The sequence below is a fragment of the Carex rostrata genome, chromosome 5 (assembly GCF_964058835.1).
Source record: "Carex rostrata chromosome 5, lpCarRost1.2, whole genome shotgun sequence".
Classification (NCBI taxonomy): Eukaryota; Viridiplantae; Streptophyta; class Magnoliopsida; order Poales; family Cyperaceae; genus Carex; species Carex rostrata.
This window is the reverse complement of record NC_135922.1, coordinates 4,724,783-4,796,871: the sequence shown is the minus strand read 5'-3', so window position 1 is coordinate 4,796,871 and position 72,089 is coordinate 4,724,783. Positions and strand designations below refer to the sequence as shown.

Here is a 72,089-nt window from a genome sequence, read left to right as displayed (position 1 = left end):
TGGATTGATCCACATATAAGTACTTGTCATGGTAGCTTTGGAATTTTGTCACATGCAAAATGTTTCTTATTGATAGGTCCCTGTTACAGACAAAATCTAACTTTGAAATTCTTCGAGAAGCACCTAGTGTACACGAATTAGATAAGCTTTCATTGTGGTTCCCAGCAGCTGCTACACAATTTTGAGGGAAAAAAAATAATACCTAATCTTGATCTTCAATATGAACTCTGTTCAATTGGCAAAATATTCACTGAAATTAAAAAAAAAAAGTTAAAAAGAGCAGAGACACGGGTCCCACTAATATCCTGTTCAATTTATCACAAACAAAGTTGTTTTTGCTTCATTCATGAATTTAATCATTTAAATTTGTCTTTCTTTCTTTCTTTCTTTCTATATGCATTAAATTGTTACATATATATATATATATATATATACCAACAAATTAAACAAAACTTGCTGATTCAGATAGAACAGAACATAGAGTTCACCTACCTTAATGGCAGGCATTCGGTCAAACACCTTGTGTGCATGATCAAGGTCCAAGCAATTCAACACATGCAAGTTGCACGAATCCTGATGTTGATGATCTCCCTCCACGAATAGAAAACAATTAAAAATCAGTTGAAACACTATTAGATCCGATCTGATCATATCAGATCCATACAAAACAAAACAAATAACACAATAAGAATTCATAAAACTCACTTGGCATCGGCTTTCCTTCGCTTCTCAGCACATGTTCTGACGTACGTACCAATCCGCGCTATCCATTCTCATTTTTCTTTTAAACATTCCAAAGCCCAAAAACCTAGCAATTGTTAAATTTTCTGCATAAAACCCTCTGACAGGGGACTACATATGCCACAATTTCAGATTTTAAACCCCCAAAGTTTTAGAAAGTTTGCATATAAATACTTGGAATCAAAACAGTTAGTCTAGCAAACAGAGCATGCATATGAAACGAAACAAATCATGCTTAGTAAGAAAATTTAACTCACATGGCATCAATTAGCTTTCTTTCCCTTCTCAGCCCGCGTTCCCTTCATCACGATTGACATCGTCCTGAAATAAACACAATACAATATTTTTAATGTAGAATCAAAATTACACAACTGGAGTTTCCAGATAAAAAAAATCTAAGATCAGCTTAGAAATGATACAATAAGCTGGATCTGCATTGCTTTTCATTTAACAGTAAAGTAATCTACCAGGTACAAAAACAGCGGTTTCATAATCCCACTAGTACACATTATCATACTAAAGTTATAATCAATCAAATTTACTAAAATTTGATTTAATTTGATTGTTTCAAACACAAGTGATTGAAAAACATGGTGAATTTATTTTAGAAAAGTGATAAGAAACCAGAACAGAAAAGTGGTAAGAAAAACATGGTGAATTTATAACTCAACTTCCATTCTAACAAGTTCACCATTTATATCTAGCAATTAGCCATAAAGTAACTAGAACAGCACATACAGTTTCTCTCATTTGATCAAACAAACTGAAAACTAAGCTCAACTATCCTCAACCAAACTTAATATCAGCATTGAATAACCAAAAAAAATAGGTCCGAAGAAATCTTACCGAGAGAGTCTTGCTTGAGTGAGCTTGCTGTTGCGGTAAGGCACGTGAGAGTTCTTCTGGGCAAGGGAGGCAATGACGTCTCCTACGGCAAAGAGAGATTTGTTGATGTGTGTTGCCTCCTTCAAGCACTCTCCCTTGGCCTCTGACTTGTTGACCTTTTTGCATTCTTCATTCCTGCCAGGTCAACAAGGTGAATGCCCCCTCTGAGCATTGTGCCACTCGTCAGATCTCTTCCTTGCACATGCACTGTAAGGCAACTGCACACATGACCCGCAATCTTTCATTTCAGTATTGCATCATTTGGAAGTAATTTCAAACATAATATGTATAGAGTGAGGCTATGGATGGTACTATGCATAGCACAGATTAGTCTGTACTATGGAACAATATCCGCCTTTTCAAAGTCCAGATGGTTGATCCGAACCATATAATATGATTTGTATATGAAAATGTACTTGAAACCTAACTTTTTACATTTTTTAGAATATTTTTACTATTATTTTAGATAGGCAGAAAATCACTACTTTTTAATGATCTAAGAATATTTAGATCACGTGATTTTCTAACTATCTGAAAAAATAAAAAATAAAAAACAAAAAAATAAAATTCTAATTTTTTTTTATAAAATTTGATCTACAAGTACATTTTTATATAGATATCATGTTGAATGGTTATGATCAACTTTTTGGACTTTGAAAATAGAACTATTGATCCATAGTATGGGCCAATATGCGCTATGCATATAGCATAGCCTCACTCAAATATGGAATCTTTCTATTTGTAATTATCTCTCACTTTACTTTGAAATAAATGACAAAACCTCCAATTTCACTCTGCACTATAGATTGTAATGACAGTATCTAAAGTTACAATCCCGGATTAAAACCCTAGATTTCTGTGACAGAAACAAATCCCAAAATAGAAGTGAGCTTCTAAATTTTCAATCTTTAGCTAAATTTTCAAATCCCAAAACATGTTCATGAATGTCCCTCCCACCTAATTACAAAATCAAAGAATGAGCAACAAAAAACCAAAATCTCAACGAAAATCCAAACTCAGTTTTTTAAGATATTAGTTGTAATTATGCAAATTAGTCCTTGGCTTTGTTTTATTTATATTTGTGAAATCATGCAAGCTCATGACAGTAAGCTCCCATTGGGAAATCAACTTCACATATATTATCTACATAACTTTTTCTTTATGCCTATCTACATATTTTGCCCAAAATGAAGTTTTCAGAAGATATAATTGGGAATCACAAGGCAACCATGCTAATCCATGATAATCCTTACTGCAACAATGCCTTTATAGCTCACTGAGACATTAAATCAAACACCAGCACCTTATAATCACTAAAAAAAATAGTAGACTTATTGCAGAATACTAGTAGAAAATTACCTGATCAAACATGCACTATCATATCTGATTCCCTTGAGTTCCATATGAAACAAAACAAATCAAGCTTAGTAAGAAAAGAAGATGAGATCAGGTGAGCTTTCTTTCTTTCCCTTTTCTTCTCAGAATGTCTGTCTATGTTCCCTTCATTTCAAAAACAAGATCAGAAAAGTGATAAGAAACGATGTAAGAATATTAGAAAAGTTAAGGTAAGAAAATTGGGGATAAGTAACTAACCCTGAAATGAAAAGTTTCGCTTAGACATTTTATCGAACAGTTTGTGTGCATAAGTAATAAGAAAGTATGTACTTCTTCACAGATGCCTTCTTCTTCTTTCTTCTTCACAGATCAGTTAATTGTCCCACCAGTCCATTTTGCAAATTAGCCCATTAAAATGAAACATATAGTTTAACTGAGATCTGAAAGGACCAAGAGAGAGGAAACTAACGCCTTTAGTTTTGCGGATCTGGCCTCTGAGGCCACAAATCTGACAGTTTGAGTTCAGCATGCATAGAATCAATTCGCACCTGGATCTCGTCTGAGAACTCCGACGGTCTTCCCATGATGAGAACTGCAAAAGAACCGATCAAATCAGAGAAAAGACGACAAAATTTGCAAAAAAAACGAAAAAGAAAAATCAAACGAAAATAGAGGTAGAGAGGAGGCAGTGCGAACGGGGAGCGGTTTGGGGCGACTGAATCGACTGAGGCGGGAAGAGAACGGTTCGGCGGAGGCAAAGGGGAACGGGAAAGTGAAGGTGCGGGGGACCGCGAAGGAGAGGTTGTGCGGGGGAGGGGGACTTGAAGAAAAAACCGTCTAATCTGAGAGAGGATTTTAAAAAGAAAAAGGAGACGACATGAGGGAAATGAGAGAGGTTAACCGTCTAATCTCAGAGAAGTTTTGAGAATAGTGTTAGTTAACCGTCTAACTGGACAGAGGGTTTTGGAGGAGTCCGCATCCTCTGAGGTTACATAATATTTTAGTATAGATCCAAACCGTCCGATCTGAGTTTGGATCAATCCGGTCTGAGGTGGAATGCATGAGTTTCCTTTAATAATCGTGTCAAACCAGATCGGACGGTTAGAATCTAAATCCAAAAAATTTGATACCTCAGGTGTTATCAATTCATTTTTGGAGATATCTGATAGAGAGGAAACCGTCTCTCAAGTAAAGCGAAATACTGAAGTACTGTATCAACTGTGTACCCTCAGATTTACGAAAATCAGACAGATCTACCGTCCATTTAGAATATTTTTATCAACTAAAATTACATTCGTCCCCTGAGCGCATTTAATATACATTTTCATTTTTTGATAACCATATTTATTTAAATTATACGACAACTAATAAATTGAAATTAAAATAAAAAAAATTGTACAACTAACAAAATCGGTTGGTCAACCATCAAGAGCTCAACATAAATTTATAGATATATATTTATTATTTTATTTTACATTATATTATGCTGATTATACTAAATTATACTAAAATATGCTCAATTATGCTAATTATACTATATTATACTAAAATAAACTAAATTATCCTACATTATACTAAATTATGCTAATAATACTAAAATATACTAAAATAAACTAAATTATACTAATTAATCAAAATATGATAAATTATGCTACATGATACTAAATTATGCTAATAATACTAAAATATACTAAAATAAACTAAATTATACTAATTAATCAAAATATGATAAATTATGCGAGTAAAGCTAGCGTGTGACATGCTCACCAAGAAAGTTTGGTGAGCATAACTCCAAAAGTATATCGGATCGATGTCAAATGTCAAATCCAAACCGTTGAAATCCATGTACTTCATGAGTGATGAATATACATGCAAAATTTTGAAAGTTTCGAGTTTATTTGCTACACGGTCAAGTGATCAAAGAAATAATAAAAATTGAATATATAAAATAACTTATAATAAAATGTTCATTTCTTTGACCACTTGACCGTGTAGCAAATAAAATCGAAACATTCAAAATTTTGCATATATATGCATCACTCATGAAGTACATGGATTTCAACGGTTTGGATTTGGCATTTGACGTCGATCCGATATACTTTTGGAGTTATGCTCACCAAACTTTCTTGGCGAGCATGTCACACGCTAGCTTTACTCAAATTATGCTACATGATACTAAATTATACTAAATTATACTAAGTTATACTAAGTTATGCTAATTATACTAAATTATGGTAAATTATACTAAAATATACTAAATTATCCTAAATTGTGCAAAATTATACTAAATTATGCTAAATTATGCTAATTATACTAAATTATGCTACATTATACTAAAATAAACTAAATTATGCTAATTATATTAAATTATACTAAAATAAACTAAATTATGCTAATTATATTAAATTATACTAAAATAAACTAAATTATATTAAAATAAATTAAATTATACTAAATCAAATACGTTAAATTAACCTTCATTCAGGGTTGTTTTTCCTATTAAATAAATTACCCGTTCAAAATTGAATTGCAGTTTGTCAAAGAGATCACACAATCAAATTATTAAATTATATACTATTTCACAGAAAAATAAAAATATCATGCCGCCAAAATTTTGGCCCGCATAATAAAAAATATATATACTATTAAAAAAATATCAAGTCACCGAAACTTTAGCTGGCCAGATCTAAACATAAACATTTTGTTACCTCATAGAATAAGGAGACTCTACCCACAACCTATTAAATGAAGCCATCAGAACCATTCTTCACTTATCAAACGGTCTGAAAGCTTAATACTTATAAATCACCTAATACATGTACAATAATACATATGAAAAATATTTTTATTTTATATTTTTATTTTCCTTACATCTTATATGATCAAATAATCCTTATACATGTCATTTTTATAAACTTTTGTCATTATATGCACCTTCAAATTTTTAAAAAAAATTGGACCGTTCATTTTCAAGCGAGCGATCGACGGTTGATCTGAAATAAAATCATTCCAAAATTATTTTGAAATGATCAAGGAAAAGCATTGAACAAAACCAACATAGAAATTATGAAGTTTGATTGTGTCTGAGTTTCGATCCAATGTGAAGTGTGCATGGCTCTTCGATCTTTCAATATTCTGTCGGCTTGATGGATGGGCAAATAAAAATAAAATTTCATCAAACTTCGCTGCAGGAAAATAAATTCAATGTTCTTTAATTTTAACGGTTCCGATCGACCAACAGACTACGTGTTTACGTGCGTCTTCATTAACTCATAGAGCAAGAGTTTATGAAACATAGAACATAAACTCTTGCTTTGTGAGTTAATGAAGGTGCACGTAAACACGTCGTCTGTTGGTCGATCGGAACCGTTAAAATTAAAGAACATTGAATTTAATTTCTTGCAGCGAAGTTTGATGAAATTTTATTTTTATTTGCCCATCCATCAAGCCGATAGAATATTGAAAGATCGAAGGGCCATATATACTTCAAATCTGAACCGTTTGATAGATGATGTGTTGCTCTAATTACTAATGGACACCTCCAATTTAACAATACTGTGTCACTCTCTTTTTTTTTTCTCTGAACTCAGAGAGGTCCGGATGGTCCTTTGGTTCAATAACTCACTGACCATTCGATTTACATTAAGATGCGTGCGCTTTACTTCAATATACGTTGGTTGAATGCTTAATTTTCGTGCGCACATATCTTTTGAAGATTGGACGGTGATCAATCTTATTGGACTCAATTTTCGTGAGCACTTAATTTATTTTCCCGAAACAAACGGGACGGTGATGAGCTCTCCCTGCCGCTATCCAGTGATGAGTTCTCCCCTCACCTTTCTTTTTCCATGTTATGCCATTCTAAATTTATAATGAGAATCTTACTATTATGATAAATATTATTTATTTACTCGTTTGTTAATTATCACCACGCAGGAGTATTGTTTTGTGAAATTGGAGGAATAAATCTATAACTAGTTTTAAAAAAAAATTAGAAGTAAATTTTTTTTTTTGAAAAGTAAAATTAGAAGTAAATTAAAAATTAATCGGACGGACAAGCATGAAGCAAAAATATTTGGAACTTCTTGCATTATTTAATTTTCCATTTCTTGGTTGACATGCCTAAATCTCCGAATGAAGCATACAATATTTTTTTAATGAAGCAATTATTTATTTTTAATTTTCTGCCGTGATGCTTTTGTTTTTCTAAAATGCGAACATGTTGTTTTTTGTAAGTAAAAACAACCACGATAAAAATAATGTTGGCAGTATTCCTCCCAGCCTATATAAAATTCACATAATATTTGTGAAGGATGCATAAAACATAGTACGTCTTTTGTTGAAGCTATAGAATAATATATAACCGCAAGATAGTAAAAATGCAAATTGACAAACTAATCTATCTTTCTTTGTACTAATAAGTGGGACATAAGGATCTACTTTTCATAACCGCTTAAAAATTACGGAAACAAAAAATTAGCACAAAAAAATTCAAAGTGAAATGATAACATTTTATTAAGATTTTATAAAGCTTAGCATTAGCACAAAATTTTTTTTTTATTAAAATAATAATTGATATGATAGCAATTTAAAATTTCTAAACTAATATCAATTACGATAACAATCAATTAAATCCATTGATTCTCAGTTTTAATGTGTATCAAATGTAAACTATAATTGTCATTATTTGTTTTTTTTCAAATAATTTGTAAATATTTTGGGAATGTCATTCACAAATAATTTAGAAATAAAATTAGGACAAATACGTATTCGTGAATAAAAATAATTAATTTCCAATATAATTTTAACAGATAATTATTCATGATTAAATAATAATTACATTCCAATTTAATTTTGACAAATAACATTATTTTTTTGGGCGACGATTATGTTCCAATTTATTGTTTCTCAAGGCGCGAAAGCCCATCTTCAATTCGCGCCAAACCAGTTTGCTCCCAGAAAATGAAAAAAAAAAAAATCTTAAACCATAACCTTGCTTGAAAACCTCCTAGAAGTTAATAACTGTCTCTTGTAATATGTACCAATACTACTCCGTGCGTATTATTAAGATCCTATGTTTGCAGTTTGAATTTATACTTTGGAATATTTTTGAATAATCTTAGTAAATTTCAGGGACCTTTGGTGTTGACTATTGAGTGTTGACCAAACAATTTTACGGCACCAATTGTATCTTAATAAAAGAAACACAAACCGCAAAACCGCGAAAGAAAAATTGTACGAAAACCACCAAATTATACTTTGTCTTCTCTCGGCAGTTAGCCACAAACCGCGAAAGAAAAATTGTAATATGGCGCGCAATCAGATAACTGCACCCAAAATTTAAAAGTAAATGAAAATTATTGCTGATATATATTCCCCCTGTCTCCATAAGTTATCCTCCTTATTTTCTTCCTCCCTGAAAGTACTGATCGGTGCTTCACCAAATGTAAGCCCTCTAGTTTTTTTAAACTATTATTGCTTCCTTAATTCCTTTTCATAATAAGTATAATGGAATACTACTATTATGCAATATATGATCAATTGTCTTGATTTGATTCACGAATTGATCAAAATTTGAGGAAAAAAAAACTGAAGGGAACGACAATACTGTCACTGGGATTCGATAATTAAAAGGCAGGATACTTCACTCGACTTATCCTATTTTAAACTATTTCGGTTCTTAATGTTTGATTTTCAGTTTATTTGGATACTTCATTCTACTTATTATCTTATTTTGGTACACTATTCCGGTTCTTAAAGTTTGATTTTTCATTATATAGTTAAGCTTGATGTTTTGACAAAAATCACACTCCACCTCCTTAACCGGGATTGGAAAGGCTTCAACGGTTCAACCTACTTTGATGCCCTCTTTGGAACGCACTTTGGAAACCCAAGGTAGATACTTACAATAACTATACAATTCAAACTTGATATAATATTATTTCCTCTTATTCGTTAAAAATTAGTTGTGCACAATGAACGGCGCATGTCTAGTCTTGATCAAACCTTTTCTTAACATTTGGATTTTATGTTCAATTTATGTCAAACCGATCAAACGGTGGAAAAAACAAATAGCAATAAATGACCAACGTTTGAGTGGTGAACAAATAAATGATTCATAGAAAAAAAAAGCGGTTCCTAAGATATTTGTAAAAAATCAATTCATTCGGGTTGTGTTATGAATAAAAAAAATAGTGGGATAATATTATTGTAAGGACAGTATTTATAAAAATTACATATGTCCGTCCTCTGTTGGTAACAAAAGACACAGTTGGAGGTGCAGCATTGGGTGGTACTTGGCAAGTTAGCATAGCGCATGAGATTTTTTTTCTTTTTTTTGAGAGAAATCCGTAGGCTAGATTGATTAATAAGCAAAGTTACAGTACAAGATTGCAGATATGAAAAGTACTACATACCAGTAAAAACTAACAAAAACTGCTCCCTAAAACTAATACTTATCAGTAAACTAAATAAACTAAAGAAAATTGCTTCCTAAACAAAACAAAATCGCACCAGTACACTAAAAACCTAACATACAATGCAATTTGTTACAGCCAACAATGAGAACTAAATTTGTAAATGAAAAAACAGTAAAGTTGACTCATTTATCATTGCTCATGTCTCCAGATCAGCATCAAACTGGAAATTTTATCAATCCAGATGATTGTTTATCTCCAGTTCTGTCATAAAGGACTAAGATGGTATGCCTGTAAAGGATTGTTAACTCCACCTTGCCCATTTTGCTAACACATGTCATTGCTCGAGTATTTCACGCTTTACATGGCATACAGTGACACAATGCTGCATCATTCAATACATCGTAGCACATCTTATTACAGTTTCCGCAGCCCTCCAGGAAGGTAGGTCATGTGCTGTTACACTCCTTGTTGCTGCTATGAGTACTTTGCAATCCGATTATATAACATATTGCTGCTCCCTCTGTACCCCTTCCCTCCTTGGTTGTGTCAGTATGTACTGGAGAGTGTCTAGGAGTATTGTTGTCACTGTCTGTAGCGGATCATACACTTTGAATAACTTATAGAGTACCTCTTTTAATTTACCCCTCCGATCAAAGATCATTGTACCTGTACCAGTTTTCATTGTGGTGTCCCATGATGCATCTGTTAGGATTGGCACATGATGTCTGTATGGTACCCGACCTTGTTTTCCAATGCTGAGATGGAAGTCAGAAGGGAAACAAGTACTGTTGCATTTTATTTAAGATTGAATGAAGCATTATCGGGTCAAATTTATTAACAAACAGTTAAATCAAGCTGTAGTGATTTTTTGGGTTTAGATATTTTATAGGAAAAAAAAGTCAGAAAAGACAGAAGATCAAAAAGATAAAATAAGGACAATGCAGCCACAGTAATTAAGACTATGCTTCAGAGCTTTGTAAAGGAAGGGGAGGGAAGGATAAGGGAGGAGAGAATTCAAGTGCATTCACTTGCTCCAGATATATACACAGGGGTAAAAAAGTTCAAGTGTTAAGTTCTGATTTTAACTTGTATTTTATTTAAATATGACTATTTTGCCCTTATATCACTAAACGGAAGTTTTTGTAACTTTTCATCTATGATAATCACATTTGGCCAAAGGGCTGAAAACAGAACTGAATAGAATATTACAATTTACAAATAAATATTATGTCCTTTGTATGCAGTACTCTGTACCAATGTATTGCACATAGGTTGCACCTGATTTGCACTGGTATCAGCCCAGTTGTGCTAGTAATGGTATTGGTTCAGTCTTCATTTTTCTAACAAGCTAGTAAAAAAGAAAGTAATATGTTGCAAGGGTATGGCAAAGTACCTGATAGAACACTTCCATGTAGTCCATAATATTATAGCATGTCAAAATGGACACAATCAATTCATTAATATTTTTCTTATCTTGCTTTAAATCCAGTGATAGGTCTAACTTATTTCAAGTATGGAGAATGCTAAAAAGTTTGAAATTTATGCTTAAATAAAAAAAATAGAATTTTGCAGTTTTAGCTGCCCGAATTTTCAAAATTCATTATATTTTGAAATTTTTTGAAATACCGCTAAACAATACTTGTATATAAATCGAGTTATAACATTAGAATCTTTGTTGAATCTCATTTCATACTGATTTGCAAATTGCAAAAATTTAGCCAAAAATCACAAAATTCCGAAAGTGCAAATTATTCAAAACTCTGACATTGATAATTTGAGTATTGGTTTCATGACAATTTCGTAAAAAAGAATCCAATGACACAATTGATTGGACCTGAGAGTCAAGAATTAACTGATCTTTTTAACATGTAGGTCAATACATATATGATAGTGGGAATATGCACATTCCCAAAATATAGGCACTGATTAGTGTGCAAGCTTGTTTTTCCAACAGATGTTTGTGGATGGGTCCAATGGTATGAATTTCTATCTTGACAACTTTGGTATCTATTAATTGGTTGGTTGCCAGTTCTATTCTACTGGTTAATTTTGCTGAATTAGACCATGTTAAGTATCAGTACATATTGACAATTTTGCCCATAGTTTTAATAAGCCTTATGGATATTGAACCTGCAGTGAATTATTAGAAATTCCCAAGATTTGGATATTGGAAGAACTAGTGACACAAATTTGGATGTAGCAATACCAGTCATGACTATATACAGGTACAACTGTATAGGGTGCTAAACACAATTCATAGGTAAAACTTCATCATCTACAAATCTTTACTGTAGTTTTTTAGATAGAACACAATTATTTGGTGACAGAATATAGAAACTGGTCATGACTAGCACCATAACAATAGAGTATAATTAAAGAGACTAGTCATACTTTATGTGCAGCCGGCTTTGATTTCTTTGACCATTTCAGTTTTTCTTGACGTACAATGTGGGGCTCTCTTCTTCCCTCTTATTTATTTCAACCATATCAGGATATTATTTATTTCAACCATATCAGGATATTCATTATCATCACTATAAACAGCCCCTTGAAGTATATATCAGCCATGACATCTATATAAAAGATTTCTGTTTCAAAAAGTTTGATAATAAAAATAGTAAGAATAACAAAAGTTAATGGTTCCTTTTGCAAATCAGAACTAGTAATTGTACAGTATCTGCACATAACACCCAATAGTTCTTGTATTTGCAATTATCAACCAAAAAAAGTAGTGGCTATTTCAAAATATCACACCAATCAACATGAATCCTTACAAAAAATTAAGTAAATTATTTCTAACCTTCTTGAGTTTAGATCGGCAGATATCAAAGACAACCATAAAGCCCAAAACAGTACAGTATGTACCAACGAGCAAATACTGGTACTTGTGTTGCTGGTATGGTTCCGTCGATTCATAATCAATACAACTAATTGACCCTTTTGTGTCAATTAACAAACAATGTTGTCATCCAATCATCTAGAAACTTCGTGACAGAAATGATAAAAACTATACCATTGTTCCTCGAACTCCTTCCCAAATCAGCTCAATACTAAAGCATTTAATAAATCTCTTCTTTAAAATTCGAGAAAAAATTAACTTGATAAACTTCGTACCTTGTACACGCACTCAGCTAGCACCATATAAGTCGGCTATTGACTCTATTCACCGCAAGACAGAGGCACAAATAAAAAGAAAACAAATTTCGGGCAACCAATTAATTTCGTGAAAATTGAATTAATCGGTAGCAATAGTTAACATTTGTCGCAACCAACTAAAATCGTGGCAACATCGTTAATTTATTGCATCGATTTTCTTTTCAGTTGCAATAAGGTGTTGCACAAATTGAATACGATTTTAGATGAGTGTACCTTGTTAATAGAGCCCAGAGAAAGCGTCCATGAATATGCCGGAGGAGGACAGCCGGTTTTTGGATTAATCGATGCTGGGATGGAGATTAGCGGAGGAGAAGAAGGGGAAAGAGGAAGAAGTTGAGCGGCGGAGGAGGAGAAGGGGAGGAGACAATCAGAAAGGGAGAACTGGAGGTGAGCGGAAGAGGAAGACTCTTGAAGGAGGTGGCGAAGGAGGAGAGTAGCTGGTTTTTAGAAATTTTGTCCATGCAAGGAGAAGGGGAAGAAATGGAGGTGAGCAGTAGAGGAGACAGAAGGTTGTTTTGCATCTTTACCTTCTAAAAGTTATAATTTTACAACACGTGCATATACACGTGACCTAGCGGTGTTTAGCAACAGAACATATAGTTGCGATAACAGTTATATTGGTAGCAATAATTTTTTTCGGGCAACTATTGTGTTTCGTTGCAATAATAATTTTTTGGTTGCAATAAATATATTTTATTACAACTAATTAATTTAGTAGCAATATTATTAATTTATTGCAACAAATTAGTTTATTGGTTGCAATGTGGTGTTGCAAAAGACCGAATTTGGTGTAGTGCGGACCGCTATTACCGGTATAGCGTCTGTAGCTCAAATAGCGTGTTTTAATTGTATAACTTAGCGTTTAGGGTCCAAAAATGCTATAGCGCGCTATTTAGAACACTGATGATTAATGTCACACCAAAACAAATTCTCATGAACTTTACCCAAAACCGTACGTAGATAAAAATATAATTTTTTCATGACGTGGTGGAGCCACCTTCTCGGCACGAAAGTGTTTGCCTTCTGAATCCAATAAGGCAAATAGGCTATTTGGGCCGAGCCGAACTGTTCTTCCTAGGAATTATCTTTTCATTATCTAGACAACCCGGCCCAACTAGGCCTTACTAATTATTTGGGCCGACCCAACAGTCAATCTATTTTATCTATTTGCATCTCCATTTTTTGTTAAATTTTGAATTTAATCACGAAACTGACACGGACCGCCAGAAGGGAAGCTGTAGATGAATTCGTATCCGGACCGTCCGATCTGTTCTGGTACGAATATTAAAAAAAAATCCTAGTTGTCAGGATCTAAATTAAAAATTAGTTGCAGTTATGCTAATTAACATTAGCTTGCTTTATACAGAGGCTAGGAGAATTTATGAGGTTTGTAAAAATTTATTTTGTTTTCGAGTTCTTTAGATCATGCATGACCTTATAAGTTATAACTAGTGTTTAACTTTTTCTTTTCTCTATCTCTCTCGTTTTCATTTCTATCTTTTCTGGAAATATTACAAAGGGAAAAGTACTTTCTAAGAATCCAAGGCAACCTCCTTATTTATTTGCATCCTCGATTGGTTGCGAGCACGATTTGTAGCTGCCATTCTTTTTCCTTTGCATTTTCTCGCAAAAACGCTGCTCTACACTAAAATTCACTCTGCAATTGGTATATCGAAGGTTTGCTCTTTCATCATAATTCTATGATATCACAGAGCTACGTTTACATATTTCATGCCTCAAAGAGCTTTTAGATGTATATATATCTTTTAAGATAGATACCCAAAGTACTGTACTTGAAATGTAGCATTTGAAAAATGATAATATATGTGAAACTTCTCTATCAAAAATGCTGGCTGGTAGTAGTGGAGGTGGAAGTCTACCTATGCACATTGATTAATTTTTTGAGGTTGAAACTCTTGATTAGCTGCTTATTGAGTATCTTTTATTTTTTTCTTTATTTTGTTTATTTCTAGAATCATATTGTTGAACTTGAATCTGTTGTTGTTTCCGGCAATTGGAGTCAAAATACAAAATGGGTATGGTTTGACAGAGACTTCCCCTGTTGTTGCTATTAGAAGGCCTGATTGTAATGTAATATATATCTCTAAATTTCATTTTCGCCCTTCACTAGTGGTTTTTTGAATCTGTTACAGATTATTAAAAATGGAGCAAAAAATAATTTTCTGAAAGTTGCTTCAGTTGAGCTTCATCAAATTAGTATGACATTTTGTTAATTTTGAAGGTTAAAGGAACAGTGGGGCATCCAATAAAGCACACAGAAATCAAGATTGTGGATATGGAAACAGGTCAATTGGTACCTGACCTATTTTATTTCCCCTGATGAGGAGCTTCTGGCTGGCCCAAAGGAGGCGCCAAAACATGAAGACTGGATGACCTAAAGTGAGAGGAAATTATATTGCTACTGTTAATTTATTCAAGTTTGAAAGTGGAAATTATTACAAGGGCAATAGATCAAGAGAAACTGAGAAAGCACTTGAAAACAGTAGAAGTGAGCTATAGGGAAAGGATATAATAATCAGTGCAAGCAAAGCAAAGCACATTCCCGATTTTCGTGGAATGCAGTTTCACTTTCCACTAATTAAAGTACAATTTGACCACATCTTTGAGCAGACCATAAAGAAAAAGAGAACGAATATATTTACTTAAATCAAAGCATAAAAAGGAGAGAATGTAAAAGAGAAAGCAGCAGTTCTTGGCAATGAGAAAAAAAAGCTTCAGTCTCCAAAAAAAAAAAAAATTACTTTGATCGATGGAATCAAGTTCGTAAACAAATCAATAAGGATGTTAAAAATAATAGTATTTTGTGGTGCTTCCAGTTTGTACTATAATGGAACAACATCCTTGGTGGAATTTCATGTATACCCCTAAAAAATGTAAAAATGATGTATTTGTTGAAATTAATATTTTTCGAAAAAAAATATTAAATGAGTCAATTAGTCAAATTGTTAGATAAATATATTTTGAGATTTCTAGATAAATTAATTGTTTATGTTTTCAAGGGTCATGTTGGAGAGTGCAATTCATGCACTTGATATTTGTATTGTGTTTAATTATATTTATATTATTAGATTGATAATAGGTCACCGTATGACCTATAAATAGGAAGTAATGTCATTTATAAGAGTATCTCAACATATTAGAATAAAATTTGTACATAAGAGTTATTCTCTTTTCTTTTTCTCTCTTCCACTAAAATACTAAACAAAATAACATAGGTCTGCAATAGGCCAACATAAGTGGTATCATAGCAAGGTTGTATGAGAGTTCATGTCAGGTTTCTCTAATAGAGCGTAATGACTATGCAAGGTGCGCAACTCATCTTTGATGGCGAGAATTATAACTATTGGACTATAAAGATTAAAACCTTCTTGATCTCACAAGATTTATGGGAGATAGTGGAAGAAGGATGTCAAAAGAAAAAAGATGAGAAGGAAAAAGAAAAGGTTGAGATATTGGATGAGAAAAAGGAGAATAAGAAGAAAGATGCAAAGGCTCCCTATTTGACTCAACAAGTCATCACCGACAAGATTTTTTCAAGAATGATTGTGTTATTGGTGTGTTATGTTATAATAATGTTTATTGGTGTGGATTGTTGGTGTGTTATGATGATCACTTTTTTTAATGCTATTCTTGCTCTTGATGCTGATATCGAGTCTAATTGGTGCAAAGGATTATGCTCAACAATTGTATGTGAATGACGGCAGGTACCTTAGGTTTCGTTCCACAAAATAGCAATTAGGATATAGGATAGTCTCAAATACTGGTAGTTGTTATCAGACATGTAATATAATTGGAAGAGGAAGCGAGAGAGTGGGTTTGTTCAATTGGAAGAATGAAAGGGACGATGGAGAGCGAGAATGAGAACAAAGCCATTTAAGAGAGATGGACCCTTTGTTGACGACAATTTATTTTAGTTTAACGGAAGCGTCTGTCAAATGAAGATCAAACTAATGGGCACTAATCACTACGGAAGATCGGACGGTAAAAATGTCCATCGAAAGAAGAAAAAATAGAACCCAACTATGAGAAGAGAGACACTCATGCCCCAAATGATTATATTCATGTATCAAGGCAAGATTTGTGAAGAGACTGACCAAATTAAATCAAAATTTCAGGTTGAACTCAAATTCGGACTCGGTACGGGTTAATTGTTCTTCAATCTTCTTGAAAGACTAGTATTGAAATTTAGAGTGGAAAGAAGAATGATGAAAAATTGTTTTTTGATTGCTTGTATATTGTTACAAGGTCTATACATGAGTATTTATAGCCTAAAATCCAACTAGCCGTTGTGCTATTTCCTAAATTACAATGGCTATAATCTGCATCCTAATTGTGCCTTAATTACAAAGATTTACTAGCCGTTACTAAGATTCAGCTAGGTACCAAAGATAGCTTAATAGCTATATACTTGGAGGCTAGTTTATTTGTTGTCTAAAACTGCCAATGATGAATATTCTGAGACTGATTTCTTTATTCTTCAATACTCCCCCTCAAGTTGGGTTCGAATAAATTAGTTAAGCCCAACTTGCCAAGTATGTTTAGATGATTGGCTTTGTCGAGTGCTTTAGTAAAGACATCTGCCAGTTGCTCTTTGCTTCTAACAAATGGAGTTTCTATTTCTCCCGACTGTACTTTTTCTCTCACAAAGTGACAGTCGACCTCTATATGTTTTGTTCTTTCATGGAACACTGGGTTGGATGCAATATGCCGTGCAGCTTGATTATCACAATACATTTTCATTGCCCCTGTGTGCTCCATCTTCATGTCACTAAGTAGTTGCTTGATCCAGATAAGCTCACTCGCAGTAGATGCCATGGCTCGATATTCTGCTTCCGCACTTGACCTTGCCACCACATTCTGCTTCTTGCTCTTCCATGTGACCAAGTTGCCTCCTACAAAGGTGCAAAAACCTGTGGTTGATTTTCTGTCACAGCTACCGGCCCAATCTGCATCACAGAAACCAACCACTTCATTAGAATTATTTTTTTTCATCCAAATTCCTTGACCCGGAGTGCTTTTAAGATATCTTAGTATTCTATCGATAGCACTCAAGTGACTGGTGCGTGGAGCATGCATAAATTGGCTTATAACACTAACTACAAAGGCAATGTCAGGTCTGGTAACTGTAAGGTAAATTAACTTACCTACCAACATTTGATATTGTCCTATATCAGGTAGTGGTTCACCATCCTCAATTCCAAGTTTAATGTTGGTTTCCATTGGGGTATTGGCTGGTTTAGCTCCCAATTTACCAGTTTCTTTCAACAGGTCAATGACATATTTTCTTTGGGATAAAAATAAGCCTTTACTTGAGTGAGCTATTTCTATTCCAAGAAAATATGAAAGTTTTCCAAGATCCTTGATATCAAATTCCTCCTTCAAATATGTTTTAACCTTTTTTATTTCCTCATTATTATTTCCAGTGATGATAATATCATCTACATAGACAAGAATAATGATAGTGCAATTTTGTGAATGTTTAACAAACATGGAGGAATCAGCTGTGCTTTTATTAAAATTAATTCTTAAAAGAGAAAAGCTTAGCTTGGCATACCATGCTCTTGGTGACTGCTTTAAACCATAAATTGCTTTCTTTAACTTACATGCCAGTGTTGAATTCGATGCATCTTTGTGACCTGGAGGAAGAGTCATGTAGACCTCTTTTTCCAAATTTCCTTGAAGAAATGCATTTTTTACGTCCATTTGGAACATATCCCATCCCAAGTTGGTGGCCACCGATAGCAAAATTCTAACTGTATTCATTTTTGCTACTGGTGCAAAGGTCTCTTGGTAATCAATACCATGAGTTTGGGTATATCCTTTGGCTACTAATCTAGCTTTGTACCTTTCAACTGTACCATCACAATTGTATTTGATTTTGTATACCCATTTGCAACCTACGGTCTTTTTGTTTTTTGGTAAATGAATAATGTCCCATGTATTATTTTTTTCTAAGGCTTGAAGTTCTTCTTTCATAGCCTTACACCAAATCAGACTTTGGTTTGCTTCATTAAAAGTTGCTGGCTCAGTTTGATTGTTGATGCTACCCAAATAGGCCCGGTATGTAGGAGATACCTTATCATAACAAATAAAATTTTGAATTGGATACATCACCTGATGGGTTACATAATCCCTTAGTTTGATGGGAGGCCGAGTTTGTCTTACCGGTCTTCTCAAGGCAGTTTCTTCTTGAGTTGCTTCTTCGCTTGAGTCAATCTCTTCTTGAGTTGTTTCTTCACTTGACTCAGTTTCTTCATTTTCTCCCCCTGAAGGGATTGCACTTGTTTCACCAGTGTGATCTCCTTCAACCTGTTCTTGATTTATTTCTTCAGGAAATATAAAGTTATTTGGAGACAATTGTATTGGTTGACCTTGTACATTTTCTTGTTCATTTGTTTGATAATATGATTCATTTTCAAAGAAAGACACATCTCGTGAAATATAAAACTTATGATTTTTTGGGTCATAACACTTATATCCTTTCTTTTCTGAGGAGTATCCCAAAAAAATAGCTTTAACCGAATTTTTATCTAATTTGTCTTGTCTTTTTATATGTACAAAACATGTACACCCAAATATTCTTATATGGTCAAGATCAATTTTCCTACCCTTAAGAATTTCTAAAGGACTTATGTTCCTAAGTCTAGCACTTGGTAATCTATTTATAAGGTAAGTTGCCGTTAACACCGCGTCTGACCAATAAGTCTTTGGAACATTAGTTTGAAAGAGCAGTGATCTAGTAACTTCAAGTAAATGTCTATTTTTTCTTTCTGAAACTCCGTTTTGTTCAGGTGTGTTGATGCATGTGGTTTGATGTAAAATGCCTTTTTGTTTAAAAAATTCTACGAAATTTTTATTTATATATTATGTCCCATTATCAGACCTAAAAATTTTAATTTTTGCATTATACTGATTTTCGACAAAATTATAAAATTCTTGAAAGTATGAAAAAACTTCATATTTTCCTTTCAAAAGATATACCCAAGTTGTACGAGAAAAATCATCAATGAATGTGACAAAATATCTAAAGTGATTATAAGAATTGATAGGGGCTGGACCCCAAACGTCTGAATGAATTAAGTCAAAACATTTTTCAGACATATTTGTGGATGAAGAAAATGGTAATCTAGTTTGTTTTGAAAATTTACACACATCACAATTTTTTGAATCAAGATTATAACAAAAAAGTTTATTTAAAACTTGATCAGATGGATGACCAAATTGTTGGTGTAGTAATTTGTCACGATCTACTGAATTTGATGACACAAGACATTTATTATTATTTTCTACAAGATAATAAAGACCATTTTTCAAACATCCCTCACCAATTGTATTACCCGATTCTCGATCCTGAAGGGTTACTTTATTTGATGAGAATATGACATTGCAATTCAATTCTTGTGTTATTTTACTAACCGATAATAAGTTTGAATTAAAGTCTGGTAAATACAAAATATCATTCACATTTTTTGTGAGAAATTTGGTGGTACCAACACCTTGAATTTGAACCTTGTTTCCATTTGCAACAGTTACGTGTTGAGGGTTTTTAATTTGTGTGACATTCTCTAATTTATTTTTATCCCATGTCATATGATCAGTGGCACCTGAATCAATAATCCATTTACTTGTGTTGTGACACATATTTGCAAATTTAAAATTATTGTCAATTTTGGAAGAATTAAAAGTAGTAAAAGTAGATTTAGAGTGTACAAAACCTGAAGTTTGCTGCTGTAGCAACCTGTTTATTTGAGTTATCAGTTGGATCAGCTGTAATTCTTGAGCCACAGAGAATCCAGAGGGAATAGAGTTGGCAGCTTGTGTTTTTTGTGTAGCTGGTGCTTCGGATCCAAACTCAATCCCTTCATTCTTTGGGTCCGACCCCTTGAGCCAGCTGCTAAAACCCTTGTCCTTTGTTCCGCCGCCCCACCTTCCCTTGTTGCGCACCGGCCGGAGATGAAGGTGTAGCACCCAACACCCTTCGTGGTTGTGCCCTGCGCGCTTGCAGTAGGCGCACCAGTCGGCTGTTGTGGTGCCCCTCGTCTTGGCCGGTCCTCTAGGGTTAGGGTTAGAGTATCGGTCGAGACTAGATTGCATCTTTTCTCGGGTTAAGGGGCGAAATAAGGTAAGAACTTTCTGGTATAGTTTTTCTCGGTTTTCTGGTAAAGCTTGGTTTTCTCTTTTCGGTTTGCTGGTAAAGCTTACAAAGCTTGGGTTTGATTTTTCTGATTTTTCTGTTTTTCTGATGTGAACTGGTAAAAATCTGATAAGGTTAAAATCTGAAATTTCTGGTTTTTGTTGATGAAAAAGGAAGTTTTCTGGTAAGGTTATAAGTTTTTTTTTTATTTCTGGTACAAATAGTTGGTTTCTGATTTGATATGTTGTTAGAATTGGTATTAAGGAAATAAAAACTGATAAGAACAGAAACTTATTTGGTATATTGTAGCCTTGCTCGATGATGACAGATGATTGAAAGCACAAGTAGCTCGTCAAGTAATTGGCTGAGGTAATTGTTGCTTAATTCTGAGAGCTGGTTTTGATGTTGCTTGCAGTTCTTTGTTATCTGCAGCTTTGCTTGATTTCGAATTTTGAGTCAGGATTTATTCTGCTCTGATACCATATTGAAATTTAGAGTGGAAAGAAGAATGATGAAAAATTGTTTTTTGATTGCTTGTATATTGTTACAAGGTCTATACATGAGTATTTATAGCCTAAAATCCAACTAGCCGTTGTGCTATTTCCTAAATTACAATGGCTATAATTTGCATCCTAATTGTGCCTTAATTACAAAGATTTACTAGCCGTTACTAAGATTCAGCTAGGTACCAAAGATAGCTTAATAGCTATATACTTGGAGGCTAGTTTATTTGTTGTCTAAAACTGCCAATGATGAATATTCTGAGACAGATTTCTTTATTCTTCAATAACTAGGTACAAGTCTCAAGAAAGGTTCACACTAGTTCGTCATTTCCTATAATGATTAATTGCAAAATTGAATTATATTGTGTTTTCTATTAACTCTATTATATTACTAATTTTTTTGGTTCAATTATTTATATTTTTTATATCATTTTAATTAAGTTAGAGTTTTCAAGAGTCAATTGGTTTGAATTTCTAAGTTCATTATGGTGTTAGTTTTTAAGTTGAACTATTAGCTTTTTAAGTTATTTATTATGTGATGGATATATTATAATAAGAGATGGCATGTCATCTTTTTATTTTTAGACTTTGATTAATATATGAAAATGCTCCTCAAATGGGGATCACGTTTCATTATTATAAACGGCTCTTTGACATTTCAATAGAATAATGGAACGTGTTACGTGTCATCTAATCCGTGATCTAGGAACAATTCGTAGAATCATATCAAATTCATTGATATTGGCATCTGGATATGTCACATCAACATCACAAAAGACCTCCACTCAAATTATGCAACTATTATTGCAAAATCAGTTATATGCTCTTGGGTTACAAATCTCAAAGGGGAACAAATAGATTCAAAAATTTTTGGGTTCCCAAATCTGAGTTAACCTAATATTTCAATAGTATACTCCCCAAAAAATTCTCCAAATGAAAAATTCTAAAGGGGGAGATAACCTTAACACAAATTAAAGAAGTACACATGTAAGTATGTAACAGGCATCACTGCAATAAATTCAGAGTAGGTCTGATACACATCGGATTTATTTTGATTCAATGAATTCAAATACCGTCTAATTTGCATTAATATGTGTGCGTTTTACTTTAAAATCTGTGTGTATTTGTTCAGTTTCCGTGCATCTAAATTTTAATGCAAATCAAACCATGTTAGAGCTCGTTGAAATCAAAAGTAAATCCGATACCCATATAACCTACTCCGTTCTCCAGTACAATAAAATTTGTGATAAATCTGGTGATCAAAAAGTTGAGGAGATTAGCGCGTTCATGTGGCCCTGTTCAATCACTAGAAAGCGACTTTACCAAAATAATCAAGATATTTTGACCTTTGGACAACTTTGATTATTCATATATTAACCTTTTATTTTAATATTTGATCGTATGTTTTGATCTTGACTTTTGCAACTTCAAACAATTAGCATGCGAAATTTCTTTAATTTATAATTGGTGAGTGAGGCTACAATACTTTGTACTACGTAGGTCCGTCTGTATTATAGAGTTCAGCTAGTATGACATCGGGGTCATATGACACCAACTACAAAATTTATTAGATAGATTTAAAACAATTAATTCAAACCGTTGAAACCGATTTATTTGGTGAGTGATGCATTTACATGTAAATTTTTAATATTTTCTAGTTATTTTAGTATCAAATTAAATGGTCAAAAATGTTAAAAAATGAATGCATTAAAATTAACTTAAAAACTCACACATTTGACTGCTTGACTTAATAAATTCGAAAAATTATAAATTTTGCATGTAACATACAACTAAGGAAATAGATAGGTTTGAACGGTTTGGATTCACCGTTTGAAATAGGATTTGAAAAATTTTAAATATTACATGAAGACAATACAATCTCTTGACATAATTTTCAATTAAAATTTAAATAGTACATGAAGACAATACAATACAATCTCAATTAAAATTTGAAATAGATTGGTTTGAATGGTTTGGATTTATTTTCAAATTTTAAATAGTCAATACAAACTCTTGACATAATTTTCATATAAAAATGTACATGAAGACAAAATTTTATATTTTCTATAAAATAAGTAAAAAATTAACTGCCTAATCAAAGAATTATGAACCGTACACAAGTAGTAATTTTATACCTTTTAAAAATTAGTAAAAAATTCTTTAAAAAAATGTTAAATTTGATCTCTGCACATACATTTTCATCTGGAAATCATATTAAGCAATTCAGATTAATTATTAGAGATATAGATCCATATCAGAACCGATTATGCACATTATAAAGTATCATAATCTCACTCAATAATTGGCCATTAATTCATGACAAATTTCTTTAGTGCTCTTCAGATTTGTTAGTTTAATGTTGCAATGTTTTCGGTGTCTCCTTGTTATCTCTTACCTTAATTACTTCTAAGTCAAATTTTAATTGAGCATAAGAACATACTCAACGTAACAAATTTCAACAAAATTATAAAGCTTAGTCAGATGCATATTTTAGTGTCAATGTTAATATTTACACAAGAACAAGTACTTAACCAGAAATTTGTTCCCCATTCAATTGTTTAATTACGACTTTAGGTACGCTGAATTGTACAAGGAGACGCTTTTGCTTGGGGAACTAGATCTCCTGACCCTGGGGTGCAGGAAATTCCTGCCCCAGAGTCACTGCGGGGTGGGTCCGGTTACTGTTAAAGGGTTTAGGGTTAAAGTGGTTTTGGGTTTAGGATTATATGGAGACCCACTCTGCAGTGACTCTGGGAGCAGAAATTTCCTGCCCCAGGGGGGCAGACGATTCGGTTCCTTTGCTTGGTGCCTCATCTCTCACATGAATAAATAATTTCCGCTCACTTTATATCTCACATGGAAAGAAACACGCCGAAGTGAGCTTTTCTCATCTTCTAATCAAATAATTTGTTTCTTTAGCCATGCTCATGATTAAAAGCTTTGCTTTGGCCTTTCTCGTCCTCTTAAAAATCACATCCTCAGTCAGCCAAGAAGCAGAATTTACATTCAATGGATTCGCCAGTGCAAATCTAACCCTAGATGGTGTAGCCTACATCGAGTCGAATGGCCTTTTGAGGTTAACTAACGAAACGTCTCGAATGAAAGGTCATGCCTTCCATCCCTCTCCAATTCGCTTCGGCAGGACCACCTCTTCCTTCTCAACCACATTTGTATTTGCAATTATTTCGGAGTACGTTGCCATCAGCAGCAATGGGATGGCCTTCTTCATATCACCCTCGAAGAATCTCTCCGCCGCCTTGCCAGGCCAATACTTGGGCTTCCTCAATAATCAAAACGTTGGCAATGCCACCAATCATATTTTCGCCATTGAGCTTGATACTTTAGATAACTAAAAGGAACTAAGAATAAGAAGATAGAGAATTGTGCTTTTGAATCTTTATTTCATAATCTTGTGTGTTTGTACAACTCTGATACATGCTCTATATATAGCCAACGTATGTGACTGGAATCATCTATTGAACAGAATGCTTAACTGCCTATTACATTGCTAACAGCCATCTAATCTTATCTCTAACAGAATGTTAAACTAATTCTGGTGTAACAAATTCTGTTTGACTATCCAAATTCTGTTGACTATCTTTAACTTCCAATATCCCCCCCTCAAGCGAAGTGTGTGAGCACACTGTAAGCTTGTCACGAAGAGCAGCAAAGCGAGGAAAAGGTAAGGGCTTGGTCATGAGATCTGCTAGCTGATCAGAAGAAGTAAGAAAACGCACGTTGAGTTCTTTGGAAGCGATACGTTCACGGACAAAGTGGTAGTCAATCTCAACATGCTTCGTTCGTGCGTGAAACATAGGATTGGAGGCAAGGAAGGTGGCGCCGATATTATCACACCACAAGGTAGATGGAGAGGAGGTAGTGATGTGCAACTCATGAAGGAGATATCTCAACCAAAGTAATTCGGCACAAGTGATAGATAAACTTCGGTATTCGGCCTCCGTGCTAGAACGAGATACGGTGGCTTGTTTCTTTGCGCTCCAAGAAATAAGATTGCGACCCAAAAATATGCAAAAGCCCGTAGTTGATCGTCTATCGTCAATGGAACCGGCCCAATCCGGGTCACTATAAGCGTGGAGTGTAAGAGAAGAGGCGGATGAGAGAAATAAGCCGTGATGAAGGGTGCCAAGAAGATAGCGAAGTATGCGCTTTACGGCAACCCAATGAGGAATAGATGGTTGGTGCATAAATTGTGAGACTTTGTTCACGGCGAAAGAAATATCGGGACGGGTTAAGGTGGCATATTGGAGAGCGCCAACTATGCTACGATATAAATGCACATCTTCAAAGGGAGGCATGTCATGGATAGATAAGATCGAATTGGAAGCCATAGGGGTAGTAGCTGGTTTAGAGTGCTGCATTTTGGTGCGAACCAATAAATCTTTCAAGTACTTTGTTTGGGATAAATGAATGCCTTTGGAAGAGCGGTTGACCTCAATGCCTAAGAAAAAATGTAAGTTGCCTAGGTCTTTGATGGCAAATTCAGTTGAGAGAAGTGAGATAGAGGAGTGAATATAGTCAAGGTTATTGCCGGTGATAATGATGTCATCGACATAAACGAGAATAATCGTGACATGCCCATGAGAAGTAGATAGAAATAGAGAAGGGTCATGTTGAGAGCCATAAAACCCGAAGGTTTGAAGAACCAACTTTAATTTTTGAAACCAAGCTCTTGAAGATTGCTTGAGGCCATAGAGAGCTTTGGAAAAGAGGCAAACGTGATCGGGTCATTGGGAATCAATAAATCCGGGAGGTTGGATCATGTAGACTTGCTCGGTTAGGTCACCGTGTAAGAATGCGTTTTGAACATCCAATTGCCGAATCGGCCAATTAAAAGTGACAGCAAGAGATAGAATGAGCCGAATAGTAGTGGGACGTACGACAGGGCTAAAAGTTTCAAAGTAATCAATTCCCTCGGCTTGATGAAACCCTTTGGCAACTAAACGGGCTTTGTACCGATCTATGGTTCCATCGGCTTTGCGCTTGATTTTATAAACCCATTTACAACCAATGACTTTTTGGGAAGGAGGCGGTGGAACTAGTGTCCAAGTTTGGTTTTTGTGAAGAGCATCAATCTCGGTTTGCATAGCTTGTTGCCAATGAGGATCGGTTTTAGCTTGAGAAAAAGAATGTGGTTCGGTCTCAACAGAAACATGAAAAGCAACATGATTAGGATATGTACGAGGCTTGCGTGTATGATCTCGGGTACGAGTGACCATGGGATGAGTGGAAACAGAAGTTGCGGCAATAGATAAAACAGGTGTAGCTGGGTCTGATTCGGTTGGAGGGCAAGAAACTGAAGATGTCACTTCGGGTTGTGTTGTGCAGGTAATAGCCACTTCGGGTTGCACCTGAGATTGGGCTATGCAAGGACTAGCATCGAGTTGGGCTATGCAGGGATCTGTGAGGCCTGTTGGGAGGGCATCCGAATTGTCTACTTGTGTATTTATTTGGGCTGGCACAGGAGCCGAATTAATATGGCTAGAATCAGATGGAGCTGTAGAGGTTTGACTGGAAGGTATGAGGCCCAATAAAAAATTAGTGACCGAATTGCAAGGGTTGGGAGGATCGCCAGGTGAAGGTAGAGAGGTGAAGGGGAAATGATTCTCAACAAATTGCACGTGGCGTGAGATAAATATTCTGTTAGTCGGAAGATGCAAACAACGGTACCCTTTTTGGTGAGATGCATAGCCAAGGAAAACACAGGGTAAAGCTCGGGTTTGAAGTTTGTGGTCATTGTATGGACGTGTGTAAGGGAAGCAAAGGCAACCCAAGACACGAAAGAAGGTGTAGTCGGGTTCTTTGTTGAACAATGTGGTGAAGGGAATATGAGAGTTATGAGAGGGTAATTGGTTGATGAGATACACCACGCTTGAAAAAATTTCATCCCAATATTTACTTGGAACCGAGGCATGAGACATTGAGGCAAGAGATAGCTCGATAATATGGCGGTGCTTGCATTCGGCAACCCCATTTTGTTCGGGTGTATAAGGACAAGAGGTTTGATGAATTATTTGTGGGAAGCGAGAATGAATTGGTTTGAATTCGGTGCCTCCATCGGTACGCAAGATTTTAATAGAAGTACCTAAAAGGTTCTCAACCAAGACTTTGAAAGAAGAAGAAATATTAAGCACTTCACTTTTATGATGCATGAAATATACCCAAGTAAATCGGAAAAAATCATCAATAAATGTCACATAATACCGAAAACCATTAAAAGAAGTAATTGGTGACGGTCCCCACACATCGGAATGTATAAGCTCTAAGGGAGAATTTGTAGAAGAAAGAGAAGAAGAAAAGGGTAATTTGTGCGATTTAGCCATAAGGCAATTATTACAAGGAGACAAGGTATGAGAACTACAAGGCAATTTTTTTGAATGAAGTAAATGCAAAGTAGTAGATTGTGAAGGGTGGCCAAGTCTTGCATGCCATTGATCGGCCGAAGTACGAATCCCAATAAAAGCTTGTGGAGAAGAAGAGAGAAGCTTCAAAGGGATGTAGAAAAGACCATTAGTACATTTCACTTGGAGTGTAGTCCTCATGAGGGGGTCCTTGAACACACAAAAACAAGATGTGAATTCAACAATCAATTGAGGATTATCAAGAAGTAATTGTGAAAGACTAATAAGGTTCTTAGAGAAATTGGGAACATGCAAGATATTGTGAAGGTGTATGGTGTGGTTAGAGACTTTAAATGAAGAAAAACCGATGTTTGAAATGGGGAGACCTTCACCATTACCTATTTGGAGGTTGTCGGTACCCTCATAGGCATAAAAGGATGAGAGGTTGTTGACATCACTTGTAACGTGGTTGGTAGCTCCCGAGTCCAAAATCCACTCGGATCCATCTTCTTGAGCATCAGCCGGTTCAGCTAGGTAAGCATGAAAAGTGGAAGGTGATTGACCAGAATTATACCCTTCTCTGTCAGCTGAAAAACGATAATAACATATCTTAGCAGTGTGGCCGAACTTCATGCAGATCTGGCATTGGGGCTTGTTTGGACGTGGGCCAGTGGACTGAGCAGATGGCGGTCTAGGAAGATAGGTGGCAACCGGCCCAGAAGAAGGTGTAGTGGATCTGGGCTGATAGGGATAATTGGGCCTTGATCCAGAATAAGAAGAGTGTGGTCGGTATTGAGTCTGATGATTCGGCCTGGACAGATAACGGGTGTGAGGAGGTGCGGGTCCGCGAGAATTGGGTCGGGTATGAGTAGCGAATGCGGCTGGAGACTCAATGGAAGGGAGAGAGGCGGAGGGGTTCTGAACTTGAAGCAGGTGCTCGTGAGAGAGAAGGAGACCATGTAGGTCGGAGAAAGAGAGAGGGGAATGGCGGCTTGCAGTGGTAACGGCGACCACAAAAGGATTGAACTCGACACCGAGGCCATTGAGCACAGAAGAGACGAGATCATCGTCAGTCAGAGGTGAACCGATGAATGCCAACTCATCAGAGATCTGGCGCATACACTGAAGATACTCAGAGATGGTGGAAGAACCTTTGGAGGTCGTCTGGAGTTGTCGGCGAAGATCTGTCAGACGAGCGCGGGAGGTGGCGGAGAAAATCTGGGTCAAGCTGGACCAAAGCTCAGCAGTGGAGTTGCACGAGACCACCTGAGCTTGAAGTGATTCAGTCAGTGAGGAGCGCATCCATGCCAGTATCAATTGGTCTTGCTGCTCGGAGAAATCACCATTGCCGGTTCGAGTTTCTTCAAGATACTGACCAAGATTATAACCCTTGATGACCGGCAAAAGCTGAGACTTCCAGGTTAGAAAATTCGTGTGAGTGAGCTTGGTAGAGATAGGTAGATTGAGTGGAATCACTGATTCGAATCGATTCATTTGTGTTTGTGGAACTGGAATTTCTCCATTGACAGCCATTTGAGGCTCTGATACCATAAAAGGAACTAAGAATAAGAAGATAGAGAATTGTGCTTTTGAATCTTTATTTCATAATCTTGTGTGTTTGTACAACTCTGATACATGCTCTATATATAGCCAACGTATGTGACTGGAATCATCTATTGAACAGAATGCTTAACTGCCTATTACATTGCTAACAGCCATCTAATCTTATCTCTAACAGAATGTTAAACTAATTCTGGTGTAACAAATTCTGTTTGACTATCCAAATTCTGTTGACTATCTTTAACTTCCAATAATAACCCTGAGTTCAATGATATGAATGACAACCATGTCGGTATTGATATAAATAGTTTGATTTCAAGCCTATCTTTTTCTGCTGGATACCATGATGATTTAGGATCTTTTAATGAATTGAGCCTTAAAAGTGGTAAAGCGATGCAAGTATGGGTTGAATATTGGAGCAATGATACACGAATTAGTGTTTCGTTATCTCCCATTGGAATGTCCCAACCAAAAACACCTCTACTCGTTTATCATTTTAATCTCTCAACAGTTTTAGGCGATTCTATGTACGTTGGTTTTTCTTCTTCCACTGGCTCTATCCGTAGCTCTCACTACATTCTTGGATGGAGCTTCAAATTAAATGGACCAGCACCTTCCCTTGACCTATCAAAGTTACCAAAGCTCCCACATGGCCGATCAAAAGTCTTAGAAATAGTGATGCCTTTTGCTTCAGTGGCCTTCATTATTTTAGTTGTTTTCCTTTTCCTATATGTGAAGAGGCGGTTCAGGTACACAGATCTGCTTGAAGATTGGGAAGTTGAGTTTGGTCCACATCTCTTCTCATACAAAGATTTGTATCGAGCAACCAATGGATCTAAGGAAAAAGAGTTGCTTGGAAGTGGTGGATTTGGGAGGGTTTACAAGGGGGTTTTACCTGTGTCCAAAATGAAAGTTGCAGTCAAGCGAGTCACACACGAATCCAACCAAGGTATCAAGCAATTTATTGCAGAGGTTGTGAGCATTGGCCGGCTCCGGCATAGAAACCTTGTTCAATTATTGGGTTATTGCCGGAGTAAAGGGGAGCTCCTTTTGGTATATGATTACATGCCAAATGGGAGTCTTGACAAGTATTTGTATGGTCATGAAAACCCGACCCTTAATTGGATCCAACGAATCAATATTATCAAAGGAGTAGCATTAGGTATTTTATACCTCCATGAGGAATGGGAGCAAGTTGTCATCCACCGAGACATTAAGGCAAGCAATGTTTTATTAGACTGTGATTTAAATGCTAGATTAGGTGACTTTGGCCTTGCAAGACTATACGATCGTGATACCGACCATAGTTCAAAAAATCGGAATCGGAATCGGAATCGGATTTTTGACCGCCTAGTTAGAATCAGATAAATCGGCCGAAATCGGAAAATCGGATCGGTAAATCGGGTTTTTTTGGCAGAAACCTTGTTTTGTAGCTAAAAAGTAGGAAAAAATTGATAAAAATAATTTATAAAAAAAACTATGTTAATTAAGAATAAATAAATAGATTCGTTGATTCTTAGCTAGCTAAATTTGAAGTGCTACATGACAATTTAGAATTTAGGAAGTATATTAATCAATCAAATACCAGCCGTACAAATCTCAAAGTCTTGAAGAAGAAATGAAATTAATCAAATTTAATTGAAGGGTTCGGATCCACACTCCACACTCAAATATATATATTGATTTCTTTCAAAACCTTTCTTATTCCATCGGATCACAGCTAGCACAGATCTCAAAGCTGTGATTTGAATTCATGTGCTGAATTAACCCAATTGAATGGAATTTTCGGGTCCATCACATTCCCCTCCATTCCCTCTCCTCTTTTGTTCCACTGACAGCGGACCCCACAGCCCATTTCTCTTCCTTTCTTCTCTTTTCCTCTTCCCGTTCCATCTCTTTCTCCTTTCCTCGAGACTCCCTTTCTCTGTTTCTCTTCCGCTGACTGGCACCGGCGCACGCGATTTCCTCTGTCTCGTTCGTCTTTCACTCAAATGGCACAGGCGCACAGACCCGAGAATCGCATAGACCCGATTTCCTCTTTCTCCTCCGCCTTGAATCGGCACAGGTTAGTGACATTGAAAAAAAAATTTCTTTAAATCGGCTCAATTTGCTTTAAATCGGCTTGAATCGGTATAAATCGGTTAGAAAATCGGAAAATCGGCCGATTTTTTCACTGTTCATCCGCTTTTTTTGAAAAAAATCGCACCACCTTGAGAATCGGGCAAAAATCGGATCGGTCCAGTCCGATTCCGAGTTGAATCGGCCGATTTGAATCGGAATCGGCCGATTTTTCGAACTATGATACCGACCCTCAAACCACCCATTTGGCAGGTACAATGGGTTATATTGCCCCAGAGCTTGCCAGAACTGGTAAGGCAACAACTCTTACTGATGTGTTTGCCTTTGGTGCATTCCTACTAGAGGTTGTTTGCGGTAAGAGGCCATTACACCCCGGTGCACAAGGGGAGCGAACAATTCTAGTCGATTGGGTGTTAGAAATTTGGAAATTTGGATTGTTAGCCGATATTGTGGATCCGAGGTTAGGTGATTGTTATACAGTAGAGGAGGTAGATATGGTGCTAAAACTAGGTTTGCTTTGCTCACATCCACTACCTAGTGCCAGGCCAAGCATGCGACAAGTTGTGCAATATATGGAAGGCGATGCATCCATACCAGAATTATCGGCAATATATATGAACTATAGTACACTTGCAATGCTTCAGAATGAAGGATTCGATTCTTATGTATTGTCAAACCCTTCTACGATGACATCTCTCTCTTGTTTATCTAGTGGTAGATGATAGAACAGAATCTTTATTTTTTAATTTTTATTTAACTAATAATATTGTGTAATCAGATGTTATATAGTATGTAACGTGTGTATACTACCCTCAACTCGGATGGAAGGAAGAATTGGTGTTGGGGGCTTTCTAAAATTTTTTATTTTTCTATTTCAATCAGATGTTGGGGGCCTTCTAAGAACCTTATACTTTTAGGTAGTTATGCCTTGTCCGTGTGCTTCATTTTGATTGTTATCAGTTGTGATTGTAACACTATTCAAGTACTTTTTGTGTCCTACCATCAATGATTAATGAAATTAAATTTTCTATGAGTATCGTGTACACCGGAGCTGGCTTTGTCACAAAACAGAAAGGTACGCATGCATGTTGATTACGTATCATCACTCCCGTGTTCAATACCGTGATTATTCACGTGCCATAACTAATTGTTAGCAAAAAAGACACGGCACGATTAGTTACAGTATATTTCTTTTAACATCAATTTTTCATTTTAATATTTAAAAGAATCGTTTCATATTCATTTTTGGATACTTTTTTGAATTTTTTTAAATAAACAACTTAAACTTATTGTTTAATTGTAAGAGTAGTCAAATGTTATCAAACGCGACTAACAGTCACTTGATTAGTTACGGCACGATTGGTCACGACATCTTTGAGCATGATACATTAAGTCAAAGCACAACTTGGTCACGAGTCATGATGTGATTCACGTGGCATGACCACTCTCGACATGTTGGTCACAACATTGACAAGGTATGTGAAAAAATGACTTGATCACGGTATGATTTTTCCACTCTTGCAGCAGTGCACCGATATGTATTTTTGCGAGAATTAACTAGAAAAGGGTTATCCTAAACACGGCGATATTGTGTTTGCATCTGGACTGTCCGATCAAAATTCGAATTAATCTGGCTCAAGGTGAGAAGCAAAAGACCCCTTTTATATTTTTGCAAAAACATATTGGACGGTATGGATCCAAATTAAAAATTTGAGTTACTTTTGGTGATCTCAATTCAGGAGGTGGGGGTGAGGGAATTCGGATCTCCTTCTGTACCTTAAAAAAAAAAATATTAAAATTAGTGTATTCGGACTATTCTTTTAATCTGACACGAACCTTAAAGAGAACCTCTACATATTCAATAGGCACCTGATTAAGTTAGGTCCAATTAGAATTAATCTTAACTGTAAAACATGAGAGCATGCTTGTTTGGTGGTGGGTGGGGGAGTTCATATTACCTAAGGTAACATAAATTTTGAGTTTAGATCCGGACCGTTCGATCTTCTTTGGAATGAATATTGAAGGTTCCCTGTGCATTCCACCTTGAACGGATTCTGATCGGACGTCCGGATCTAAACTCAAATATTTTTGTTACCTCATAGTTTATCTGACTGGGTCAGGGGTTGATATAGCCCAAGCCCAAATGTGATCAATTGTAAATGGATGAAATAATAAGTTACAGCCCAAACAAAAAGTAAATGGAAGTAATAATAATAAGTTAATATAGCCCAAGCCCAAATCCAGGGGTTTGAATTAATTATGGCATCATTCGAAATAACCCAATTAAACCCATTCAATGTTGTCATTACTGCTGCTGGAATTCAATTTTTTTTTAGCTTGAATTGTTCATAATTTCTTTCATTTGTAAATAAGTTTTATGCGAATATTTCATCATTTTATAGAATTTTTAATAATTTCTAAATGTACTGACTTTTAATGTATTAAATTTCTTTATTACAAAATAAGTACTTAGGTGGTGTGTTTAGAACTTCTATAAACTTGTATTGTCTGCAATAGAGTCTGTAATATTATTTAAAACCAATTGTGTTTTTCAGAAAATAAGGGTTGACAAAAGCTTGAGAGATCACTGGCTTCTTAGACTCAAGGGTCCCGCCCCTTAGTTGAAACCTCCCCCCAGATCTGTATGTTTGATTTGTAATTCGGATTAAATTTAGAGTTAAAAACGATTCAATATTTTTTAAACCCAACCCCGCCCCCCCCCCCCCCACGCCCCTCCCCGGCCACAACACACACACACAAAATTCCTGGGCCCGCCCCTTCTTAGACTCTTATAAAATAAAACTCATTCTTTCTATAAATCCATTAGAATAAGAAAAGAAAGAACAAGTGCATATTTTATTCCATCTCATATTGATACTGATCAATGTTTTACATCATATGTGAATTAAAAGAAACGCTCAATCATTAGCAAAATAATTAATGAAACGAATGTACAAATAAATAAATACATGATTGCATTATATATACATTCCAATCTGAACCTTTTCCTCTTACAAAACTTTGTTAGATGCTTCTATTTCTTTCATAATTGGCCTGAATTAAATACTGTTGATTTTCTTGAATTATCTCGTCCAAATTTCTAGATGCTGTACTATTCATGTACATCATATAAATCACCAGTTGAATGAATCCTAAGAAGAAGCCTATTCCGTTTGGAATCTACAGTCATAAAATTTATTGGTAGCTCAATTAGAAATGAAAATATACAATTTTTAATTAAGTGTGTCAAATATAGCCCCTTACTTTGGAAAAGTAAACTTAAAATTTGGTTAGGTCATTTAGATAGGACTGATATAAAGTTGGTGCAATCTGATCAGAAATAATATACATCAACTATATATAGCATGAGGAGGGTTCAAATGCACCCAAATTTTTGTGCAAATGCATCCTATCTTTCAAATTCTTTTTCTCGGTTTTCAAAGTCCGAATAGTCAATCCGAACCGTTAGATGCGATCTATATATTAACATGTGCTTGGAGACCAAATTTTATATTTTTTGGAATTTTTTTACTATTTATTAAGCCACTTTGAAAATAGCTGATTTTACATTTTCTGGACCATTGGATCAGCAATTTTCAAAGTTGTTTAATAAATAGTAAAAAAATTCCAAAAAATGTAAAATTTGGTCTCCAAGCACATCTTAATATATAGATTGCTTCTAACGGTTCGGATTGACTATTTGGACTTTGAAAACGGAGAAAAAAAATTTAAAAGATAGGGTGCATTTGGATGCACAAAAATTTGGGTGCATTTGAATCCTCCTCATATAGCATATACTTTAAACCTTACTATCGACATTACTAATTAATGATTGTGGAACCCAAATATATTGTACTCAGCTAATTATATGTTGGGTAAAGAACAAATCTACTGGTATATATACTTCAATTCTAACATGGTTGGCCACAATTATAATTAATATAATAGGAGGATGTAAATTAATGTAATTTATCCTATTTATAGTTTCATCATATGAGCAGGATTTAATGCAAAAATGCTGGTACTTACACCAAGGAAAACATCTCTGGCAAGAATAGCATATGCAGTCCAGATGCCACCATTCAAGAAGAGAAATAAAGAGAGAAGGAAGGGCATGAACTCCACACTGTTTGTACTTATCACTGTTCTCTGCATATTTAATCAAATGTTAGATAAATCATCATAATTAGTATTGGTTTAGCACTATATAATTACTCTAATACATTATAAAAGTGAGCTAATTAACTGATGATGGTTCATTACTAGATATGTAATCCAATAAATTAAGCATTTATTTTTATCATAAAGCATTTTGTTACAATTAAATTGTTGGTTTTGAAGATAATTAAGACCAGAAAAAACAGTTGATTAATTACCCGATTGCTAGTCACTGAATTGTTATTCAATAATATCTGATTTATTTAAGGGAATGAATTATGAATTTCTTTTTTAATTTCTCGAAAGATAATGATGTACAGAGGAATATGCTAAGTTATATTTAAAGAATAATTCTAACATAAATTAAATTTTTTGTTGCACATCAATGTGATATCTTAAAAATACTATTCATAAAATTATAACTGTGTTCTTTATCATTTAATTTTGATAGGATTTGCCTCAAATTTGAATCAATTTTAGAAGTTTATTTGTCATCCATGAAAAAGTAATTAAACTCAACAATAAGAAATTTCAAATACATATAGTGTTGTTATCATGTTTTGGAAATTAAAGATTTATTTTACTTTCTGCTCATATCTTCATTTATGAAATGCAAGTTGTTGATTCGAACCTTTTATATTCATATTAACGTATTGTTGGAGACCAAATTTTACATTTTTTGGAAAATTTTTGCTAATTAATTTCTTAGAATGTTTCAAAATGTTTGTTTTTGTGAATTTTTTTCATTAAATAAAAAAAATCATAAAAACAATGATTTTCAACATTTTTAAAAAATAATAAACCTTTTCCAAACAAATGAAAAATCTGGTTTCCAAGCACATATCAATATGAAGATCATGTTGTGAAGTTCTTATTAACTATTTGAACTTTATATATAGAGATAAGAATGAAAAGTAAAACAACTTATTTACTTCCCAACTCTGTTATATATATCAAGGAATAAGCGACAATCAAATCTGTCAATTATGCTCTATTATATTTGATTAATGAAAAGCACGGCTGCATAGAATCTAGAATTTTCTATATAAGTTAAATAGAAGCTAGAATTTTCTATATAATTTGAATAAAAGGTAGAATTTCCTATATAACTTAAATAGAAGCTAGAATTTTCTATATTTAAAAATATGCAGAAATTTTAAATAGAAGCCTTGGTAGGGATCGAATTAAGGATAGTACGTACGCAACAAAAATATTTCCTTGTAACCAATTAAATATATATAATAAAGAAATATAGATGCATACGCAACGACTAAAGAAATACTATCCATCTGTTGCTTATAAGTTCTAATAAGTAATAAACAGCCATTGAATTTTAATTTTCTATTCTGTAACCTCTATCTTAAATATGTTTATCCTTAGCTTATACCGTTGAAATTTGGATCAGCTTGCGTACAAGCAATCATATTTACATAACAAGATTAATTTTCAGCATAGGCGCTACTCAATGTCAACGTGTATATATTGTCAGATTTCAATTAGTTGACTCTATGTATAGTTGGGGTCCATTCTTAGGTGTACACCTTAATATCATATTTTGGAAGCATTTAATACCTGTACTATTTTATAATATATAATGCACATATAATTAAATACTTAACTAGTTGTCTTTTAACAGTAAGTTAGTTGCTTTTAATATATAATAATGAAAAATGATTCGATGATAGTGCGTTTTTAATATGAAATTAGTTATGCGTACTCCTAATAAAAATATTGTTCTTGTAAATACTTGGCTATTTTTTTAAATTGTTTTTGTTTTTGTTTTTTTAATATATAGAGAGAGAATGACTAAGCTCAAAACGTTTTTTTCTAGTTCCAGGAACAAACGACTCGGTTTTTCAATTTTCAAAGTCCAAACAGTCGATCCAAACCGTTAGATGTTTAATCTATATTAAAATGTACTTGGAGACCAAATTTTACATTTTTTGGAATTTTTTTTACTATTTATGAGGATGGTTTGAAAGTCGATGTTTTTTAATGGTCTAGAATTTTAATAAAAACAGTGATTTTCAAACCATCTTAATAAATAGTAGAAAATTTTCAAAAAATAAAAAATTTGGTATCCAAGCACATTTTAATATAGATTAAACATCTAACGGTTTCGATCAACTATTTGGACTTTGAAAATTAAAAAACCGAGTCGTTTATTCCTGGGCCAGGAAAAACGTTTTGAGCTTAGCCATTATATATATATATATATATATATATATATATATATATATATAGATGGGCTATGGTGCATTGCAATGTATAGAGGGGTTTGTGCATTGGACCATAAATCTAAAATTCAAAGTCCAAATGGTCGATCCAAACCGTTCATCTTGTTCTCCATATTAATATGTGCTTGGAGACCAAATTTTACATTTTTCTAAATTTTTTTACTATTTATTAAGTATTTTACAAAATTGTTGATCCAACGGTGGCTTAACAAAACAGTAAAATCAGCAGCCACCGTTGGATCAACAATTTTGTAAAATACTTAATAAATAGTAAAAAAATTCAGAAAAATGTACAATTTGGTCTCCAAGTACATATTAATATGGAGAACAAGATGAACGGTTTGGATCGGCCATTTGGATTTTGAATTTTAGATTTATGGTCCAATGCACAAACCCCTCCATGCATTGCAATGCACCATAGCCCATCTCTCTCTCTCTCTCTCTCTCTATATATATATATATGGAGTTAGGCTGGGGTGCTATGGATAGCATAGTGGCCTCCCGTGCTACGGCTCAATATTCGAGTTTTCAAAATCCAAACGGTCAATCCGAACCGTTCATCTTATTCTCCATATTAATATCTGCTTGGAGACCAAATTTTATAATTTTCTGAATTTTTTTACTATTTATTAAGCCACTTTGAAAATCGCTAATCCAACGGTTTTACTGTTTTGTGCAGTCACCGTTGGATCAACAATTTTGTAAAATACTTAATAAATAGTAAAAAAATTCAGAAAAATGTAAAATTTGGTCTCCAAGCAAATATTAATATGGAGAATAAGATGAACGGTTAGGATCGACCGTTTGGATTTTGAAAACTCGAATATTGAGCCGTAGCATAGATGCCTCTATGCTATCCATAGCACCCCAGCCTAACTCATATATATGAGTTAGGCTACGGTGAGTTGCGAAGTAAAGCGACTATTTTACTTCACGCTCATATTTTGTGATTTTAAAGTTCAAAACGTCGATCTGAACCGTTCATCTTGTTCTCCATATTGAAATGTGCTTGGAGACCAAATTTTACATTTTTTTGAATTTTTTTACTATTTATTAAGCAATTTTGAAAGTCGCTGATCTGATGGTCCAGAAAATTTTTCTGCTTTTTACTGTTCACAGTAAAACAGCAATTTTCAAAAATGCTTAATAAATAGTAAAAAAATTCCAAAAAAATGTAAAATTTGGTCTCCAAGCACATTTCAATATGGATTAAACATCTAACGGTTTGGATCGGTCATTTGGACTTTCAAAATAAAAATACGGCGTGAAGTAGAAATGCGTTTTACTTCGCAACTCACCGTAGCCCACCTCTATATATATATATATATATATATAGAGTTAGGCTGGGGTGCTATGGATAGCATAGTGGCCTCCCGTGCTACGGCTCAATATTCGAGTTTTCAAAATCCAAACGGTCGATCCGAACCGTTCATCTTATTCTCCATATTAATCTCTGCTTGGAGACCAAATTTTATAATTTTCTGAATTTTTTTACTATTTATTAAACCACTTTGAAAATCGCTAATCCAACGGTTTTACTGTTTTGTTTCAGTCACCGTTGGATCAACAATTTTGTAAAATACTTCATAAATAGTAAAAAAATTCAGAAAAATGTAAAATTTGGTCTCCAAGCAGATATTAATATGGAGAATAAGATGAACGGTTCGGATCGATCGTTTGGATTTTGAAAACTCGAATATTGAGCCGTAGGATAGATGCCTCTATGCTATCCATAGCACCCCAGCCTAACTCTATATATATATATGAGGAGGGATCTGATTACCACAACCATTTTATAGATTTTCCAAGTTCAAATTGTCGATCCTAACCGTTCAACATGATCTCTACTATTGAAATTTTACATTTTTTTGAGTTATTTTTCTATTTATTAAGTATTTTACAAAAAATAGTCAAATTCAGACCATTTAATTTTGTACCCATCTTAATAAATAGTAAAAATAATTAAAAAAAATGTAAAATTTGATCAGGAAGCACATTTTATTGTGGAGATCATGTTTGAAAATGTAGAAAATGATTATGGTAACTTTGTGGTAACTCAAAATTATAGTAATCGTATCCCTCCTCTATATACACACACAATTCTTAAAACATGTTTACCGATGGTATGGAAGTGCAATGATGTTTAAAAGAAAAAAATATTAAAAAAAACCAGTTCAGTATCTACAATAATAGTATTTTTTTTTAAATAAATTGTTCAACACTTTTAAAAATAAGAATCAAATGATCATATATTTTTGTGACTATGTTCAAATTAAGCTACTAATTTTGTTTTTAATTTTAGTTTATTATTGTTTTCAAAATTGGAACATAATTAAGAAGTAATTTCATATTAAATTGGTATATTTCATATTTGGGAACGTAAATTTCATGAAAACTTGGCAACATTAACTACTTTGACCAAGTAATCCATGGGTAGCTTTCCAAGTTGCGTAATTGGTTTGCCAGATGTGTGTTGTTCCCTCTTGCGTTAATGATTATTTTCTATGATATATAATAATAAATTGAGAATATTCTTTTAGCAATACTTCCTGAAGTCTTGAAAGTTACATTTACAATTTGGGAAAAATAAAAAATTTTGAACGAAATAATGTTATCAAAAATGAACCAGACATTAATTCGATAAAGTTTAAGGTTAACAATTTACTGATTGGACCGCCGGATCAATCAGTTCAATTGTTAATTTATTAAAATAAGGTCAATTGCAACATGGCGATAACATCATTTTTTTTGCTGTTCTGCTATGACGCGATAAATGCTATTTAAACCTTTGAATTTGAGTATTGTTATACATTAATCATTTTTTTTATAAATCACTAGTGAAATTTATACGGCATCATATTGTAAAAATTTGCACAAATATTTAATAATCCAATATAAGACAAAACTTATGGTTATATTTTAAAATGTAACATCAAAATAAAATGAAAATACTTATTTTATTAAAGAATTATATATTTTTGTCTGAATATTTTTTATGGGAGAAAAATATAACGACTAATCTTTTCATTTTATTTCATAACTATCAAGAGAATTTTCTGCAATAATTATAAATAATGTCCTTAATAAAAATTTATAAATTTTTTGAATTTTGGACACAATTATTTATATTATGTATAATTATATTTTTAAATATTTAAAATATTTTAGGTCTTACGTGTAAATTTCGTAATACAAATTAAAAAAAAAATCATAAGACAATATTTAAAATATTTTATCTGTTTAAAATATTTAAAATATTTTATCTGTTTAAAATATTTAAAATATTTTATCTGTTTATTGATTTGTGGTCACCTGGTTAGCCAATCCCTATCATGCTATCACAATTTTAGTTTAAAAACCGTTTTTCTACAAAAACGAGTTGGCAAATTTTTATATATAAAAAAAAGTTATTTATAAAAACCGGTTCAGTAGGCGAAATAATATTTTAAAGTCTGAACGAATTATATTTTGGATCCGGATTTTTTCAGTTCGACAGACCGGTCCGATCTGGTTTTCATAATACTAGAACGGACAAACTTGAAACTGTTTTGCTAATTCTCTGCTATTTTTTAATCAATTAAGGCGTTTGTTTAAATAAGTCAATTATATATATGGAGCCAAATTACGTGGTGAGGTGCAATAAATAGATTTGGACCCACTGAAATATGGTACGAATCTCAAAACATACCACCTATAATTTATAAGCAACCGATTGATTTGGACCCACTGAAATTAATCCGGACCATCCGTTTATTATCGCACCCCTTCAATATCTGAAGGCATACATTCAAATCACGTGGGCAATAAAGAGACAGGTAGGTAGTTGCATATTGAAGACATACATTCAAATCTCTAAAAGTTATAAAATTTCATCTCCAATCATATTTTAATATGGATATCATGTTAAGTGATTCCGATCGACAATTTAAACTTTGAAAATGAAGATATAAATTTAAGGTATAATGAGTCATGAAAACATAATGTATTAAAACTCTCCTGTTGGGGATATTTAGGAACATTAATTTCATGATAACTTGGCAACATTATTTACATTGACCAAGTAATCCATGGGTCGCTAGTTTTCCAAGTTGGATTGCCAGATATGTTGTTCTCTCTTGCGTAAATGCATGAATAAATATTACTTCTTGTAATAATCTTTGAATGAGAAAATTCTTTTAGAATTCAGTGCCTCTTAATAAACCATATATAATTAATTACTCAAGCCCACTATATTTACAATCAAGGAAACTCTTTTGCTAATTATGTAGTTATTTTTTAATCAATTAATTAAGGTGATTCTTTAGAAGCCAAATCACGTGGGGAATAAATTGACAGTTGGGTAGTTGCAATACGTTGAAGAAGCACAGCCATACAAATGTATGTGCACACACGCATAGCTAGTCATTGAATTAATATCATATATTGTGTTTATCTTAATTTGCACTAATTAATTTCAGTTTTCAATGTTGATTTTGAAGTGGATATATAGTGGATATACAAATTAACAACACCAAATAATTAATAGCTAACTAGGATATGAAAGATTATATAAAAACTTTATATATCAAATTAAAGATGCTATAGCCAATTCAACAAAGATAGTGGGTACCCATTAATTCAGGAAAATATGTGATCAAATCAATAAATATATATATATATATATATATATATATATATTGGATCTAAACAAACATTAAATAATTAATTAATATCTTAGATATAATATAAAAGACTAAATTATCAAATTAAAAAAAAAAAATATGCAGAGAAACGTACCACAACAGCAAGAGGGGAGCCATACATGATTACATTAAGGAATGCACCTATTGTTCCAATTGCAACTATCTTCAAGCTTTCATCCTCAATAGCAAACCTTGTGAACAAGAAAACTGCTCCAAACACTCCCACATCTAATATCAACACCAAAAGAGCCGTCCTTACCTGAATTTTAAAATTTTATATCAAAAAAAAAAAAAGGAAAAGGGAAGCGTTTTGATACACAACAAAGTGAAACACCAACAAAAAGAGAGAACAGGTTTAAAATATATATGTGAAGTATTAATTAATTAGTGATATTTATGTGGATGTACTATAAAAATAGGGGGAAATTATAGGTAGAGACTTCAATATATCTCTGTTTTCTATAAGAAAGTTCAAACTATATATAGGACATTACATAGTTTCGACAAGATTGTTATTTGTAAGTATATATTTATTACGCTCCAATAAAGAATATATTAAACAAATACAGTTAAAGAAACCCAGCAAAAGTCATATATTGAAATAAAAAAAAAGGTACTATATATATAACTAGAAATAATTAGCTTACTCTTTGAGAAGGTTTGGCGAATACAAGAAACAGAACCACATAAATTGCCTCTAGCACAATACCTACACCATTAACCGTTGCAACGAGATAAGCATCGGGTTTTGTTACACCATAGTAGACCCAAAGCAATGAACTCAAAAGGGTCACGGCATATGGTGTTGGCTCGAAATCTTCGGTTGATTTGCTCCTAGTAATCCTCCAAAAGGTTTTACTGCCACACAATTTTGATATATATTATATTACCTAATGATGCTATATATATCTGCTTTTGCTTTTTTCCTTAAACAAAAAGAAAATCATATACATGATATATTATCAGACAGATTACAGTTTGAGTGTATAGCTTACATAGGTGAGGCAAACATAAGAATTGAGATGACATTTCCTGCATTATATAGATAGAAAAAAGAGGTTATTTACTTGTATAATGGTGACCTATAAGAGAGAGAGAGAGAGAGAGAGAGAGAGAGAGAGATGTAACCCATGATTCCAACGGAGAAGAGGAGAGGATCCATGGGAAAAATTAAACGGTTATGTTTAGTTGTTTTGTTTTGTAATCCTATTAGTTTGGAAAGGTGGATGGTCTACATGTACCCATTAATCATTGAATTAGTCAATTTTTATCAAGTTTGACACCAAACCATACATTGATATATAATGAGAACTAATTCCTTTAGTCGTATTTTTCTTTCTATCTTATTTTTTCCGTAAAAGTGCTTATCTTTTTTTTTCTTTTTAAAAAAAAAAATAGCCTTGTCACGTTTTCCAACTTCTAAATATTAAATTTTTTGTGGTCCGTTTTTCAACTCTACAATGCATATTTTATTCAACTTAATAAAACACGCCAATTTAATTTATTTTAAGTCCGCAAGTATATATTTTAGTCACACAATCTCCTTCAAATTAAAGTTTTAATTCAATTTCTGATAGAAATAATTTTTAATACATAATTACATTATACTACAAGCACTTATATTTCCGTACAAATACAAAAAATCTGAATCACATATTCCCATGTTCAAAATATATAATTTGGCTTCATGGATCGTACGACGAATAAAGAAAAAATGAAAAATAAATATATATAACTTGTACGCTGCATGAAAACAAAACAACAATGTCAATATCATTATTAATTGCTTACTCTCAGCATAATTGATAAGGTAAGTTGTAGAATATAAGTATCCTCTCAGGTATCTGATTGAGCTCCAATGAACTCCCAACTGAACGATTGGAATTCGGTGCCTATGTAGATATAGGGACTCCATTTTTAGATTCGTGCAATTTATAACTGACGTCTCAGATCTCATTCTACTCATATTGCGCGCACGGAACTCATTCTACTTGTATTACACCGGATCTGAATTCAAAATAGATTGATGTAACATAATTACGGTCGACCATTTCTAGCATAACTATTATTCTTGTAGTTGGGAACTTGGCATCAATAGGTGCAGATCTACCCTTCACAAGACATGCATACAGATACCTTGTTGCTGGAAAAGGACAAATGCTACCCGACATGTTTTTTTTCTGTCAAATTATGAAACTAATAATTAATGTTTGAAGTTAGATAATTGTTCTGCTGATATATTTTACAAATTACAAAGTTTCAGAGGGGACAAAAATCAGCTATAGAGTAGCAGATTGACTTGGAACTTTTATAACACTTTTTTTTTTTTTTTTTTCTAAATTCTTGTGTATTTGATATGTAGAAAATACATGCAATTTTTTAAGTAAGATATCTGTCTTCTGAATTTCTTTAATGAAATTATACTCAGTTTCATTAAAAAAAAAAATATCTTTGTAAACAAAGAAATATTATTAACTTTAATATTTTGAAAGATATAAAGAAAACATAATTCATTGTGAAAAAAATCAATTTAATATCATGAGATCTTTTGTTTTGAATAAAGGTTGGAGGTTATATTATGAGACCTTTTGTGTATATATTACGGTATAATTAATCTTTTTAATCCAATGATATCATCCAGACAATTTTCGAGTGAAATTTTATAAGGTGATGACAAAATGCATGTTAATATATAATATAATTTTCATTTTACGGAGAACATGAATGAAATACACGACTTAGAAAAATACAGGATTTAATGAAAAAATAATTTCGATTCCTGTCTGTCCCACCTTTCCTCATTTTCCTCCATTCATTTTGTGGGTCATAAATGCAATCACGATCAAAACTATTTTCTCTCTGCAACACAGCTGTACAATCTTTAATTTAAGATTTTTATCCTGTTCAAATAATTAGAGTGTACTGTTCAATGCATGATTGTCGTGGAAAGTATTAGACCTGTTCAAATAATTAAAGTGTACTGTTCAACACAGCTGTACGACTAGTCCCTTGTAGGAATTGGGCCTGTTAAGAATTTATAAGATTTCAGCCCAATTGGCGACAACGACATATCTTAGATCAGTTGCCGAAATTATTTTTAGTTTTTTTTTGATGGTTGGCGGTGAAGTACCGCCAACAGCTTGATTGGTATTAATAAAAAGAGATATTTACAAAGGATTTTTGCCAAACAAAAGAGAGAAATTCTCCTCTAAAAAATGAAAGCAAAAATGAAAGGAAAAAGAAAAAGAAGAAGAGAAAAAAAAACACAACACAACTTTAAAAATGAAAGGAAATTATTTTTAGTTACCACCCTAAACTTTAAAAATTCATATCTTACCATCGTTTTAGGAAAAATTCAAAATTTAACAAGTGCGTAGACTGAGTCTGCGCATCAATTTTGATGTGTGTGCATACCCAGTATGCGCACCACCTTGGGTTTTTTTTTCTCTGTGCAGAAAAAAATAAATAAATAAATACTGCCGGGCCGGGCTTTATTCTCACAAGCGATGCCCATTAAGGACCCAAAATTTCATCATTGTTTCCATAGGCGACTAACAATTAATATTAAAAAGCCTGCTAACAATCGCTTTGAAATATTGTACAAATAGTATGGCCCAAATCAATATTCGGTATGAATATCTAATACAATTAGTGGTTAGTTTATATTCACGAACCATTAATATTATTAGTGATTCCTTATTTAATTTTATTTATAATTTTATAAATAAGCATTATTAACGGTTCGTGCTGGAGAGAAGAAGAATAATGGATTTCCTAAAGATTCTTGTTATCCACAAAATTTACTAAGGGCCTTCTACATTTTACTTTGACTAAAATATGGTAGCTCTTCTAAGAATTACAAAACTAAATTGGATCCACAAAATTTATGGATCGTGGCAATATTACATATTACATATTAGATGATATTATACAACTGACTCATATATGAAATCTCCCCCAAGTTACCATTAATAATAACCACCTTCTAGATCTTCAATAAAAATACCACCAATGACCTTAACATTAGCAAACAACTTGTCGATTAGGAGATCAACAAATCCATTATCATTTTTAAATCCTACAAGTCTAACTGTTTGCAGGAACTCCCGCTGGACTAATACATCTCTTGCTCCCTCAAGAGTTGTCTCCTCATCTAAAATTTCCGTGGCACGTTCTTTCTGTAATAATAAAACAAGTTATATATGTTTCATTGATCATATATCCTTCAAGAAGGGCTTAATTGAGGATATTACTATGAATAACACCTGGTATTAACCGTTCTTTGTTATATTGTTAACTTCCTAATCTAGTCCATCTATATAATTATCTAGTGACCATAAATACTTGAAGCTTGTCTTTTTTTTTTGTTCGATAAATTTTGATTTTTTTAAACATATCATTAATTGCCTTTGATTTTGTGTGCATCTCTTAATTGAGGCACAGAAATATAGTAAGTACTAGTAGCACTACCAAGACAGAAAAAGAGAGAGAGAGAGAGAGAGATTACATGGATGTTGGTCAAGGTGAGCACCTGTAGTTTAGGTGAATGGAGGAAAAATGATGCAAGATCAAAACCAATATACAAACCCCAACTCACAATTTCCAAGTACTTTAAGTGGTGGAAGACTGGGCAACTAGTAAAATCCTTCTTCTTTACCTATTTTCCATAAAAGTAAAATTAAAACTATGTTCTAGAGAAAAGGAAAAAAAAGGAAAATCACAAAAGCTAATTATAAATAAGAATTTTGGATTCTGGATGTCTGAATCACAATTGAAAACATTAATCATTGTGTATTTATGGCATACAACATTAGAACCAATCAATTTGAAACAATGCTTTTTTTTTCATGTAAAAAGCCCTCGCAAGTTGGTAATAAATTCCCTAATAAACAATTAGGTTACCATGCAAGGTTGGATAGACATTGGAGTGCATATAACAAAGTAGGATTTAAATTCTTATAAATTCGATGGTTGGAGTTGATAAAGTGAAGTTTTGTTTAATTCTGAAGTATCAAAAATCAGAACAAAGAGTATTTGTTTCAAATTAATTGAAAAGAGAAAGTACCTTTCCCTCAGAGCAACTCAAATAAAGATGTAAGCTTTTGACATTTGAAAGGCCGTGAATAAGCTTGAGTCCCCTAGTAACATACTTATTCTTATCATGCCAACCAGGAATATGAATGGAAGCATCAACTAGTGATGGCATATTTAGCAACACATTTCCCCTCATAGAAATGACATTAATATGCAAATATAGGAGATTTGGTGTGGAAATATGCAATCTCATTACGTAACAATAACTACCAAGCACCAAATTCTTCAAAGTATTGGAACATATTTCAACGATGCCGATGTTAAAATTTTCTAACACTAATTCTTCAAGCACAAAACAACCTAACAAAAGCTTCTTTAAAGAGTCATCTCTCATTGAAATACCATGAAGTTTAAGGGTTTTAAGGCAAGGTAGGTTTACTGAATTGAGTTTTATAGCTACAAAATTCAATACTTTTATGGAGAGACATAGCTCGAGATATATTAGTGATGCACAAGTGAAAATGAGATCGGTGTTTAAATTCAACTTTTCCCTTGAACGCAATTTAATTGAGCACTCTCGAGGCGCCAACATCATCACATCACCAATATAATCGGCAACAGCTTTGCAAGGCCAAAAAATCACAGAATCCAAATAAAGTTCAAATCTGTTAACACGGGATGTCTGTCGTTTCTCCAACACACTTTTCACAAGTAGTTTGAATTTGGTCACAAATAATTCTACATCCACTTCATCATCAATAATCTCAGGCAATCCAAACTCTTTAATGTCAAATTTTAGATCTGGCAGAGAAGTCCACATGTTTAACCATCCTTTTGACAAGATGCATGTCTGCACAGCATTTCTTGTACTAAGAAAAGATAGGATATGTGTGAGAACATCATCAGGCAAATTAGAGACCCTACCAATGTTGTCATTGTTCTCACTACCATGTGCCTTCATATTCATCATTGATCTTTCACCTTCACACAAAATCATTTATTCAAACACATCCGGAGAGTTAATTGTTTATCAAATTTCAAGAATTAAGATGAATCTATCAGAATTATAAAAAGAAGTTACATATCCTAAGTATTAAAAGTACAACCGTGATCCAACTTCCCAACTTTGTCAACTAGAATTCCCCAAATAAGAAAAAAAAATGGCCGTAATATAATTTTGTTCCAATTAAAAGGACGACATACATTAGTTATCATGTATACACTAACTTTAATTACCATTTACCAAAGTAGAAAATAAGATATTTTGTCAGAAAATACATATAGGCTAATAACGGAGAGACCTAGGGCGAATACAGGATTTCCGGGGAAAAAAATAACAAAACGGATTCAAATAGCTAATCAGATTCAAAACTCATTAGCTAATGATTGTAAATCAAACATAATTTTACAAAAAAGAAATATTCTTTTACCTAATAAAAAAAAAATCCTATCCATTCTCATATTCTTAATTTGTATATCCTAATTGAAGGATTGAAGAACTAATTACTCACAATTAAAGTATTTATGTGCTATCAGATATAATGGATTTAATCTTAATTGGCTAATTGAATTCCCAATCAATTAGAGTTCGAACACCTAAAAATTCAGATCTAACAAACACATATATAATGTACCAATCAATTAGGGTGCTAAGATCAAACTTTGAATCTAAAGTTCTAATTCCTAATTTTTAATTTTGGAAACCACAAAACAAATAAGTTAGGTTTCTAACCTACCGCAGTCCAACAAGAAGCAGCAGCTAGCAGTCAACAGAGATGCTGTGCAGAGACTCAGCGCATAGGGTTTTTTTTTTTTTTTTTCTGTCCTAAAAATCTCTGACCTTCTTATTTATATTTAGAGCGGAATTTATTTTCTAATTTCCGTTTTTCTCTCCTAAATTGAGTTGTATTAATTATGGCAAGGCTTCATTGTACTATTTTTATATTCTTTCCTATTTTTGCAACCACAATTTTAAATTTGGTCTGCGAAAATGAATAGGCAGGAGATAGGGTAGGGCAAATTTAGTTTTCGTTTTGAAGTAATTGCTTAAGTTAGAATTTGTTATTTAAGTTATGATTAAAATAAATTTATTTTACTTTTTTCCTGTAATTTGTTGTAATTTTTTGTAATTTTTAATTCAACAAAATACATTTAATTCAATTATGAAAAGTATTGAAAGTTATAAAAGTACCACGAATTTGAAAATTCTTTTTTTTTTTTAGAAACTTATAAAATTAATGTACTAGTTTAAAAATCCTTAGTATTTACTATAATCACAAATAACATGACACTATAATAAGATTCTCTAATTCAATGATACAGGCAACACTTATTGGTGCTTAAAATAAACTTGTTAGTATTACATTAACTTTACTTGATACTTACCCATGGAATGGGTTTTATTTGTCGGATAAGGTGGCCATCTAAATTCCTCATAGACAACAGCACAAGTTTACTTAAAAGTAAATATAGACCCTGCTATATATATAACACACAATTCTAAAGTATATCTTATAAAACAAAATAAAGTGTCTCTCCTTTTCTCCATTAAAATCGGAGTAAATGGGATTCGTATGATAATTAAACGAGGGTACATAAATCCTGTATAAATTCAATACTAAAATCTGAATACAAGAGTTAAAAAGAAAGAGTAAAAATGTGCAATATAAAAGCAATATAAAATTTGACTTCAAATGATACTAGCTAGGCAAAAACAGTTTTATTTTTCCAACTCTATTATTTTGAAATGAAGATGAACAATCAAAATTATTCCATAAATCTAGTATTGCCAATATAACATACCAGAAAACCTGGTAGCCCTTCATATGTAGTAAAGTTGTATCATTTATAGATTACCAGAGATTAATAGAATTATAAAATTGAGTACAGAGGCAGCATTCAAATATAAATAACCTATATGAAACAAATCCAAGAATTATAAATTTGTCTCCATTCTAATTATAAATAACCTAATTAAAGTTGTCGCCTCCTTGATTCCATATCAAAGGTAGCTCGTCAACAAGCAAACTCTCCGTTTATTTCCTTATTTCTTTTTTTGAAGGTCAATTTATTTCCTTATTTCACATTCAGTCCTTCGATTGAGCAGACTCTACCTCTTTTAGATGGAGATATCTCCGTTTGGGCATAATTTCTTATTTCTTATTTCACCTTATTTCATATATTAAATAGAATGGAGATATCTCCGTTGCCTTATTTGTTTTGTTTCCTTATTTGTTTTTTCAATACTAATAGTTAATCTTTGTTATATGACGTTTAGGATTTTGGCAAACTCAAGGCCCCGCTCAAAGTGCAAAAGACCAATAGAGAAGAATCAGGGATGCATGAACATGACTTGTAGCCCTCCTTGTAGATTTTAGTTTTGCTGGTACAAATTTGATTTTTTAATTACTGAAACTTTTAGGTTTGATTGTTTGTAAGTTCTTCTTTGTAAAGTATAACAGAGCTAATGTTTGCTTTAATAGGTTGTCTTGGTTCATGGTAGTCTGATAGAGAGAGAACTGATGGATTTTATCCCTGCAACCATGGTTCCGGAAATCAACTGATTCCGAGTCAACTCGGAATCGGACAGGACTGGGCCGAGTTTTACCCGAGTCTCGCCCCTGTGCGAGTTTTTCCGATTTTCCGGCTGAGTCAGCCGAGTTACACCGAGTTTTGTCCGAGTTGAGCCGATTCCAAGAAAAATTTTCCGATTCTCACTAACCTGGACTGTGCTGTGCTCTGTCGTAGGCGGTGCCATTCGAGTTTCATGGGGAGAGTCTCAATCGGCGCAGAAATTCAATTGGGGGTCTCAGGAAGAGATCGGCTGAGGAGAAGAGAAGAGATCGGCTGATTTTCAGAACTCTCCATTGGCGCAGGAAAGAAACTGAGTCGGAGGAGAAAGAAATGAGACGGGGAATAAAATGAAAAATTACAGTCACCCTCCTCATTTTACTATTTTACTCTTTTCTTGATTTTACTCTAAAACACTAGTGGAAAAACATGAATCAGGATCGGCCTATCTGGATCGGTTATATGAAACAACCGATACTAATACCTATCTGGATCGGTTTTCTGAACAAAACCGATCCTAAAAACTAGTTAGATCGGGTTTTTTAGTCAACCGATCCAAATTTGTGAACTATCAGGATCGGTTGTTCTAAAAAACCGATCCTGATACTATCAGGATCAGTTGTTCTAAAAAACCGATCCTAATAGTTAAACTATTAGGATCGGTTGTTTAGAACAACTGATCCTGATACTATCAGGATCGGTTTTTTTATAAAACCGATCCTGATACAATTTTTTTTTCAAAATTGGTTCTGCAAAAAAAAAAAAAAATCTGGGTCGGTTTTTTATTAAAAACCGACCCTATTTTTTTTTTTTTTTTTTTTTTTTTTTTTTTTTTTTTTTTTTTTTTTGAAAAAAAAAATTGTATCAGGATCGGTTTTATTGCTAAAAACCGATCCTGATAGTATCTGGATCGGTTTTTAGCAATAAAACCGATCCAGATAGTTTTTTTCTTTTATTTGGAAAATCTTTTCATATGGTTATGTTTAAATAAATATAAAAAATTACATATTAGAAATATAAGTTAATTATTTAATAGAAATTTTAGAAAGCGTGCATTTTTTTTTCTCAATCCAAAATTAATGCATGTATCTAATAATCATGACTCATGAGAGATGAACCATATATATTATACGAGTAAGGCTGGGTGCTATGGATAGCATAGAGGCCTCTATGCTACGGCTCAATATTTCATATTTTAAAATCCAAACGGTCGATCCGAACCGTTCATCTTATTCTCCATATTAATATCTGCTTGGAGACCAAATTTTACATTTTTATGAAATTTTTTACTATTTATTAAGTATTTTACAAAATTGTTGATCCAACGGTGGCTGCACAAAACAGTAAAACCGTTGGATTAGCGATTTTCAAAGTGGCTTAATAAATAGTAAAAAAATTCAGAAAATTATAAAATTTGGTCTCCAAGCAGATATTAATATGGAGAATAAGATGAACGGTTCGGATCGACCGTTTGGATTTTAAAAACTTGAATATTGAGCCGTAGCATAGAGGCCTATATGCTATCCATAGCACCCCAGCCTTACTCATATTATACTTACCACTATATGTATATGAGGCTTACATCATTTGTCATATATATATATATACATTAATTAAAAAAAATGTAAAAGTTTATTGTCTTATTATTAATGATATTTGAGAATCTTAAAGTCATTTTGGTCGTTCTTTTGACGACCAATAACAATTCTAGTATAAAGAGCAACAATATTGGTCGTTGCAAATCTGATCATTTCAAACCGGTCAAAATATACATAGAAATTAATGAATTTGACATTGGTCGTCAATTGTTATAAATCAGAGAGAATCTCCTACATAAAAATCATATAAATAGCCATTGTTAATTTATTAACCCGATAACTGTTGTTTTAATAAGAAAGTTTCTTCCATAAATTATTATTGTAATTATACATATACCACAATATATATCTAAAGATAATCAAATTAAACATATAGCTGAAAAAAAAAAATCCCCTTCCTTCATTTTATTTAAGTGTTGAAATGGAAAATAAAATATATTATATGGCACAAGTCATTGATGCATAACCATATGAAAAGAAAATATATTATATGCACAAGTCATTTGAAAATTAAATAAAATTTTTATTAAATAATTAACTTATATTTCTAATATGTAATTTTTTATATTTATTTAAACATAACCATATGAAAAGATTTTCCAAATAAAAGAAAAAAACTATCTGGATCGGTTTTATTGCTAAAAACCGATCCAGATACTATCAGGATCGGTTTTTAGCAATAAAACCGATCCTGATACAATTTTTTTTTTTCAAAAAAATTTCTGCAAAAAAAAAAAAAAAAAAAAAAAAAAAAAAAAAAAAAAAAAATCAGGGTCGGTTTTTAATAAAAAACCGATCCTAATACTATTAGGATCGGTTTTTTATTAAAAACCGACCCTGATTTTTTTTTTTTTTTTTTTTTTTTTTTTTTTTTTTTTTTTTTGCAGAAATTTTTTTGAAAAAAAAAATTGTATCAGGATCGGTTTTTTATAATAAAAAACCGATCCTGATACTATTAGGATCGGTTCTTTATAAACAACCGATCCTAATGATAACTTTCTATATAACCAGCTTAGCTAGGGTTCTTCTTATTTTCATTTCGCGCCTCTCATTTTCAATTTAGCGTCTCTGTCTCTGTCTCCGTATCTCCCTCTCAAATCCTCAGTACTCTCTCTCTCTGTCTCCGTCTCTCTCTCTCCTCCGTGTGTCTCTCTATCTTTTTCTCCGTCTCTTCCTCTCAAATCCGAGCATCTCGCACCTCCGGCTCAATTGTGCCAATTTTTTATTTTTTTTATTGTTTCAAAAATGAATTAATGGTGTTTGTATATTGTTTTACAGTTTTGAGGACATCTCTCTCAAGTTACTTAATCATCCGGCCGATCAACTATCATGGTATTAGCTTTATCTAATTTTCTCATTATTATACTTTTAAAACACATTTTTTTGTATTTTTTATTGGAAAATGTTTTTCTATCTAATTGTTACCTTTGTTTTTGTTTTTAGGATTTTTTTTAATCTCAAGTGATGTGATTGCAAAAGAGGTAATTATTGATTTTTTTATTGTTGTGCTTTACATTAATTGCATAATTGTGTATATTGCATAAATGTGTGTTAATTGAAGAAATAGCCCAATTAGTCACTTGTATGTTTGTTAATTAATTTTTTTTTTGGATTTAAATTTATTGTTATAATATGTAATGCTTCACAAAACTTTGTATGAAGTACATGAATTTTTTGTAATAGTTTAAGATGTGTATGATAATTAATTTAGAATGTGTATATGATATTTAATTGATTATTGCTTCTTACTGTGCAAAAAAAAAAAATTTAGGATGCTGGCCAGCAAAATATATATGGAAGCTGGTCAAATAAATAAAAATATTTTTTTTAGCCTCAATAAAACATCAGGATCGGTTTTATATAAAAACCGATCTTGATAGTACGTATCAAGATCGGTTTTTATTCAAAAACCGATCTAGATATGTAATTTTAAAAAAAAAATCGAAAATACTATCAAGATCGGTTTTTATATAAAAACCGATCTTGATATGTAATTTTTAATTAAAAAAAAATTCGGAAAAAATATCAAGATCGGTTTTTATATAAAAACCGATCTTGATAGTACTATCAGGATCGGTTTTTAGCAATAAAACCGATCCTGATACAATTTTTTTTAAAAAAAAAAAAAAAAAAAAAAAAAAAAAAAAAAAAAAATCAAGGTCGGTTTTTAATAAAAAACCGATCCTAATACTATTAGGATCGGTTTTTTATTAAAAACCGACCTTGATTTTTTTTTTTTTTTTTTTTTTTTTTTGCAGAAATTTTTTTGAAAAAAAAAAATTTGTATCAGGATCGGTTTTTTTATAAAAACCGATCTTGATAGTACGTATCTGGATCGGTTCTTAGTCAAAAACCGATCTAGATAACAACTATTAAGATCGGTTTTGTTAAAAAACCGATCCTAATAGTTTCTATTTGGATCGGTTCTTTAAAAAATATAAAACCGATCCTGATAGTATCAGTATCGCCTTCAACAGGATCGGTTGGATTCCGATACTGATATGTGTATATAACCGATCCTGATTCCATATTTTCCACTAGTGAAATAAAGAGGAATTGGAATTTTTCGCATTTCAAACAAATTGACACCGGTTATTAAATTAAAACCGGAGCATATAATTTTATCACAGTGTTTATTTTTTATAAACTGGTGAACAATATTAAAATAATTTGAAAATTGAAATTCGTTCATTATACCACGGCTTAAAATAAAATATTTTAGCATAAAAAATAATTAACAAATGGTAAATAATATTGTGTTAATTTAACAAATTGCAAAATAAAGTGTGCACGACTAAAGTATGAAACACAAAACAATATTTTACGTGGATCAGTAGTAAATGTCTAACAATTTGCACCGGTTTTCTTGAAAAACAGGTGGAGAATAATCTTATATTTTTATTATTTTTATTATTTGATAAAAGGATGGAAGTATGGAATTACTATGTTATAAATTTCATTGTTATGAAAATATAAAATACAAATTAAAATTTTATTATTCTCTTGTATATATAAGTTATGTTTTTATTATTTCGTCTATTTTATTTCAAAACTAGATATTTTTTTAAGTAATTACAATACAAACTTGATTCTTATGACATGAATGTCTTTATTATTTGGCTCAGTACAATAATTATCCAGCCAGGTCATCATAGTTTTTGACATTAAAAATATATTATGCTTTTTTTGAGGGTTAGTGGATAATGATCCACTAAGATAGATTGATACTAAGAAAGTCGTACATTGTGGCTACAAGGATCAAGTAATCCATGTAGCCGGAAAAATATTTACAATCCTCTTACTTATTAAAAAGCCCAGCTTAAAAAAAAAAAAAAAAAAAAAAAAAACAACTCCCAGAATGTCCATGCCTCTCCTGGCGTTCTTGCATCTAACTGAATAATAGCCAATTATGTATGTCCGTTGATGACTCATTAATCAGAATCACCTCAGTCTTTCTTTTTCTTGTGAAGGTCCTTCTGTTCCTTTCCTTCCATAGAGCCCATGAGCCTGCCGCCCATGTTACGTCCCATCTTTTCTTGCTCTGCCCCGTCAAGAGGACTCTTCCATCCCACCAGTTATTTGTGTGACAGGTACCTACTGTTATCGGCAGGCTTTGTTGCACGCATAGACCCCTCCAGAACTTCACTGCATATGGACATGTTCTCATTAAGTGGTCTGACGTCTCGCTCAGCCCATTATTACACAATGCGCATCCCTGTGTGACCGTGCATCCCCTCATGGCAAGCACATCCTGAGTTAGGATTTTGTCCTTGATGAGCAGCCATAGAAAAACGCGAACTTTCATTGGCACCTTCATTTTCCAAAGGACCCGATGGTGGTCCGATCGAACTCCCGAGTCACTCATCATCCTGTAAGCTGAAGAGCAAGTGAAAGTTTTGGCTGCAGTCCATCTCCATTGTAACGTTTGCGAATTAGCTTCTATTTTTACCGAGGAGTCAAAGAAGGGCCGTAACAATGCCAATTCCTTAAGAAACCTGGTACTGTCCCTGGATACACCCAGCTGCGCGCAATCCGTGATGTTGTACAATTGTCGGAGTGTAGATCCCCAGAATCCTTCCTGGTCGGTTTGCAATCTCCATAGCCATTTGGTCAGCAGTGCCTGGTTTTGGCCCTCTAGGGATATGACCCTCATTCCACCATTGCATTTGAGCGTGCATATTGTCTCCCAATTGATCAAGCAATTAATGCCTTTGCACGGTGAATTCCCTCGCCACAAGAACTGTCTTCTCATTTTATCAATTTGCCGCACGACTCCTTTTGGTAACCTTGTTGCTTGCATATAGTGGATTGGTATTGCCGATAGCACTGCATTAACCAGCGTTACCCTACCTCCATATGACAAGAAATTTGATTTCCAACCTTCCATTCTTCTTCGCACCGCCTGTACCATTGGATGGAAGTCCACTATACGCAGTCTTTTAATCGCAAGTGGTAGGCCTAGGTAGGTGATTGGAAGTGTCACTGCTGGTGACAATAGGATATTCTGCACAGTTTGATACAGATTCTGTGGAATTGATATTGGGACAAATGTACTCTTCGATTTATTCACCCTGAGTCCTGTGAGCTCCTCATATAATTTGAGAATTTGAGTTATAATCTTTAGGGTCTCCGGGTTTGCTTCCATAATGATGACCGTATCGTCCGCGAATTGAATTGTTTTCGGGTACATGTACACAACCGGTGGCATGGCTTGCTCCGCCTTTTGCATGAAGGTGTTTAGCGAATCAGCCACAATGATAAAAAGCATGGGAGATAAGGGGTCACCTTGCCTGAGTCCCCTCCCGTGTGGGAAAAACTCTGTGATATCCCCATTAACCCTGATCGCTGAGGTTGAGGACTTGAGGAGCGCTAAAACACAGCCTATCCATTTTGGCGGGAATCCCCTTTCGATTAGGAGATTAGTGAGGAAGCACCAATCGACCGTGTCAAAGGCCTTCTCAAAATCCACCTTATACAAAACTGCCGGTAGCCTTCTCGCCTTACAAAATGCCAGGAATTCACGCGCGGTTAGGAAAGATTCCATCATTGATCTTCCTTTAACAAATGCCGTCTGGCTCGGCGCAATTAGATTCGGGAGATGCGGTTGTAATCTATTAGCCAAGATTTTTGCTATTATTTTGACTATCGTGTTGATTACACTGATAGGACGGTAGTCTGAGATTGCTATGGGCGCCCGTATCTTTGGTATAAGTGTTATTGTTGCTTTGTTGATAGGTTTGATGCTGCGACCCGAGTTGTGGAAGTCCCGTATCAGGTTCATGAGGTCCATCCGGATTATGCTCCAGAATGTTCTATAGAATTCAATTGGTAGCCCATCGGGCCCGCTTGCTTTGTCTGTTGGCATTTCCTTGATAGCAGTCAGAACCTCATCCTCAGATATTTGGTTATCAAGGCATAATAGTTCACTTGAGAGGTTTGCTCCAACTTTATCTGTTAGGTTAAACGGTCGTCTGCTCGTGTTTCTCTTGGCAAATAAGTTTGTAAAGTGATTTTTCATGTATTGAGGTATCTCTGTCTGAGGCATTGCTGTCCCACTGTTGTCACTAACCGAGATCATCGAGTTCCTGTTTTTTCTTCCATTGGCTACCGCATGAAAATATTTAGTATTCTTATCACCTGATTTGAGCCAAGAACACCCCGATCTTTGTTTCCACCGCAGCTCCTTGTCGCATGCTAGGGTGAAGATATGTTCCCTAAGTCTGATTCTCAGTCTGAATTCCAGTGTGTTCAGCTGTCTGAGCTCCTCAACTCGGTCGAGTTGTCTTAGCACCCATTTTGATCTGCGGAGATATGTGTCCCTTTTGCAGAATTTAATCCTCGCCCATCTCCGGAGCTCTCTTTGAACCGCCCACTTTTTCTCCTGGAAAATTTTAATCATGTTAGTCGACCTGATCGGGACCGCCCATGCTTCAGCGACTATTTCATGCGCCTCACGATACTTAAGCCAAAAAAGTTCGAATTTGAATTGTTTCCTCGCGGGATTGACATGTGGTTTGATAGTAAGAAGGAGGGGGATGTGATCGGACGCGCCTGATGGAAGATCCCGTAGATAATTGGTGACCCCATACAAGTTCCAATGGTATGACAGGAAAACTCGATCCAATTTCGAGAAGGTTGGATTCGGTCTTCTGCTAGACCATGTATAATTCCTACCCTGAAGCGGTATGTCCACCAAGTTTAAATCTGCTATGACATTATTGAATTCTGATATGAGGCCAACGTTTGTAACATGCCCCGTGGTGTCATGAGGATCCCTATATAAATTAAAGTCTCCGGATAAAATCCATGGTAAATCATTTAGGCTTCTTATTAACCGAAGTTCATTCATAAACTCAATTTTTACCCTATCCTCTTGCGGACCATATACCGCCGTGTACATGATTAGAAAATTATTGATTTGTAAAATCACCGAAATGGAAAAATTATAAACAAAAAAATTTATTAGAGAGAATCTAGAGCTCCACGCGAGCAAGATTCCCCCTCTCGAACCCACCGAATCTAACACCACAAATTGATTAAAATTCGCGGGGCACACTTGCCGCACACGAAAGATTGAGCAAGTGCTCCACTTTGTCTCTTGATATGTAATAATATCCGGTTTCGCATCTATAGCTAAATCTTTAATCACATCACATTTTTGCGGGTCCCCAAGACCCCTCACATTTCAATTTAAAAAACACAAAGGGAATTTAAAATATAAAGTTTGATCATTCATGGAGATTGATTACACAAAAGTAGCATAAGGCCAATGTTAAACAACAAAATAAAGAGTAAAGTGGCAGCATCCAGCTAGAACCTAATAGGTTAAGTCACAAAATAAAACTGCTCGCTACCTATTACACTACGCAACCTTAGTGGCCATCCTTATCAGACGAGTTCTCCTCGTCAGTGAACTTATCATCCTCACTATTGAATTCAAGATCTCCTATGATTGACTCACCATATTCCTCATTGTTCCCCACTGTCAGATCCAAAGCCGCATTGCTCGGCCCCTCCCCATCCGGATTAAAAGCACCAATGTCCTCGATCCCACAGTACTGTTCTATATCCCCCAATTTACCTTGGTCCAGAGGCGTCGCCTGAAGTGCTTCGGTCTGCAGTGCCTTTAACATATCAGATTCTGTGAAATTTGATTTGTTTATTCCTTTCTTCCTGCCTCTTGTTTTTTTAGGAGAATAATTTTTAGTGAAGCCCCGCACAAATATTCTTGCACTTCGGCGGAGTGATTGTTGGTCCTGAATGGCCGGGTTAATCACCTCTTCTTCCACTGCCTCATCTTGAATCGGAACAGGCGGTTGTGCTAGGAATTCCAACGCCAGTTGATCTGCCGCCACTATTGCCGCTTCCTCTGCTGCCAGCGCTTCCATGGCCGCCGCTATTGCCTCTTCCTCTGCCAGCGCTTCCATGGCCGCTGCTAGGGCTTCCTCCGACGGTTGAGGTTCCGTCATGGCATCACCATACGCCTCCTCGAACATCTGAAGATCGAATTCTGAGGCTGTTGGAGTAACATACTCGCCAGTAATTTCTGGTTCTCCGTTGTCGATCGAGCTCTGATTCTCCAAGGCACTTAGATCGCGCCTGGTGATTCGCTTCATACTCTTCATAGACTTGGTATTCTTCCTCCTGCATATCCTCATATTCTACCGGTTCCTCCTCTGGTTCTGATTCCTCAAACACCTCCTCAGGTTCGCTGCCTTGAATCCCAATTCCTGTATTGAGATCGAGCCCTAGGCCCGTGGATGGAGCATCCTCCTCTGGTTCGGCTGGGAGCGAGAGTAGATTCGGGGTGGGTTGGGGATCAGTGAAACTATTTTGGGTTTGGAAAATATTGGTTGTTGGGCTTTTCTGTGTTGGAGTTGGTTCCATTAACGGTCCCGGGTTTGGAGTTTGAGTTACTGTGTTCGGATTTGTAATTGGGCCTAGTCTTGTTGTTGTATTTGGGCTTGGCAGAGACTTGATCAAGCCTATGGCCCGATCAGTTAAGGGTGTAGGTGCATGTAAGGGAGCTGCTACGGATATGGTTGTCGGGTTTGGTGGGTTCAGAGGAGTTGTTGAGATTTGAGTTGGGGTCCCACCGATGGATGGGATTGTTGGGGCTCGGTCTTTGGTCTCTGATGGGCAATTAATTACTAGGTTCGGCCCCCTCACTTTCCCCAAAGCACTGGAGACCTCCTTTTGGTTGTATTCCAAAACATTCTTACCCTTGACCAGTTTTGCACTGGTCTGCTGAGGTGTCCCCTCCCTAGTCACTCCCATCTCCTGTTTATGCATGGCTTCAAACAGGGGGGATGTTCTTAGACTTTTCTCAAGCTTTTCTTTCTCCCTCCCAGCTTTCATGTTTTTCCACACGGAGAATATCATGTCAAAGTCAATGGCTAAAACATTGTTTCCTTGATTCTCATCCCTGACAATGGCTACTGCTTTCATATTCTCACTTTGAACCATGTTAAAGAACTCTTCCGTCGGGGTTGTGTCAATTGGTGGGGATAGTGGTACCGGTTCTTCCAACCAGCTCAACACTCTTACTTCCACCTCCCTTTCAATCCCTTTAAGCCAAATGTTTAGGTTTTGTGGTATATTGCCAAGGTCCGGTACCGCCACTACGGAAAACATGCTCTCTAAAGAGATAGCTCTAGTCATGGAGGCATGTTCGAGAACAATACCAAAAGAGCTAGCAGCTGCTATCAGGTGATCAATGGTCCATGACTGAGGAGACATCCTCCTCAACTCAATCCATACTTTATATTTCAGTCGCAACGGATAACCATTTATAGCGGGGGTCCAGGGATACGAAACATAACCTAAGTCTTGCAGAGGTTTATCAAAGTTGAGAAGGAAATTGTGACGATCGAAGCCCCCAGGAAGCAATAGAAGATATTGCGTGCCCGACATATGAGTTAAGGGAAAAGGGAAGTCCGACTTACAAACATTCATAAGTACCAGTTGGACTTTCTCGGTTGTGTGGTTGTTCTTGAGGCGAGCGTCAATTACGATTGCGCGATTGAATTCCAATGCATCCACCTTCATGAGGTTAGTCTCCAGTATGAAAACCGACACTGTTTTGGGCCGGTTAGGTGGTAGCTGGGATTCCCCCATGTTTCCTCTCGGTTGAAGGGGGTCAAATCTAACCTTCTTGGCTGCCGGGGCCTGCGTACAGCTTTTGGCCTCATGGCCCGAGGTCCAACATTTCGCACACATACGTTCTCTTGTTCGACACTCATGTTGTTCATGTCCCATTTTCAAACAATTGTAACAGCGTCCCTTCCATAGATAATGATTTGGGTCTGGTGGCAGAGGTAGCTGAGGGTGATGGGAGTTACTTGGAGGTTTCTGGGATGTGGATGAGGGATTTTGAATGTGTGCAAACTGCCATGGGTTTTGGTCAAGGTAATGCTGCCAAGGTGGGCTTTGGTAGCGCTGCACAGTAGGTGGATATGGGGGAAGTTGAATGTTTGGAGGAGGGGTGGTGATGTGTGCATATGATTGGGCATTGGGATTTAGAGGGCTGTTGCTTTGTTTGTAAGCGAAAGGATGTTGGGTGGTGGGGGTGGGGGCGTTTTGTTTCCTTGTCATAACTAAGCTTGGGTTAATGCTAGAGTTTTGTAGGATTGAGTTAATGGAGATGGTGTGGAAGTTGTTGCTGTTAGCCGCATTTGTAGGGGGATTTAGAATTTGAGTGCCATTAATGCTTGTAATGGCATTAATTAGAGGTGACGGCTTCGGTATGGAGACATGAGGGAATAATCTCTCCACTCTTCCCCAGGCTGCCTGATTCTTCACTGCGTCAGCACAATTGGGAGAATTCCGCTGTACTTTGTACTGTTTGGCACAGTAGAGTGTACTTTGGTGGCAATTAAGTCTCCCCTGTTTCCTATTCCCCCTGACATAAATGTTTCCGTTACCTTTGTGGGAGCGCTGGGTACGAATTGGGGATGGTTGTTGTGCTGAGGTGGTATTACTGGTGCGATTTGGGGCTGTATGTTGGCGCGAGAAGGCATTGCTGTTCTTCCACCAGCTTCTCCTTGGTCGGCGCTGTGAGTACTCGAATTTGCCTCTATTCCTTCTTGCTAGGTCCTGGCGCTGCCGTCGAGAGAGCACCGTGAACCATCCATCGCCGTTGGAGACCGTTGCTTGCTTCATATTTCCAGATCGCCAGCGTATTTCAAAATCGCCTTGGGGTCGCCTGCTTAACGGGTCCTCCTAAAGGATCCGCCGCTTGTTAAAAAATATATTATGCTTATATTAATATTGTATTAATGAATTATTTGAAGTGTAATATTTTGTCTTAACATTTTGTTTTTTTACAAATTATTTTTATCAATTTTTTCCTACCTTTTGGTGACAAAACAAGCTTCTGCCAAAAAAGTCCGAGTTACCGATCCGATTCCGGCCGATTCATCCGATTCTGATTCCACGGTCTAGAACCCAATTCCGATTCCGAGTTTCAGAACCATGCCTGCAACAACTGTGAGAGAGCCAAGAAGGATTCATTTTGACGCTCTATCGTCCCAAAATTTTCCTGTGAAAATTGGTGAGATTCAGCGAGAATTCATTCTGACGCTCTTTTTTTTCCAACGCTACCCTTCCTTTCGCTTCTTATTTATTACCGTCTGAGTGCACAATCATTCTTCTATGGTTTTTTTTTTCCTTATTTGTATTTTGCTCTTTTGCTTGTCGGTTTTGTTTTTGTACAGTTTTTAGTGTAGAGTGTCTCATGGAGAAAGGTACACTGGCAAGGCATCATCAAGTGCTTTAATAAGACAATGGAAGTTTGAAGGAAAATTATGTAAGTGCATTAATTTAATCTTATTTATTTATTTTATGAAATCATTATTCATTTTTTTTTAATATATATTAGTGAAATAATGACTCCTTTATGAAGTTATTATCGGTAGGCATCATTATTCTTATAGGTTCCTTTTGGGTCTCAAATTAGATAGCCTTGCTGGTACAATATCAATGATGTTGTATGTGGGCGATTTGAATTAAAAACTTAATATTGAAGTTATTACAAGATAGCATACAACTTTTAGTTAATTTTTGTTCATTTTGTTTAAAATTTGTATAATTATACCTGACAGACTGACAGTTAACTTGATTATACCGTTGATTCAACTAGCTAACTTCTGCCCCACCAGATAAAAACCTTAATTAATTAATTAAGGACCAATCAAAGTCCGAACCCAGGGGTTTCCCAATGGTTATGTGTGTTTTTTTTTTTTTTTTTTTTTTTTTTCCCATATCGTCCCATAATATAGGCCACAAGTAATTATAGTGCTGGAGTTCAATAAAAGATGCCTACAGGGGACATATATTGCTACCTCCTTTCGTTCTTTTCCTTCGTAACCTTCAACGTCCATAATAATAATGCAGGGCGTAATGCATTTAGCTATCCAAATTCCTTTAGTTGTTTGATTCCTGCACATTGAAAATTCATTAATTCGATATGCCATATATATATATATATATATATATATATATATATATATATCTACTTGTCTAAATGCATGATAGAATGGCATTTACAAGGAACGAAGTTATTGAAAAATAAGGTAAACAAAAATTAGTTGCTCTCGGCATAGGAGGTTAAAGGCCAAACTCTTCTTAAAAAAACCAAAACCAAGGTAAAAAATTAACTAGGAAATAAAATGGCAGAACACATCATGTTATAGGAGAGCAGTTATAGGAAAAGGCACATATCAAGAAATGAAACAGCTGTGTCTGGAAAAGTAAAGACTAACTTTAATAAATAAATTTAAAGCATGCAAAATCATCTAATTTGGTTCCAAAATTCTTTTGACTTCTGAGCTTTCTCAATTACTGCAAAGAGTTGTAAGTGAACAGAGTTCACCTTCCTTTGCTGGCATCAAGCACGTCGAATTTGGTCCCAAATAAGGAGTTGAGCAAATAACTTTTACCTAGAATAGTAGAAGCGAAAACAAGTCATATATATACATATACAAGCATAAGATTTCTGGACTTATTATAATTTAATATGTCCAACTATAAAGCACTTCGACTTCGAATAAAACTCAGATAATACGACCGACCCCATCTTCAGATCGTATGAAATTTCAGTTTTTGGAGTTCAGTAATTTCACAAATTCAGATTAGAGTTCAGTAATAAAACAAATAAATGGAAATCGGAAGTAATAATTTTAAGTGGACTGTAACTTCATTACCACCGCTCTGTCGACCTATGATGGAGATTACAGTGTAGTGAGAACTTGTACTCGAAGAGTTCTTTAGCTCCTCCAGAAATTTCTCTGTTTCAGATGAAAAGAACACGCTGTTCCCGTCAATCATCTGCATCTTATCAGGAAGAGCCTTTGCTGTTTCCATTTCCTTAAAGGTGTACTAGCTAGGTATGGAGATTATGTTCAATTTAGTGTTTGACAGGTACGTACTAGAAAGTCCTCTATTTATAGAGCTCTTTATTGATTGATTCCGTTTGAGCCAAGGTGTATAATATCAATATCATTTATCCATACGCATTCAAATATTGGATATATACAATCCTTGGTAACGTAGATAGAAATATTGGGCACGTGTTCTTAAGTTCACCAAGTCCATTTATCAACTTAACTCTAAAATCATTCATATTTGCTTCAAATGATGAATCCAAACCGTTGGAACATATTGGCATCAAATGATGAATCTGAACCGTTGGAACATATTGGCTTTAATTGACGAATCCGAACCGTTGGAACTCATCTACATTAAAACCTACTACTGTTGACCACTTGACTTTATACTAAATTAATTGGAAAGTTAAAAAAATTTCAAATGTAGACGCAGGAATAATAAGGTAGAAGTGTTTCAACGGTTCGGATTCATCGTTTGAAGTTAATCTGATAGGTTTTAGAGTTGAGTTCAAAAAAAGACTTGGTAAACCTAAAAACACCCTAGTTCTACTCGTTGTTTGTTGCTTTTTCCTTTTTTTTTAGTTAGAAACTTAAAATGTAACAATTTGTGTAATGTAATTGTAATTACAAATTGTAGTTGACTTGACTCAAACTCAAACGCAGCAGTCATTGAAAAGTACAGTTAGTTGATCAGTATAGTAGCAATTAATGAATCAATGAATCAATCATATTATCGTAGCTAACTAGCGTAGGAATAATCTTCTCCTATAAGAAAAGTCAGTGGGACGAGATAGATATTAATGAAAAGAAAACAAAATAAGAAAAAGAAAAAAAAAAGGAGAAAGAGACAGACAGAATGTTGTCGGGTGTTATTGTATTTTGTAATTGTGCCACCCATATCATTCAATTATATTCCCACTTGCAACTCTATGATCCCACCATAGTAAAGGAGAAATTTTGAATTGTTAGAACGTTAATTATACATCATCATCGGGCTCTCCTACTCAACAAACGGCATTAATTATTTGACCTTGTTTATATCTTCATTTACCATAAAATAATAACTATTGTCGATTATAAGAAATTACTATTCTGAAGATTATCACTATTACTCACGATAGTACATATCTATGAACGTAGCGATGCCGTTAAGCAATTTTAACCTGAAATTTTTATTCATAGAAAAATGAAAAAAAAATTAAAAATAGAAAATGTTCTACGAGAATTTCAAAAATTAGAAAGCAGGAATAAGCCATGGTGTCCATGCACGACACCATAGCACATCTTGAACTAGAAAAAAAATAGGAAAAAAAACAAACAAAGTGGGATGCCATGGCCCATCCAAACCGAAAAAAAAACTGGGCCGCTATGGCCGTTGCTTAGAATTAGACTGAGAGAGAAGAGCCGATTTTTTTATTTATATCCAAAAAAATAATTAAATTTCAAAAAATAACCGAAGTTGAACGACACTTCGAAATCTACCCAAACCGGAAAATTTTTTTCCGGTAATTCAGTCCAAAACCAGAAAAAAAAATTTCCGGTTTCAACATTCCAACAGCGGCTTCAAAAAAAAAAAAAAAAAAAAGAGAAACCGGAAATTTTTTTTCCGGTTTCAACATTCCAACAGCGGCTTCAAAAAAAAAAAAAAAAAACGAGAAACCGTAAAAAAAATTTCCGGTTTCAACATTTTTTTCTTTTTTTCAGATTTTTTTTATTTAAATAGAAATATTTATAAATTATTTATTTTTTGTATTGAAATATTAGAAATGTTTAATATATTTCTTTGAAAATATATGGAATACTATATAATTTGATTTATTAGAAAGACTGCTACAAATAACCCGGATCAACATTTTTCATACCGGATTTTTTGCGGCTGTAAGAAAAATTAATATATTTATTTATGTGTTATTGGAAAAAAATAAAAATGCTTAGATTCTGAGTTATTGATCCCAGTTCAAAAGTCACTTCTAGGTAATCCAGAAAATATTGTGATCCATCTAGTACATTTAATTTATTAAAAATTGTATCTATTTTGAGAATTCTTTTTGAAAAACAACCATGAAATAAATTCAAGTTTTTGTTTTTTTTCAAAAATAGATACAACTTTTAATAAATTAAATGTACTAGATGGATCACAATATTTTCTGAATTATTTAGAAGTGACTTTTGAACCGGGATCAATAACTCAGAATCTAAGCATTTTTATTTTTTTCCAATAACACATAAATAAATATATTAATTTTTCTTACAGCCGCAAAAAATCCGGCATGAAAAATGTTGATCCGGGTTATTTTTTGTTAGTCTTTCTAATAAATCAAATTATATAGTATTCCATATATTTTCAAAGAAATATATTAAATATTTCTAATATTTCAATACAAAAAAATAAATAATTTATAAATATTTCTATTTAAATAAAATCTGAAAAAAATGTTGAAACCGGAAAAAAATTTTACGGTTTCTCTTTTTTCTTTTTTTTTTGAAACCACTGTTGGAATATTGAAACCGGAAATTTTTTTTCCGGTTTTGGACTGAATTACCGGAAAAAAAATTTCCGGTTTGGGTAGATTTTGAAATGTCGTTCAACTTCAGTTATTTTTTGAAAGTTAATTATTTTTTTGGATATAAATAAAAAAATCGGAGAGAAGAGACTGAGGAGTTAAGAGTTATTTGATTGGACATGGAGCGGTGGAGTTGTTTAGAACTAGTAAAAACGTGGCAAAATTCGAAGAGGTGCCAAAAAAGTGTTAAAACTAATTATTAATCTATATAGTTCAAATAAAACAACTGTGTATATTGAACTAAAATAGACCTGGGTCCTTCTAAACCGTGTAAGATAATTATAATATATATATAGAGAGAGTAAGTCTATCATACATTAATTACAATGTATAGGTATTTTTGTGCTTCGGACTATAAATCACCGGATTCAAAGTCCAAATGACCGATCCAAATCATTTATCTTGTTCTCCATATTAATATGTGTTTGGAGACCAAATTTTATATTTTTTGCAATTTTTTTTACTATTTATTAAGCCACTTTGAAAATCACTGATCTAACCGTACCTTTTGATTTTACTGTTACCATTAGATCAATAATTTTCAATGTGGCTTAATAAATAGTAAAAAAATTTCAAAAAATGTAAAATTTGGTCTCCAATCACATAATAATATGGAGAATAAGATGAATGATTTGGATCGGTCATTTGGACTTTGAATCCGGTGATTTATAGTGCAATGCACAAAAATGATTATGCATTGCAATGTATGTATATATGTAGGGTTAATTTCCTATATACCCTTCAAGACATCTCTAATTTCTTATTTATCCTTCAAGTCTTAAATTTATCTATTTGTCCCTTAACTCTCACACTAGTTTATTACTTACCCATCACTTATCTAATCCTAAATTATCTCCAGTTAAATTACAAAAAAATCTTGATTAAACTTTGATAAAAAAAAGTAAAAGACAAAATTGCCCTTTTTCTTTTGTTTCTTTTCTACATCATCAAGTATCTCAAGCCCACCAAAATTGAGCAGAAGCATGCCCTGACCTTTTCATTTCCAATTATGAGTTAGTTGGGCTGGGATTTGAAGGTGAGAACGGCTTCATAGGTTGAAGAATGTCTTTGAAAAGAACCTCCATTATTGTCAATCAATGGCAGCTTAATCGTTAGAGAAAAATTGATAGTTAGCTAGCAAGGTGAAATTGGTTTGATTGAATAGTTAACTAGCTCCTCATCGGGAGTGAACTAATTAAGGTAAGGTATAACTGGGCTTGGTTTGTGATAAAAGCATAAGAGTATTTTACTGTAGCTTTTAGTTACAGAATGGGAGAAGGCAACTAGATTATCTCCTGGATCAATTCATTTAACTACTCAATTTTGTGAATGGGCGATGCTTTTCGAAATTTTGTTTCTTATGTGGATAGTTCTAACATTGATGTCACTAGAATTGAAAGAAAAGGAAAAGGGTAATTTTGTCTTAAATTTTTTTATGAAAGTTTAATTAAGATTAATTATAATTTAATTAGAGATAGTTTTGAGTTGATTAAGTGAAAGGTAAATAAGAAACTGTTGCAAGAGTTAAGGGACAAATAAGATAAATGTAAGGCTTGAGGGGTAAATAAGAAATTAAAGATGTCTTCAAGGTTATGTAGAAAATTAATCCATATATATATATATATATATATATATATATATATAGAGAGAGAGAGAGAGGGGTTGGATAATACCAAAACATTTGTTCCGGAACTTTGGTGCAACCAACTGTGCTTGAAGACCAAATTTAATTTTTTTTGGAATTTGTTTACTCTTTATTAAGCCATATTTAAAATAGTTGATTTTAAAAAATTGTGAAAAATTTATGGATCATTGAAAACAACGATTTTGAATCTGGCTTAGGAACATATTGTAAACTAGATTGAATTTTGAATGGTTTGGATCTAGCGTTTAGACTTTGAAAATGTAAAAATTGAAGTGTTTGTTCCGTGGCCTAGGAATAAATATTCTGATATCAGTCAATCATTGACCGGTTCGGATCAACTTGAACGGTTCGGATGTCAACTTGAACGGTTCAGATCGATGTTTTGAACTTTGAAACTAGAGATATGAGCGCAAATTTAAATAGCCACTTTAATTTCCAAAGCATGGTAGCCTTACTTTCTCTCTCTCTCTCTCTCTATATATATATATACGAGGGTTCAAATGCACCATCATTTTGGTGCTCCAATATGCTCCACATGGTCTACATCCTTTATCTCCATTTCTAAAGTCTGAACTCCCGATCCGAACCGTTCAACATGATCTTCATAATAAAATATTCTTGGAGACCAAATTACATATTTTTTAGAATTTTTTTACTATTTTTTAAGATAGATACAAAATCACTTTATTAAGGAGAATCTAGACCATCCAATAAAGTCACATTGTACCTATCTAAAAAAATAGTAAAAAATTCTAAAAAATATAAAATTTGGTCTCCAAGCATATTTTATTATGAAGATCATGTTGAGCAATTCAGATCGGCTGCATGAACTTTGAAAAAAAAGATTAAAGATGTGGAGCATATTAGAGCACCAAAATGATGGTGCATTTAAACCCTCCTCTGTATATACATATATATATATATATATATAAAGTAAGACTACCATACATTGCAATGCATATGTATTTTTGTACATTGGACTAGAAATCACCGGATTCAAAGCCTAAATAACTGATCCAAACCGTTCACCTTGTTCTCCATATTAATATGTGTTTGGAGACCAAATTTTATATTTTTTGGAAATATTTTACTATTTTTTAGATTGATTGAAAATCATTGTTTTTAATGATCCAGATTTGGTTTAAAAACAACGATTTTCAATAAATCTAAAAAAATAGTAAAAAAATTTGAAAAAATGTAAAATTTGGTCTCCAAACACATTAATATGAAGAACAAGATGAATGGTTTGGATCGGTTATTTGGACCTTGAATCTGGTCATTTATAGTCCAATGTATAAAAATGCCTATGTATTACAATGTATGGTATCCTTATTCTCTCTCTCTCTCTATCTATCTATCTATATATATAAAAAGAGAGAGAGAGAGATGTGTTATGGTGCATTGCAATGTATAGCTTTATTTGTACATTGGACTATAAATCACGTTATTTAAAGTCCAAATAACAGATCCAAACGTTCATCTTGTTGTCCATATTAATATGTATTTGGAGACCAAATTTTACATTTTTTGGAAAAAAATTTCTATTTTTTTAGATTTATTGAAAATCGTTGTTTTTTTATGGTCCATATTTCTCTAAAAACATGTAAGAAAATTCCAAAACATGTAACAAATATAAGGTAAAATATAAATCAAAACTTATTTTCAAACTAGTTTTCAATTTTTTTTCGAAATAGTTTGCTTCCATCAACATAAGCAACCCTCAAACATCAAACCAGAAAAATTGATTAAATGAATCTATGACATTAACTACAGTAAAAATAATATATGACTCAAACTGATGTATACAGTACTCCCAATCATCAATCATTTAAGTATCAAGTATTTAGAAACAAAATATAACAAAAGAAAAAACATTAGTTTAAATAAAGTGCGGCTATTCATTTTGCCTATACAAAACAAAAAATAACATTGAAGAACTAAACCCTAGTTTAAATTATAGCTAATTTAAGCAAACCATATAAAAAAACTATTAAAAGAAACATAAATTAAAGGAGATGATAGAAATCTAGCATACGAATTTAAGCAATTAAACCAAATGACGCCCATATAGGAATGCTAGCTTCTTAGTTTGTCATTGTTGGGAAATTGATTTCGCAGTGAGTGAGAGAGAAATCAAGGATATGGGGATCGACATAGCTAGGATTTAGTGGAATATATAATGTCATTACCATCGGTTCAATATATGAAGCAATTGGTGTATACAAAACCTAAGGTTCCAATTATTTACAGCATTGCCTCGAAGAACATCGTCATATATATAGGTTCAATATAGTAACGAGTTGGTACATTGCTCTAGCCAACACCAATGACTCATGTTACACAATGGATAGAAAAGTCACCCCCTCAACGCCATTGGCCCCTGTAGTCTAACCATGTCGCAGAGACAATCAAAACCAACTGTAGGATAAAATTAACCGATGGCAATGGACGGGCCTATCAACACCATCAATTGATTAGGCACAAAAAGTTGGTAAAATGTTCCAAGTAATTAGAGCGCTATCCCTGATTATAAGCACCATCAATACCATACGCCACCCGATTGTATAAGAGCGAGCATAAATGTGTTTATTTATTTTTATTTTTATGTAGTAGTGTCACCCTCTCGCTATCAATGTAACTATCATTGTAGTTTTTGAAAGTGTTATTAATTAATTAATGGGAGCATTTGACTTGGTATTCTTTGTATGATGATAATGTCGACCACTAAATAATTAGAAATAGACGTCAAAAAATTGCATACAATGTATCAATAGCTCCTACGAATAACACAAGAGGCCAGGCCAGCACCTTGGATAAGAACAAATGAAACCGTTTCATTATTTTGTTGCTTTATTTTATTCTTGGACCGATTTAGTAATTTCTTTTCTTTCCTTAAGTTGGTTCACAAACGGATATGAATATATGATAGCATAATTATTTGTTTTCTTACAAAATCCTTTCAGAGGCATACTGGAAAAGATAACACATGCAGGATTGGACTGTATAATATTAATAATCATACT

The 72,089-nt window shown here is 33.9% G+C and overlaps 3 protein-coding genes and 3 long non-coding RNA genes across 9 annotated transcripts in view; 2 read left to right on the top strand and 4 right to left on the bottom strand.

Moving 5' to 3' along the window:
- LOC144554508 (uncharacterized) overlaps positions 1–3,869 on the bottom strand; it is a 4,186-nt gene extending 317 nt beyond the window's left edge. Inside the window, exons 1-9 of one of the 4 annotated variants that reach the window (XR_013511624.1) lie at positions 3,658–3,869; positions 3,431–3,553; positions 3,220–3,321; positions 2,986–3,126; positions 1,588–1,844; positions 999–1,062; positions 706–808; positions 493–591; positions 203–250 (exon numbers count right to left, since the gene is read on the bottom strand). This is a non-coding gene — a long non-coding RNA (uncharacterized LOC144554508). Of the gene's footprint in view, positions 1–202; positions 251–492; positions 592–705; positions 809–998; positions 1,063–1,587; positions 1,845–2,985; positions 3,127–3,219 lie in introns of all 4 variants that reach the window. The other 3 variants (XR_013511622.1, XR_013511623.1, XR_013511621.1) reach the window with 3 other exon arrangements.
- A 9,985-nt stretch (positions 3,870–13,854) lies between these two features.
- LOC144554708 (uncharacterized) lies at positions 13,855–14,855 on the top strand. The gene is made up of 3 exons (XR_013511713.1): positions 13,855–13,922; positions 14,056–14,627; positions 14,779–14,855. It is a non-coding gene; the product is annotated as an uncharacterized LOC144554708 (long non-coding RNA).
- Positions 14,856–24,084: 9,229 nt separating this feature from the next.
- On the top strand, positions 24,085–32,225 carry LOC144554784 (L-type lectin-domain containing receptor kinase SIT2-like). The gene is made up of 3 exons (XM_078303130.1): positions 24,085–24,533; positions 29,361–30,404; positions 31,412–32,225. Exons 1-3 carry the CDS (start codon positions 24,116–24,118, stop codon positions 31,912–31,914), a joined length of 1,965 nt encoding a protein of 654 aa, XP_078159256.1. The 5' UTR covers positions 24,085–24,115; the 3' UTR covers positions 31,915–32,225.
- A 1,805-nt stretch (positions 32,226–34,030) lies between these two features.
- Positions 34,031–43,464, bottom strand: LOC144554533 (bidirectional sugar transporter SWEET16-like). The gene is made up of 6 exons (XM_078302851.1): positions 43,398–43,464; positions 43,265–43,301; positions 42,917–43,127; positions 42,364–42,528; positions 35,222–35,341; positions 34,031–34,372 (listed from the first exon to the last, which is right to left on the bottom strand). Exons 1-6 carry the CDS (start codon positions 43,429–43,431, stop codon positions 34,217–34,219), a joined length of 723 nt encoding a protein of 240 aa, XP_078158977.1. The 5' UTR covers positions 43,432–43,464; the 3' UTR covers positions 34,031–34,216.
- A 3,849-nt stretch (positions 43,465–47,313) lies between these two features.
- Positions 47,314–48,270, bottom strand: LOC144553737 (F-box/LRR-repeat protein At4g14103-like). The gene has a single exon (XM_078301941.1). The coding sequence runs from the start codon at positions 48,268–48,270 to the stop codon at positions 47,314–47,316; it is 957 nt and encodes a 318-aa protein (XP_078158067.1).
- Positions 48,271–63,800: 15,530 nt separating this feature from the next.
- Positions 63,801–64,836, bottom strand: LOC144554846 (uncharacterized). The gene is made up of 3 exons (XR_013511778.1): positions 64,675–64,836; positions 64,344–64,410; positions 63,801–63,910 (listed from the first exon to the last, which is right to left on the bottom strand). It is a non-coding gene; the product is annotated as an uncharacterized LOC144554846 (long non-coding RNA).
- Positions 64,837–72,089: the final 7,253 nt, after the last annotated feature.

Bases quoted from the DNA above. Each gene is read 5' to 3' on its own strand.
- LOC144554784 (XM_078303130.1), top strand. From the start codon at position 24,116: ATGCTCATGATTAAAAGCTTTGCTTTGGCCTTTCTCGTCCTCTTAAAA. The intron at 24,534-29,360 runs CTTTAGATAACT...TATCTTTAACTT, and splicing joins TTTCGCCATTGAGCTTGATA to CCAATAATAACCCTGAGTTC. The intron at 30,405-31,411 runs GTGATACCGACC...ATTTTTCGAACT, and splicing joins CCTTGCAAGACTATACGATC to ATGATACCGACCCTCAAACC.
- LOC144554533 (XM_078302851.1), bottom strand. From the start codon at position 43,431: ATGGATCCTCTCCTCTTCTCCGTTGGAATCATGG. The intron at 43,128-43,264 runs GTAAGCTATACA...ATTGTGTGGCAG, and splicing joins CTTATGTTTGCCTCACCTAT to TAAAACCTTTTGGAGGATTA. The intron at 42,529-42,916 runs GTAAGCTAATTA...TTTAAAATTCAG, and splicing joins TCGCCAAACCTTCTCAAAGA to GTAAGGACGGCTCTTTTGGT.
- LOC144553737 (XM_078301941.1), bottom strand. From the start codon at position 48,270: ATGAATATGAAGGCACATGGTAGTGAGAACAATGACAACATTGGTAGG.